At 42.8% G+C, this 72089-nt stretch overlaps 1 protein-coding gene across 6 annotated transcripts; it reads left to right on the top strand.

The window, feature by feature from the left end:
- Nucleotides 1–40909: 40909 nt before the first annotated feature.
- On the top strand, nucleotides 40910–71293 carry FXR1 (FMR1 autosomal homolog 1). Of its 6 annotated transcripts, XM_083613268.1 has the most exons (19): nucleotides 40910–41011; nucleotides 41324–41465; nucleotides 41841–41940; nucleotides 52266–52318; nucleotides 53341–53434; nucleotides 55018–55089; nucleotides 56521–56669; nucleotides 57948–58041; nucleotides 58793–58909; nucleotides 59054–59224; nucleotides 60436–60514; nucleotides 62219–62328; nucleotides 63084–63170; nucleotides 63577–63784; nucleotides 65372–65578; nucleotides 65722–65922; nucleotides 66847–66927; nucleotides 69314–69405; nucleotides 70261–71293. In XM_083613268.1, exons 3-19 carry the CDS (start codon nucleotides 41890–41892, stop codon nucleotides 70429–70431), a joined length of 2037 nt encoding a protein of 678 aa, XP_083469394.1. In that variant the 5' UTR covers nucleotides 40910–41011; nucleotides 41324–41465; nucleotides 41841–41889; the 3' UTR covers nucleotides 70432–71293. The 6 variants fall into 6 exon arrangements, with proteins under 6 accessions (XP_083469394.1, XP_083469397.1, XP_083469393.1 ...); XM_083613271.1 differs by lacking the exon at nucleotides 66847–66927 and having other exon boundaries at nucleotides 40923–41011; XM_083613267.1 differs by lacking the exon at nucleotides 40910–41011 and having other exon boundaries at nucleotides 41064–41465.
- Nucleotides 71294–72089: the final 796 nt, after the last annotated feature.

Raw genomic sequence — 72089 nt, 5'->3', positions numbered from 1 at the left:
AGAGAAGACTCCCTGGAAAAGAACCTGATGTTGGGAAAGATTGAGGGCACAAGGAGAAGGGGATGACAGAGGACGAGATGGCTGAACAGTGTTCTTGAAGCTACCAGCATGAGTTTGACCAAACTGCGGGAGGCAGTGGAAGACAGGAGGGCCTGGCGTGCTCTGGTCCATGGGGTCACGAAGAGTCGGACACGACTAAACGACTAAACAACAACAACAACAGAAAGAAGAATTCTATAGCCTTCTTTACATGTTACAATGAACACAAGCTATCTCTTCACGCGTACAATTGTTTTGCTGCATTCAGATGGAACTTCATTTCATTTCCCCAACATCTTCTTATCTGACAATTTTCACATCCTATGTGATTTTTCACATAACAAGAAAGCTACTTCTGGAAATCGAGGAGAATCTAGCACAGGGTTTCCCCAACTTGGTCTCCAAGCTGTTTTTCAGATTACAGTTCCCATCATCCCTGACAACTGGTCTTGCTAGCTAGGCATGATAGAGGAGTTGTAGTCCAAAAACAGCTGGAGACCCAAGTTTGGGAAAGAATGATCTGGCAGAGGTTTAGTGCTAATGTTCATGCTGATTGCTTTCAGAATTTGCCATCTCACTAATCTAGAAAAATCATTGGACAATATTGAGGGGGGACAGAAGTGCACATGTGCTTGGGGTCTTCTCTGACGTCATCTGCCGTGGTGTCATACCACACCCACTGGTGTGAATGGAACTCAGTGTGACATGGCAGTATATTGATGAAAAAGCCACAGTTCTGTTATGCAACAGAAAATACACTGTGAAAGGAACATTATAAACCAGGTCAAAAGCACCAGCATTATAACACAGAAAACTCATGCAATAATCATTGTGTCTGAACGCACCCATTGTATGAAAGAATGTACACTTCAATCAAACCAATCAATCATTTTATTTGTATGACGCCTTTCCAACGTTAAAACCAAGATCAAGGCGTCTTGCAACATATAAAAAATGACATACATTTGTAACTATTTGTAACAAAAGTAGTCCTAAACAATAAAGCATCAGAAAGTGCACAACCAAATTGAACGATTTCCACATTAATAATAGGAAGATCCAAAATAAAGATACAAAAAATTAATATCAATAACAGCAACAACCCCCTAATACCCCATCCCAGGACTCTGCTCAGCAGCCTCAACTTTTGTAGCTGGAGTCAGTCAGGGCTCTGCCCTCCCAGGCCAGGTAGGAAAAGGCCTGCAAGGCAGGGAGCAGGTCTTTCAGGACTCACAGCCAAGATGGTAAAGGTAAAGGGACCCCTGACCTTTAGGTCCAGTCACGACCGACTCTGGGGTTGCGGTGCTCATCACGCTTTATTGGCCAAGGGAGCCGGCGTACAGCGTCCGGGTCATGTGGCCAGCATGACTAAGCCGCTTCTGGCGAACCAGACAGCTAAAATATTGGGTGCACAGGTACACAGATTACACACTCCTTGTACACGTAAATATCTTTATGAGTGTACATCTTGACTTTTAGTGTACACAGGTACACAAATTGTAAACTTATTGAATGTAATGTGTGAGACCCTATAGGATTCAGTCTAGATTAATCAGTGCTATTCAGTATGCTTAGAATTTTAGGGTATAAGGCTAGGAGGTATAGTGGTACCTTGGTTTGCATACATCTTGGTTTGAATACGCTTTGTATTGCAAACATGTCAAACCCGAAACAAAAAAATTTTTTTCCTTCCAGTAGCACCTTAAAGACCAACTAAGTTAGTTCTTGGTATGAGCTTTCGTGTGCATGCACACTTCTTCAGATACACTGAAACAGAAGTTGCCAGATCCTTCTATATAGTGAGAAGGTGGGGAGGGGTATTACTCAGAAGGGTGGTGGGAATGGGTGATTGGCAGATAGCTGTGATGAGCCTGTTGACGACTCTTAACGACTGCAATAGGTCTTACAGGAAAAAGCAAGGGGTGAGAAGGTGAAAAATGGCTTTGTCATGTATAATGTCAAACCCAGAAATGCATGTCCCGGTTTGCAACCGTTTTTTGGATTACAGCCCTTTTTTTTTTTTGGATTATGAACTAAAAAATTTTGGAGGCCCCATTGGCGAAAGTGCACCTTGGGTTACAACCTGTTTTGGTTTACAAACAGACCTCTGGAACTGTACTGTTAATGCTACTATTCTCTGATTTTTGGGGGTGGCACAATGTACAATGATGTAACATGAATATAGTACTTTTCATGTGGTGCTTTATGTTATAAAGTTTATAAAGTAACAATAAGGGGGGAACTGGTCTCTGCTGCAAGGCATTTACACAGTCTTAGTTTCAGTATGATCACTGCAGATGGTGACAGCAGTCATGAAATTAAAAGACACCTGCTCCTTGGGAGAAAGGCAATGGCAAACCTAGACAGCATTTTAAAAAGCAGAGACATCACCTTGCCAACAAAGGTCCGTATAGTTAAAGCCATGGTTTTCCCAGTAGTGATGTATGGAAGTGAGAGCTGGACCATAAAGAAGGCTGATCGCCGAAGAATTGATGCTTTTGAATTATGGTGCTGGAGGAGACTCTTGAGAGTCCCATGGACTGCAAGAAGATCAAACGCATCCATTCTTAAGGAAATTAGTCCTGAGTGCTCACTGGAAGGACAGATCGTGAAGCTGAGGCTGCAATACTTTGGCCACCTCATGAGAAGAGAAGACTCCCTGGAAAAGACCCTGATGTTGGGAAAGATTGAGGGCACAAGGAGAAGGGGACGACAGAGGACGAGATGGTTGGACAGTGTTCTCGAAGCTACAAACATGAGTCTGACCAAACTGCGGGAGGCAGTGGAAGACAGAAGTGCCTGGCGTGCTCTGGTCCATGGGGTCACGAAGAGTCGGACACGACTAAACGACTAAACAACAACAACAGTTTCAGTATGGGAAAAGACAAAATTGTAGGGGAAAGTGACCTCTCCCTATATAATGCCTGGAGAGTTTGCAAACTGTATTAGTCTTCTGTTTCTAAAACATAATTTAACTAGCAAACAGAGTCCCAATTACCTTTCTATAATTTTTCTAGAAGGAAAGAAACTTTCATCTCACTGTTTTGTTGCCATTCTGATTTCTGTTTTTTTTAAATAAATAAAAATAAAATGGAGGGGGGGTTGCTAATATTGTTGCCCTGGAAAGCCATAATAGCCTCTGATTTCCAATATTGGGGGAAAGCGCAAATATATAAAATATACTTGAAGCTCAGCCATAAGTAGATTATAAACATTTAATATAGAATGTTATCATAATATTCAGAGCACCAAATTGCAGACTTCTGTCACCCACTTTCAAGCATGCTTCTGAAGATCATAGTTAATTCTGCTGATTTATGGTAATGCTGAAACCCTATCATATACAGCATCAGAAACCACTAACAAGCTTAGTATAAGCTTGGACTGAAATGGCTTGAGGTTTAAATTTCTGTAACGATTATAAACTAGAAGGAGTAAAATCCCACTTCAGCAAAAAAGAAAAAAAAAGAAAGAAAAAAAGAAAGCAAGTGGCTTGTTACAATTCAGTATTGCCTCTCTGATTCTTCCCCTCCCTCCTTCTCCGTTTCATGTCGCCATATTTTATTTTATTTTTAGGGGGAGAGGAGGAAGTCATCTGAAACTGGGGTGGCATCTTATTCGAAACATAAAAAAATTAATCCTTTTGTATGGTAATTGCGCTTCATAATTAGGAGGCACAACTTCTTAGTTTGTCTTAAAATACTTAGCAAAGTATTAAAATAATCTGCCTAACAGCCCCAATTCATGCCTCTATCTGCGACTGGAGTTGCTAGCTGCCAAACTGGAAACAGAATCTGCTGTGGTGGTATAATGGTCTCCCACTACCTCAGGATAGGAGTCACAGTAAGAGCATAAATAAAGGTAAAGAGTCCCCTGACCATTAGGTCCAGTCGTGGCCGACTCTGGGGTTGAGCGCTCATCTCGCTTTATTGGCCGAGGGAGCCGGTGTACAGCTTCCAGGTTATGTGGCCAGCATGACTAAGCCGCTTCTGGCAAACCAGAGCAGCGCACGGAAATGCCATTTACCTTCCCACCGAAGTGGTACCTATTTATCTACTTGCACTTTAACGTGCTTTCGAACTGCTAGGTTGGCAGGAGTAGGGACGGAGCAACAGGAGCTCACCCCGTCTCAGGGATTCAAACCGCCAACCTTCTGATCGGCAAGTCCAAGGCTCTGTGGTTTAACCCACAGCACCACATACTTAGTTATTTATTAGATTCGTATACGACCCTTCATCGTAAGATCTTAGGGCACTTCACAGAATAAAATACAGGATAAAAACAAGTAATTAAGTGGGGGGGGGGACAGCAAAACAATAACCCCCTTCCCACAAACACATTTAAAAGGGGCGGTTGGAGGATATGCTGTGCTCGAATTTGTGTGGTGTATCAAGGTTGCCCTGTAGAACATTACTGCCACTGCTTTTTTTGGGGGTGGATGCAGGGGTACGCATACCCCTAAACATTTTGTGAATCTTTGTACTTTTGTCCATTTCCTGTACAGTCATACATCATGTTACATTTGCTTCATGTTACATTTTTTCAGGTTGTGTCCTGCGGCGACCCAGAAGTACCGGAAAGGGTTACTTCTGGGTTTTGCCACTCGCGCATGCACAGTAGCGTTAAATCACGCCGCGCACCTGCGCAGATACGGCGCTTCAGGTTGCGGGCTTTTCACGTTGTGAACGGGCCTCCAGAACAGATCCCGTTCGCAACCAGAGGTACCAATGTATTTATTTTGTCCAATTTGAACTATAAAATGGTTATTTTCTTGAGTCAAAATGAGAGCACCCCTAAACCATTTGTAGGGGAGGGGAAGCACTGATTTTACTACGTTGCTGAAATGAAAAGAACTCTCAAATCCAGTCAAACTGCAAAAAAAGCAATAAAAATGATGGCTTTTTTGTTTCATAAAAAAAACACACCACGGTGTCTAGTTAACTCACAGCAGGCACACAAAAACAGTGGCTGAGTTTGCATATCCTCTCAAATATCAGATCCTGCACCGTTTCTAAATTTTAACCAAAGCCAGTTCTGAAGGGATCCCAAGCCCTAATACCAAATAGGGTTGCCTATGAAATCAGAATGATCGATATGTTTGTGCAAAGAAAACAAAATGGAATTTATCAGGAAATGTAAATTGAACACCCAAAACCTTCCCCTGTCTCTAATACAGCAGCCTGATAATTGCAGGAGAGGAGTTAATCCTTATGCAAAGATTACCAGCTAAATGCAAACAAGGCTAGCAAGCTCCATAGATTTTGCTGAATAAGTGTTAGCTGGGCAAGAAGTGCTAAGCAGCAGAGCTTTCCCTTTAAGAGGGTTGCAAAGCGATCCTAGGCATGTTTTCTGGGAGGCAAGTTCAGTTCAATTTCGCATTTAAAGGTGCACCTACCTAATCCCCACTTTGTGCAACCTGAAGCACAACAGAATCGTCTCTGGATCTTGCAACACAGGTCTCCATCCAAGTAAAGGAGACAAAAGTACAGTACTGGGGTAAAGCATGCATAAAAATGCATGTATTCATGAAAATAACATAAAATGCATTGATTTAGCAAAAAATTGCTTTGCAAAAATGAGTAAAGGTAAAGGGTAAAGGGACCCCTGACCATTAGGTCCAGTCGTGGCTGACTCTGGGGTTGCGGCGGTCATCTCGCTTTATTGGCCGAGGGAGCTGGCATACAGCTTCCGGGTCATGTGGCCAGCATGACTAAGCCGCTTCTGGTGAACCAGAGCAGCGCACGGAAATGCCGTTTACCTTCCCACCAGAGTGGTCCCTATTTATCTACTTGCACTTTAATGTGCTTTCAAACTGCTAGGTGGGCAGGAACAGGGACCGAGCAACAGGAGCTTACCCTGTCACCGGGATTCAAACTGCCGACCTTCTGATCGGCAAGCCCTAGGCTGATCGGCAAGCCCTAGGTTTAACCCACAGCGCCACCCGCGTCCCAAAATGAGTACATTAGGGAAAATAGCATACGAACATCTCTACATTCGGGTAAATTTGACACAGAATTCATGTCAGTTTGCATTACTTAGTACAGAAAGTATTGATCTGATGTGTAGAGACCTTTCCTATTCTACTTAATTCAAGAGGGTTCTGGAAGCTACAGTACTGATAGGGCACTACAATACTGATTGTATTGTTCGGGAGATCCTTTGGGGTTTTGTGGAGGCAGGAGAGAGAGAGAGTCCCATGGCTCAATAGGAAGGGTACATATAGTTTGTTGGATACAATCCATATTTTATTGCATATGGTGGTGGGGTGTTGCTGTTGTTTATTACTATGGTGTGTATTTTTGTGTTTTTATTTTGTAAACTGCCCTGTGATCTTTACCACCTCCATTCGCTGGTGCAATTTCAAAAGTAGGCTCTAATCCATGGGTCAGCATACTAAGGCCCGCAGGCCGGATCAGGCCCAATTGCCTTCTGGATCTGGCCCATGGACGGTCTGGGAATTCCCTTTCCCTCCCACAGCAGCGCCTCCTCCTCCCTCCCTCCTCCTGGCTTCTCCCTGCCCTGCCTAGAGGAGGAAGGGGGCTGGGCTTTGTTGGTGCCAGCAGCAGCAGCAGCAGCAGCACTCAAGCGACTGCCATTTTAAGCAGCCCCTCTCCAGAGCCCTTTCGCGTGCCGCTCATCGTCCCTCCACCGCCACCGCCAGCCCCTGCTGCTTGCAAGACACAGGTAAGCAGCCACCGGGGCTTGTCCAGTGCTGTGGAGAAGGGAGGGTGACGGAAGTCTAGCCGTCATTAAATGGTGCACAGCATAGAAAAAAGACACAGAGAGCCAGCAATATTTCCAGGATGGAGGAGCAGCTCCTTCGACTACTCTCCTCCGATTTTATTCTCCTTTGTTCCCCTCTGCCCACATGGCCGGTCTGCCAATGTCTCACGTTACATCATCTGGTCATGGCTTTTACTACACCCATCACCATATAAGGTAATCACTGCCCAGAGGAAACACAACTCCATATAAGGTCAATATATTGTAAGGCACAGAGTGCTGGTCAGCCAAGGTCAGGGGCACCCTGCAGTATTACAAGCCTCTGCCATGGCTTTATGACTCCCACATGCCCTCTTTCTTTATTTTATTAATCAGAGTCATATATGTCATTACCAATACGGTTATATCAAGCGCGATAGGCGACTCTTATGAGGCCGGAAGCAGGCCGCTGACGGGAGAACCATGCAGTACATATAGAGATTAAAGAAGGAATACATTGTATACAGCAACACAAAATAACGCAAATAACTACTATTAGGATCACTAAAATCAATAAATGTCGAAGCCAACTTCCATCCGGAAGCCAAGAATATAACCATGCCCATGGATCAGCGGAAGGAGGGGGGGCAAACGGATTGTGGGCTACCATGGTTTCCATATGGTCGATCGCCGCAGATATGCTGACATTATTATCAGGAATAAACATACAACAATGAGAATGAACAAGTGCACAAACCCCTCCTTTTGAGGCTAAAATGACATCCAAAGTATAACGATTCTGTAAGACCACCTCTCTCATTGCAGACACCTCCTGGTTGAGATTCTTCAAAGCTTTTATGGTATCATTGAATAATCCTGCAGTCCAATTTGCTAGCCGATGAAGGTCCCTATAGTTCATTACTGCGCCCACTGAGGGCAGCAAGGCCCGAGAGATCTGGGTACCAATATATTGATTTATGGGTGAATTAACCTCCCAACGATTTCATAGTCTAAGAGAAGATGGTAACTTATCAACCTTATACAACAACGGAACCACGATACCCAAGGTACATGTGCCTGTGAGGTTTCGAGGAATGGCTTTGTATGCTTTTTCACCACAAAGCAACCATAACTCTTTTTGGAGTAAATAGCTGATATTACTACTCTGTTGGGACCAATCAAAGGCTTCAGTAAATAAAGAACTGATATGAAATTGCTCATCTGCGGCATTTGCTAAGCCAGGGATAGAAGAATTCAGACTCCAATTTGCATGGTAGGTTTCTTTTCTAGTTTTTAGCCATGCACTGGTATTGCTCCTATAGCACTGAGATTGGTCACTGTATGTTCCTGTAAGAGAACAAGAGCTATTAAAAGTGAAATTCAATGTATATTGACAGTTTGGATATATGCCCCATGATTCTTTCCCCTCTTTAATTTGAAAACAAATGGGGGCAGGCTCATGGAGGGTCAATTGTACTGGAGGCCAAAAAGATTGCTTAGGGGATATAACATTTGTAAATTGAAAGGATCCATCGATAGGCACACCATGAAGCATTATGCCTGAATGACGGGCAAAAGGGGGCATGTGCATACACAACCAGCATCTAGAAGCATGCAATAAACTGGTAAACATAATCAAATCTTGTACAAAAATATTATCCCTCCACATCTTATGATAATTTTCTCCCCTAAAAGTCTTATTCAACAACACTGTTCTTCTAGTTCGAGAGTGGCTGAGCCGTGGATACTGCCAGCCAGAGTAGGATTCAGGCGACAGCGGCTTGCCAGCTGATAAGGTGAAATATGGTGGTTTCAACTGGACTGGGTCGTCTGCTTCTCTTCCTTGTATAACGGTGCAGGAAAGGATGGGAAGGCAAATGGTTAGGAAGGCAAACACTGCCAGATGCAGCTCATGTGCAGCACCTCTAGGTGGCGCATGCGGAAAGGTTTCAATGCTTCACCCACAAAATGTTGACAAAGTGTAGGGGAGTTCCGCATGCCCTGAGGCAGGACAACCCACTGATATCGCTGGGTGGGCTGCGAATTGTTATATACTGGCAATGTAAAAGCAAACCGTTCCCTGTCTGCTGGAGCCAGTGGGATGAAGATGGTTCAATGTGGCCGAAAGTCAATTGTTCAGAAATAAGCTGTTCAGAAACAAGCTGGTGCCGCTGCTGCGGATTTTTCTTTTGGTAGAGGCCACTGTTCTACCCACATTGGGGTATCGGTGATCCTGGTTTGCCACACTGGAAACATGTTGTATCGGTGGCTACAGGCTGGTTTTTATTTAGCGTCGCTGCTAACAGATGAGCCTTATGGGTGGCTGTACCTACAGACTGACAAATGTGAAGCATGGCTGCTGTGTCTGTGGTAGGATTGTGTATTATCGGTCGTAACGCAACCTTACAATCCTCATTGGCATTTTCAAAGGCCAATTGTTTGATAATTATTTGTTTGGCTTCAGGATTTTCAATTTGGCGACTCACTGCTGTAAGCAGCCTGTCCATAAAGGAAGAATATGATTCTCTTGCCTCTTGCCTGATTGAACCCCACCTTGACTGAATACTGGTGGGTTCTGGGATTTTTCTCATTGCTTGTTTAGCAGCAAGAGCGGTGTCCCTCAATAAGATTTGCAGCAGTGTGGCTTGCACTGAAGCCTGAACAAAGGGACCACACCCCATCATGGCGTCTAGGATGTCTGCGAGGGTAATATTTGAAATATTTCCTCTGAGTTGTTGTAACAAAGCCGGAGCATAAACACAGCAGGCAGTTTCCCATTCGTGGGCAAACAATACACCCGCTGATGGGGGTAACAATGTACGGGCCAAAAGCTTGATGTCATCTGGAACCAAGAGCTGAGCTAATGTGGCTTCCAAAAGCGCCTGCGTATATGGGGCTTGGAGTCCATTTGTCCTTACTGACAATTGCAGCTCTTTCAAGATTTTAAAGTCAAAAGGTTGGTGTTGGGCTTGAGTTCCTGCTGGAGCGCCAGCAGGGGGCACTATAAAGGGAAATGCCACAGTATCCTGAATTAAGGAACAGGCAAGGACTGCACGTTGAAAAGGGGTGGCTGGTTCTGTCGATGAGAGAGTAGGATCATTGCCAGCCAGACCACGGTATTTTTGCAGGATTGGATCCTCTGGTGAGGAACTATAGTCCGGAGGCTTGGGGTCTGGTGGTGCTGGCAAGGCGAGTGCCGGAACAGACGGCATCACAGCAGGCTGGACTAAAGAAGCCGGAGGTGATGTTGGCAATACAGCCATGGAGATATTTTTTGGTGATAAAGAGCCCATGGCGTAACGAACCTTGCACCATGCATTTAGAATGCGAACACCAATGCTGGGGTGTCCGTGGAAATGTGCTCCAATTTTGTCCCAATGTTTTAATTCCCAAGTTCCATCTTGAGGATACCAGGGGGAATGCTCATCGATGGCCAGAATAAGCTGTATCAAATCACCCTCAGGAACTTCCAATTTGTTGGAGGAGAGGAGAAATTTTAAGTCTTTTAAAAATTTCTGTTGGGGAATAGACAAAGAGCTGCCCATTTTTCTAAAATCAAGATAAAAGGGATCGACTCACTGGGGATCCGAAGATGATTAGCGCTTGAAACCCTTGCCGGGCATGGTGAGTCGATGATGCCGTTGTGTGAATCGAAAAACCTCGCACGGTTTTCTTTTAAAAGCCTCAGACGTATTCTTTTAGTCTGCCTCACACGGGGCACCACTTGACGGAAGTGGTGCACAGCATAGAAAAAAGACACAGAGAGCCAGCAATATTTCCAGGATGGAGGAGCAGCTCCTTCGACTACTCTCCTCCGATTTTATTCTCCTTTGTTCCCCTCTGCCCGCATGGCCGGTCTGCCAATGTCTCACGTTACATCATCCGGTCATGGCTTTTACTACACCCATCACCATATAAGGTAATCACTGCCCAGAGGAAACACAACTCCATATAAGGTCAATACATTGTAAGAAGAGTTTGGATTTGATATCCCGCCTTTCACTCCCTTTAAGGAGTCTCAAAGCGGCTAACATTCTCCTTTCCCTTCCTCCCCCACAACAAACACTCTGTGAGGTGAGTGAGGCTGAGAGACTTCAGAGAAGTGTGACTAGCCCAAGGTCACCCAGCAGCTGCATGTGGAGGAGCGGAGACGCGAACCCGGTTCCCCAGATTACGAGACTACCGCTCTTAACCACTACACCACACTGGCTCCCAGTAAGGCACAGAGTGCTGGTCAGCCGAGGTCAGGGGGCACCCTGCAGTATTACAAGCCTCTGCCATGGCTTTATGACTCCCACAGGAGGGGAGAGTCGTAGGGGTGGGGATGGCTTATAGTCCGGCCCCCCACAATGTCTGAGGGACATTGGACCGGCTTCCTGCTGAAAAAGTTTGCTGACCCCTGCTCTAATCTCTTTCCACTGTTAGATAGCTGTTGCTCTGCCTGCATTCCTACCCTGGAAACAGTGGCGTAGCGTGGGTTGTCAGCACCCGGGGCAAGGCAAGTAATTTGCGCCCCCTAACCCGCGGATTTTAGCACTCGAGTCTCTTTCACTAGATTAGCGCGCCCCCCCTCAGATGTTGCGCCCGGTGCGGCTGGCCCCCCCCTGCACCCCCCACACTACGCCACTGCCTGGAAATCATTTGTTTCAATAAATATCCACCTCGTTTTCCCATGCAAAATATTGGAAGCAGCTTACAAGACAACCACAATGTAACAGAAGCGTGGCCAGGTAAAAATAACCAGCATATTGAAATGCAGATAAGCAGTAATATGAAAAAGCATCATCATCACCATAAGCATCAGGTGACCAAATCCTATATGAGGCAGCCAATCAGAAGCCAAATGCCCAATGGGATATTAACTGCCTAGCTGCAATGGAGTCAGCTTGGGAGAGTGCCTATTTTGTTGTTTAGTCGTGTCCGACTCTTCGTGGACCAGAGCACGCCAGGCCCTCCTGTCTTCCACTGCCTCCCGCAGTTTGGTCAGACTCACATTTGTAGCTTCGAGAACACTGTCCAGCCATCTCGTCCTCTGTCGTCCCCTTCTCCTTGTGCCCTCCATCTTTCCCAACATCAGGGTCTTTTCCAGGGAGTCTTCTCTTCTCATGAGGTGGCCAAAATATTGGAGTCTATTTACTTCTTTTTAATTAGTTTATACAAAGCTTAGGTTCTGTCTCTAAGAAGTGCCCCTCCCCCCATTTCAGTCAGTCACTCAGTTTTATTGCACATAGCCGAAGGCTGCCGCAATGTACACAGGATCATTCAACAATTAAAATAAAGTATGCTGGATTAATACAAAAAACTTAAAACATTTATATTATCAAGACATTACCTACTCTAAACAGAGCTATAAAATTACCTTAATATACAGGTTAAGACATTAAACAATAAAATTTATGGGCTAAAATCACCACATGGCCACTAATATATTAAAAAATAATGTTAATTAATACAATGTGCAATTATATTCAGAGTTTGCTGATAAAGATAGAATATAGCTTGATGTAAAGGTAAAGGTAAAGGGACCCCTGACCATTAGGTCCAGTCGTGGCCGACTCTGGGGTTGCGGCGCTCATCTCGCTTTATTGGCCGAGGGAGCCAGCGTACAGCTTCCGGGTCATGTGGCCAGCATGACTAAGCCGCTTCTGGCAAACCAGAGCAGCACACGGAAATGCCGTTTACCTTCCCGCCGGAGTGGAACCTATTTATCTACTTGCACTTTGACATGCTTTCGAACTGCTAGGTTGGCAGGAGCTGGGACCGAGCAACGGGAGCTCACCCAGTCGCGGGGATTCAAACTGCTGACCTTCTGATCGGCAAGCCCTAGGCTCTGTGGTTTAACTCACAGTGCTGCCATTTTAGGCTTGTATAGGGAAGTTTTTTAAATGTTTAATGTTTTATTATGTTTTTATATGTGTTGGAAGCCACCCAGAGTGGCTGGGGCAACCCAGTCATATGGGCAGGGTATAAATAATAACATTATTATTAATAATAATATGGAATAGGATGTCCCTGTTTTCACCAGAGAAAGGTTGAAGGGTAGGTACTGTGTTTATTGTGTTTATACATTTTAGATGCTTTTAATTGTCTTAAATGTTTTTACCTTCTTTTTAATTATCACTGATGTCTTTGCCACTCTGGGCTTCTTTAGGATATAAATTTAATAAAATAAAATAAATAGATGAATTATGGAGCAGGGGCATACACCCAGATCTCTGTATTGGGAAGTTTTTAATGTTTGACATTTTATTATGTTTTTATGTACTGGAAGCCACCCAGAATGGCTGGGGAGGCCTGGCCAGATCGGTCTGGCATTATTATTATTATTATTATTATTATTATTATTATTATTATTTGTAGGGCTCTGTCTGAGAGATCCACACACCTTTCTTCCCCACTTCAGTGCTTCAATTTTCAGAGCGGCTCTCTAGCTGGAAATCTCACAAGGGTATGTTTCCTAAAAAGATTAGAAACCAGAACCCTAGTTAGCTTTTGTTTGGCTGTTTTGCTAAGGGTGTTCTCGTAAGAGCATGCCAGCGGTGAATGATCCACGCTGAAAACCTTGACGACTCTTTAAAAGCCTTATTTTCATTTTTCAAAAATATGACAGCAAGAATTAGTACTGGCTCTTCTGTTTCAATAATGGCAGAGATGTTGAAACGACAACAAACACCATTACATTTACATGTACATTTCTGGAGACAAAAATTGTCATTACTAATTTGGGTGGAACGTTTTATCATCTGCCCTCCAAACAAACAAAATCAGTATAAGCTGTTTTTAGCCGTCAGCTGCAAATCAATGCGAGAAACTTATAGACAGACTCGCTGGCACTCATCAGAAAAAAGGGGGAAATCTTGTTTATTTTTTTTAAGCTGAAGATTCCTCCTCCCTTTTCCATTTTTTTTTTAAAAAAACAGTTTTCAATACTATAATGAAACTACTTCATTTCAGGCAACAAATATGTGAGGATGCAAAAGTAAAGCACTTTATGCTTTGGCAATGTAATTGCAAATGTGGGACAGCAACATCTAATGCATAAGTTGTTGGACTCCAACTCCCATCAGCCCCAGCCAGCATGGCCAAAGGATTATGGGAGTTGTAGGCACCTGAAGGTCACCATATTGGCTACCCATGGTCTAGTGCAGGCACCCCCAAACTTGGTCCTCCAGATGTTTTGGGACTACAACTCTCATCATCCCTAGCTAACAGAACCAGTGGTCAGGGATGATGGGAACTGTAGTCCCAAAACATCTGGAGGGCCAAGTTTGGGGATGCCTGGTCTAGTGGCTAAATGCTAAATAATCCAATCCCATGAATCTCTAATTAAAAGGGCATTTGTGGCCTGTGATTACCCCCAAAGAACTCTTGGAACTGTAGTTTATTAAGCTGTTGGGAAGTAAGCTCTGTGATTACTACAGTTCCCATGATTCTCTGGGGGAAGCCATGCTGGTTAAAGTGGTATAAATATGCTTTAAATGTATGGCATGGGTGTAACCCCTGTTGGGTGGCGTTTCTGCAGAAGACCAGTGGGTGCCGGAGAGTGTGGGTGCTCACATGACTGAATGCTCCTGATACAATTTCCTTTATCCCAACAGAGAAAACTAAATATCATACAGTAGGATTCTAGCTTAAGGTTACCAGACGTCCCTGTTTCCCGGGGACAGTCTCCGGATTTACATCTTTCTCAGCATTCACATGTATGTAGCGAACAATAAGTGTTCCCAGTAACCTTATTCTAGCCTATGCTTTTCCCTGAGAAGCTACAGTAGTTTTTATCTCCCTTCTTCTTCTTCTTCTTCTTCTTCTCCTCCTCCTCCACCTCCTCCTCCTCCTCCTCCTCTGGCGATCACTCGTAGCCAAGTAAGATTGTCTTCCATGAACACAGTTTGAACGGTGAGTCCGTAAGTGACTGTGGAGGCGAATTCTGGACCCACACATCCTTCCACAGTGGGGACATTGGAGATATGGAAGGATTTTCTTTTAAGGAAAGTCATGTGATCTACCATCTTAAATGGTACGTCCCAGACCTAGCTTCACCACCTCACAGAGAAATAGGATCTAGGGAGATAACGTTCTTTCAAAGGGTAGAAATGCTGTGTCTAAATGAATGCCCCTTTATTTAAATTCGGATAATTAATTAATTAATTCATTAAATTCACCCCTTTTCCTCCTTGGAGAGACTCAAGGCAGCAAGGTCCCTACCAATACCCCTGCAGGATGAAAGCGGCTTTCATTCTCATGGGGGGCTCACCTGGCAGGTAACCACAGTCCTCTCCAACCTTTTCAGATCTGTTGACTCGCTCTTAACCTAAATATGCATTTCGAGACCTGTTTCTTAACTTTGACCATAGATTTGCATGGTGGTAGTGCTGCCCTTGCAACCATCCTTAATCAGGCTGGATCCCGACCCACCAACCAGGGAGCTAGTGTGACTGTCCTTAAGTTAGGGGTGTCGTGTGTGTGTGTGTGTTGGCTCCATCCCCAAAATTACATGCATTCATTTGCTCTTCTTAGAAGAGTCTTTGCACACTTATGCACAGGGAACTCTCCGTGTAATCGGGATCTCTGTATATATATATATATATATATATGTAATGTTCTCATAGCGCAGAGAAGTCCCCAGGTCAAGGTGGAGACAGCCGCCATGATCCCAGGTCTCCCGTCAAACACATTCATTCTGAACAAATAAAGGACTAGCTGAGCATCCTTTTTAAAGGGCAAGATTTCTCTGTGTTGTATTTCAACAGAGTGCTCTCAGATGAATGGTCTGCATTGCCCACACAAAACTGACTGACCATGAAGATCATTCATTCAGGCCTGGCCAGCAAAATATTAGGCAGGTGTTTTGGGCTAAAGGCATTATCGGCAGAGATTCCCAGTTTATAGGATGCTAGGCCCGAGAATCCACAATGGATCTTTCCATTTTAAAATGTTAACTCTTAAAACCAGGGCTCTTTTTTCTGGGGATACGCATCCCCCAAAACATTTTCTGAATCTTTGTACTTTTATCCTTTTACTGTATTTATTTCCCCCAATTTCAACTATAAAATTGTGATTTTATTGAGTCAAAATGAGAGTACCCCTAAACAATTTTTTAAAGGAAAAAAGCACTGCTTAAAACATTTGACTTTACTGACAGTCGGACAATGTTCCTTCGCTGCTTTTGCAGATAGGGTGTTACCTGCTCTGTCGTTTCAGGGCTTGTGTATTGTGTGTATATGCTATATTTTCTAAATGAAGAAGAAGGTACTGTTGCCCACCTTAGAAGAGAAAGCATTGGCACCCACCTGAGAGGTGCTGGACCTGAGTTCTGGCTGAAAAAAAAAGCCCTGTTCACAGCATACCTTCATTGTCCTCAAATATTGCCATCTGAAATGGGGTGCTGTTTATTCAGTTCCAAAAATATCACCTCTTGGGACATATGGATGTTTGCTAGTTTTCCTCTCAGCTTGTCCTACCTCATGGGATTGCTGCCATGACCCAGTAGTAACCTTGACACAGAGGCTGAGGGACTAGTGCATAGCTGTCAACCGTCCCTTATTTGGCGGGAAAGTCCCTTATCCCAGCTCTGTGTCCCGCTGCTGTCCCTTATTGATGATAAGGGTTAAATTTCCCGGGTTTCAAAGGAAGCAGCTCCTCTCCCTCCCTCCCTCCCTGCCAGCCAGGGAGGAGGGAGGCTCCAACTGTGTCACTTGGCTGCCTGGCCCGCCCCCCCTCCAGCCTCCTCTCACCAGCCTCGGCCCCCCAGTAGCCCCTCTCTGCCGGGACTGAGGAGCCTTGAGAGGAGAGCGAGGGCAACCATAGAGAAAGCAGTTCAGAGAGAGGAGGAGGAGGCAGAGGCGCAGGCAGGTGTTCCAAGGGCTAACCATAGAGGAGGAAAGCGGAGGAAGGACCGCAAGCACTTCTTCCATGGATTTGTAGTGGTAGATTAGCATAAATAGTCTGATCTGCGGGTTTACTTCGGGCACTATTTCCCCCCCCCCTCTTCCTCCCGCCCCGCCTGATGGAACTGAGAGCTGCAGATGGAGCACGAGAGAAAAGATACAGAACTGCAGCAGCATCTTCGTAGCTTGGACTTCGTTTTGCGCAAAAAGTGGTTGCTGCTTGTAGCTATTTAATTGCAGTGTTTCGTCAGCTGGTGTCTTGAGCAGCAACCTCTGGAAACAAAGGGCTAAAAACCGGCGCTGCTCTCCAAAATTATCAGGTCCCTTTTAACTTCGTATTTCAGCTGGTTGACTAAAATCCCTTATTTTGGCTGCTGATCCCTTATTTTTGAGGCTGCTGGTCCCTTATTTTCAAATCTGTAAGTTGATAGCTATGGACTAGTGGTGCTGGTGGAGGAGGCGCTGGACCTCAGCACCATCGCTGAACTGGAGAACCCCAAGCTCAAGATAGTAGAGACCCCAGAGCCAAGGATCCCGTATCCTGAATTAGGAACTGCAGCCCATGAGTTCACGTGCAGCAAGGACTCATTGCCACGGGCCTCAGCATAAGCTCAGGCGTGAGCTCAGAGAGAAGTGGTGGAGAGCTAGGGTCCAGGCCTGCCCCTTTATTCGTTTTTATTTTATTTATCTGATTAAATTTATATACCATTTGGTCATAAGAAAACCTCTAAGCGGCTTGCAAAAATTAAATATGCATGTTAAAAATTCTCACTTAAAAAAAAAGTTAAAACAGGTATCTAAAAACATTTAAGAGATGAGTAAAGTTAACAGTAGCTAGAGAGAGGTAAAACACAGGGAACGTCTACATGTCTGGATAGGCTTCCCTAAACCAAAATGTTTTAAGCGGGTGACAAAAAGAATACAGTGGAGGCTTCTGCCTCATATCAATAGGCAGGGAGTTCCTAAGTGTAGGTTCTCCACAATAAGGGCACAATTCTCAGCCTAGATCCGCTAGGATGAACAAAGGTAGGATGCAGCAGATGTCTGGCTGAGCCAGTTTCAGCCAGGCTGCATTGGCATAAGTCCCCAAATCCCTCATCCTGGTGGATCTTAAGGGTTTTCCAGGGGACTGGCTGGGGTTGGGGGATACTTGTGGGGCTTAGGTTGAACCCTAAACCCATTTGATTTGGTCATGTGGCCTGTTAACCTGGCATAAATCAATCCAGCAAATAGGGTGGTGTAACTCAAACTCTATTTTAAAGGCTTGTTTTCCCTTTGCCAGGCTTAGACTTGCTCCGCCAAAACTGCAGCCCTGCTCCTGAACAGTGTCTGGATCTTATGCCTGCTTAACTTAAGCTGGTATAACTTAAACTAGCTTCCCATTCTTAGGATCGCTCCATAAGGCATTTTGCTTTTCAAGGAGGGGGCAGAGCTGCAGAGAGGCTTCTGAAATGGTCCCTATTTGTAATAGGAAACAAAATTTGTAATTTGGTGGTACAAACATAGCAGGCTGCTTTCCAACTCAGACTACTGGTTGTTGGCTGACGAATGGACAAAGGTCTTTGGGCTATTTGCGCAGAATGGAGCCAAAGACTTGTGAACGTATGCATTGCAAACAAACCCATAGTTTATCTAGGGCTAGCTCTAGCCTAGACACATTAAAAAAAAACACGTATCAGGACAATGCATTGTAAACCTCATAATGTGAAAGCTGGAACTCCACAGCGCCATCTGGTGTCACAGTGTTATAACACATTTAAAACGCATTTTCTTTACTAATGTAGCTGAGTCCTAGGTCTAATGGCCTGGACATTGTCAACACATCTGCTCCTGGATATGATGGGAAGGGGGAGGTTTATTGGTTTGTGTTTATCGTTCTTGTTTTTATCATGTTATTTGTGTTTTTCATATTGTATTTTTATGTTGCGAACGGCCCTAAGATCTACAGAGGAAGGGAGGTATACACGTTTAATAAACAAATAAAGGGCAAGGCACCCAGAAGTGCCATTGACATTGGCAATGAGTTGCTGCCACTTAGCTGTGTTATAAAAGCGGCTGCTTTAAGAGCTTGGCCCTGCTTTTCCCTCCTCCCTCCTCTTCCTTTTTCCTCGTGTGCCATGACTTTTTAGATTGTAAGCCTAAAGGCAGGGACCATCTCAGTACTGCTTTTAGAACTCCCAGAGCCTCTTTGGTTAAAGGGCAGAGCATGAATGAGTCTCTGAAGGATGATCACCTGCATCCACCCACGATAATTGAGAAAGATGTGCTCCATACGGTGCGATTTGGGATGGCTCATCAGCTGGTATTGGAAGATAGATCTTGCATGCACTGGTTTTCTTTTTGGGGTGGGGAAATGCTGCTCTCCCACCTTCACTCTCCCCGCCAAACAAACAGAGAAATCTACAACCATTCTCCCCCTGCACTCCATTTTCTTCCAATCTGAGAACCATTTGTGTGTATAATTGAAAATTAGCAGTGCAGCTGTTTGAAGAGAGTAATTTATCACGGCACATTGTTCGCTCCTGACACTTTAGACCTGGCTCTAACAAGGCAGTGGTTGCCGGGGGTTGAGCTGCAGAAAGTGATTCGGCTGCAATGCCCCGTTTCCCCTGCTTTGTTGCTAATTGTAGCCTCTTTTTCTCCATTGAATTGGGAGTTGAGTAAAAGAGCTTGTTTGCTCTGCGCAAGGAGGCTGCCAGGGCCGCTTGGGCTATTATCACAAGATACTCTTGATCTTTTGAAAAGCAGGAAATAGAATTTTTCTCCAACAGGGAAAGTAATTTGCGATGCGTCCATTAGTTCTTCATTAAAGCAAGATTAAATTGCACGGCAAATCACATCTGTGTTTGGATGATTAAAGGGTGGCATTTTAGAGGCCAAAACTAATTACTAGCCAAAATGAATGGGAGTGAAAAAACAGTCATGTTTTTACATTAGATAGTGTGGTTTGTAATTAGATTCAAGCTAATTCCACTATTTCTTCTCATTTAATGAGATGAGCCTGTCCTCATCTTTTTCTAGGCCATGCTAACAGCCCCAAATGTATAATTTTGATAATACTGAGAGTTTACTTTATTGAAATTTCTTTCCTACCTGCCACAAGTGATTCTTCGGTCTATAGTACTTGATTTTGCAGAAACCCCCCAAGTGAACACATGAGCTGCCTCCATTATCAAGGGAAGGAGAGTGTCTTCTCATGCCCTCTTGCAAGGGTACAACCAGTCATATACATTTGTGAACAAGTGGCAAAGGACAGGTCTCTGGGGGTAAAAGAAACCTACCCTGTTTCTAGAAGGATGTTGAAAAGAACTGAGAAGGGGCAACTCCAATAAGGTTTCACAGACAGTTCAAATACATATAAGGGTCCAAGACTGACCCTTGTTTGCCAAATATTTCATCAAGATTTCCAAGGGAAAAAAACTGTGTGGAATGGTCAGTTGAGCATCCCCTCCTAGCATCAGTCGTCTACCATTCACAGATCACATTTCAACAATACAAACCAAGAGATCATCGTGATTCTTGACTGCTAGTTTAACTGGCATGGCTTCTTCCAAGGAGCCCATTGGGTAAAGCATTGTGCAGCTGCTGAGATTTCCCTACTGGAGATGTCTGGTTGCTAAAATGACAATTCCCAGAATTCTTTGGGGGAAATTATGGTGGTTAAACCATTTTAGATTTGCAGTGTATCAACCCCTTTGTTCCCTTGGTTAATTTAGAGCAGCTAAAATGCAGATTCTACAGAGACATGATCTCTAACTATAGTAAAGCACTAGTATACAGTAGATACAAAATCATTTGTCAAATTGTGTACAGCACCCTAAACAGTTCTGCTGTCCAGGCACCGCAGTGATACCACTTCACTTACTTCCTTAAAATCTCTTCTCAAACCCTACTTTTTCTATGTCTTGGGCTTAACCCGTAGACTCCCATACTCGACTGTCGAGACCATATCACACCGGTCCTGAAAGACCTACATTGGCTCCCAGTACATTTCTGAGCACAATCCAAAGTTTTGGTGCTGACATTTAAAGACCTAAATGGCCTCGGCCCAGTATACCTGAAGGAGCGTCTTCACCCCCATTGTTCAGCCTGGTCACTGAGGTCCAGCTCCGAGGGCCTTCTGGCGGTTCCCTCCCTGCAAAAAGTGCAGCTACAGGGAACCAAGCAGAGGGCCTTCTCGGTAGTGGCGCCCGCCCTGTGGAAGGCCCTCCCATCAGATGTCAAGGAAACAAACAACTATCTGACTTTTAGAAAACATCTGAAGGCAACCCTGTTTAGGGAAGTTTTTAATGTTTGGTGTTTTATTGTGTTTTTAATATCTGTTGGGAGCCTCCCAGAGTGGCTGGGGGTATAAATAATAAATTACTATTATTATATTTAACTCAGTGTCTGTAACAGAAATAAATGCATATACTTCCCCCATTAACCCCTGCCTCCATTCCCATCCCCTTCTCTGGTGTCTCCTCTGTGTTGAATTTTAGATTGTGAGCTTCTTGGCCTCTTATATTTTGTAATGTGCCTTACACTTTGATGGCACTCCATAAATATCACCTCACAACCGTTATTATTAGTGACATAGGCACCCGTGGTGGTTCTTACTCACTTGCCTTTTCTGCAGCTTGAGCCAAACATGTTTACTCAAAGCCAGGGTCAACCCAAGACATTTTGGCCCCTGAGGCAAACCACAAAATGGCGCCCCCTCCCTGCCAGGGAAGAAAGGATGAGTGAAGATCTACATCAGGAACAAGGGGTAGGGTGGGGAATACATTGGGATCTGCTGCCTCTGTGGATCTTGCCACCTGAGACAGTCACCTCACCTCACCTTGCCTCATGGGTGGGCTGGCCCTGCTCAGACCTGTATTCTGCGAGACTTACATTGAAATGCACAGGACAGTGGTGGCCAAAATCAGCCCTCCAGATGTTTTAGGACTACAACTCCCATCATCCCTAGCTAACAGAACCAGTGGTCAGGGATTATGGGAATTGTAGTTCCAAAACATCTGGAGGGCCAAGTTTGGCCACCACTGGCATAGATCAACATTCTGCAGAAGACTAGCCTTATAGCGAAATAGATCAGTGCTTGGAGTGTACATTTTGAAAAGGAATTTGTTTCAGTTAAAGTTCACACCCTCTAAAAATGAACTAACTCCATTTCAGTTCAATTCACAGTTCAATTCACAATTCATTCACATGGTCTTCAGAACTCCCCCCCCCCCCCCGGCCTTCAGAATTTTACAAGCTGCTCTGCTAAAGTATAAAATACTCTTATGAAGACTAAGAAAACATCAAAACACACGCACATTGTAAGGTGAACAATTGCTTTATTTATCCCACCCACCCCAGCAATTATCATCTTTAAATCTCAAACAGCAGCATCACTTTTCAGATAGCTGGAATTGGGAAATGCAAGCACAGAGTTAAATGCATTTAAATTATTAGATTAAAACGGAGTTGAAATGAGTTGAATTAAAATTGCCCCAAACTCAACTTCACAAGAAACATAGTCAAAACAAAACAAAAAATTTCCTTCCAGTAGCACCTTAAAGACCAACTAAGTTAGTTCTTGGTATGAGCTTTCGTGTGCATGCACACTTCTTCAGATACACTGCACACGAAAGCTCATACCAAGAACTAACTTAGTTGGTCTTTAAGGTGCTACTGGAAGGAAATTTTTTGTTTTGTTTTGACTATGGCAGACCAACACGGCTACCTATCTGTAACAAGAAACATAATTCATGTTCATTTCACTCTGAAATTATAAGAGCTACTTTCAGGTGTAATTCAGAGATTTTGGAATTAATTTGGTGAATTAATTAACCTGAAGGAGTTCATTCACTGATATTGACTGACCGCAACGGCAAAGAATTGGGGAGCAATCCTATGCTCAAGAAGCTAATGTAAAGCAAGCTAGCATAAATTAAGTCAGTGTGAAGTTAGCCCATATCCAAACTCTGTTCAGCAGTGGGGATGCTGACGCCACCCTACATAAGCCTGGCAGAGAGAAAACAAGTCTTTAAAAGAGTGTTTGAGTTACACCATCCTGTTTGATGGCTTAATTTATGCCGGATTGTCAGGTCACATGACAATCTCTAGTCCTGCCCCTGCCACGCCCCCTTTCCAGCACTTACATGACTTTAAGATCTGCAGGGCTTGGCGTAGCTGGCTGGGGGTCCTGGCTGAGCTGGGATGAGGCAGATACACCAGCAAATATCCTACTGAGCTGAGCATCAGGGAGTTAAGATGGCTTAGGCCAGCTGTGGCAGGAAGCTCCCAAGTCCCGGCAGATCTTGTTATAGAATCACCCGGTTAGTTATATATGGGGAGGTGAGGGTTGTTTTTGTTTTAAAAAAGTTTATTAAAGACATATTCAGGCTGACACAATATAATTAGAGATGGTGATGAGGTTCTCAAGTAGCAAAAGGAAGTGAAATCCAGGTCAGACGTCCCTTTTACTTTTGAAGTTTTAATGGCCACTCCAGTGTTGCAACGGCCACTCACTGACGTTTGAAGCAAGCATGTGTTAAAAGCCGGAATGATTTCCATTTGTCTCTAGCAACTCTTAAAGCTTTTGAGGGTTCTGAGCTCATCAAGCAGACAGGACTAAAGGACTTCTGCAGGCATTTGATGCAGAGACTGCTGCCATTTAGCTCCCAAGTGCTGCTTTAAGATATCCCTGTGCACTGTTTCTAATAAAATATTTGTACCTTTTAAATACACACCCAGTTACAAAGGTGACCGTAAAGCTAAAATCAGGTCTGTATCTGAAGGATAAATTTTCAAATAAAGGATTATTTGGAGAAATATTACAGTATGAAGAATCTGCAACCAGGTTTCGAAGGAAGAGCAACAGAAATAATTTGAGACTATTGTGTTATGACTATGATAAAAAAAAAAGATTGGAGATAGGTTTCAGCAAAGGGGAGATAAGAATAGCATCAAGGAAAATGGGTTGGGAAATAGAAAATCGAAAATAATTCTTTTATAATATGTACTGGAATTTTATGTGTACTTTTTTTTGGAAAACTTAATAAAAAATATTATAAAAGATGAAGTATTATTTTTAAAAGTTGTGTAAATCACAAGTGATGCAGAATCCTCTGCTACATCCAATGGTAGCTTCATTGCCATCTGGCTCCATGCAAACAGCCCATGGCACCTGTAGTTTGGTCCTTGCTTGCTTTTGGTGAAGGAATGTAGTTGCCATGTGGATATTCACTAGCGATTATTTATTTGTTTAATTTATTAATTAAATTTGTATACCGCTCTTCACCTGAAGATTACAGGGTGGTTCACAATGGATGGATCTACACATGGGGGATGCGACGTTATGAATAAGTCGGAAATTAAATCGTTCTAACAAAAGAAAAAAACCTTATGTAAAAATGCTACAGAAAGGTTTTGTGCTCTCTGGCTCCACCTGGTGTTGTATGCTAATAACAAATTAAAATCACTGGGGTTTTTTTAACTAATGTAGCTGAGTCCAACACAAAATATAAAATGAAAACGCAAAATGCATAATGAAACAAAAACAAAAGGAAAACAAACCAATACCCCCCATTCCGTAGATAATCAGCCAAACGCCTGACTGAAAAGTTTTTGCCTGGCACCTAAAGGTATGTAACAAAGGCACCAGGCGAGCCTCCTTGCAGAGAGCATTCCACAAACAGGGAGCCACTGCAAAAAGGGACTCGTTTTTGTGTTGCCACCCTCTGGACTTCTCATGGAGGAACAACACGAAGAAGGGCATCAGGTGATTATTGCAGGGTCTGGGTCGGTTCATATGGGGAAGGTGGTCCTTGAGTTAATGCAGTCCTGAGTGATTACTACTCCCCCCCCCCTCAAAGAAAAAAAGCCCTCTAGGGATGAGGTTATTTGAGATAGTACAATGATGGGGATCTTGTGGTCTTCAAAATGTTATTAGACTGTAATTCCCATCATCCCTGATATTTCGGTGTATATTTTCTTAACTTGTTATTATACTGCCCTGGGAACCTTCAGCTTGCAGGGTGCGTTATAAATATTCCTACACCACAACTGGATCAACACAGCTATCTGAATTTTGGGGCTCTCCAGGGGGGTGGTCATATTTATGGACCCTCCTGGAGAGCTCATTATGAACTTCTAAGTTTACTACTTCACCGTTTCCCAGTGATCTAACTAATGAGTGCAAAACCACTGGGATGGTTTAAAAAGCACCCTCCCACTGTGTGGTAAAACAGAGGGGACACTTATACATGTTTGCTGGACCTGTGAAAAAATCAAAAGCTTCTGGAATATAGTATATGATGAGCTTAAAAAAATGTTTAAGTATAACTTTATGAAAAATACAGAAGCTTTTCTCCTAGGGATAACGGACACAGGTATAGCAAGAGAAGATCAGAAAATATTCCTCTATGTCACAGGAGCGGCAAGGATCCTAATTGCTAAAAACTGGGAAAAAGAAATTGTGCCAACAAAAAAGGAATGGCAAGACAAAGTGTTAGAGTATATTGAACTGGCTAGATTAACAGAGGCAATTAGAGACCACACTAGACAAGAGTTTCAGAAAGCACGGGGAAAATGCAGAGAATACTTCACAAAACAGTGCCCTAAAATACATACCTGGACTTGTTTCGATTAATGTCTGCAGGAGACTTTGTGGATATTTAAGTTATAATTAGAAAAATCTTAATAATTATTCATAAAGGAAACAGATTATAAGAAGTAAATAAGGAGGCCAAATACAGGATACAGGAAGTCTTTTATTTGGTTGTTTGTAATGTTGTATGTTATGTTTATTGTATTTCTGTATTGGCGGGTGGGGGTTTATGTTATGTTGTAAATAAAATTTCCAATAAAAATAAAAAAACAAAAATAAAAAGCACCTCCCACTGATCTAATTCATTCTTTGGCCAGGGATGAGACATATGGCAGAAGTTGCTTTGTTTAGATTAGCCAAATCTGTGTCTTACGCATCTTCTACCCTGGAACTTGAAAGCCTCACAGCCCCAAAGTTGCAATTGCTCAGCAGTGCGAGAAAAATCACTCTGTGCATGCTTGTGAGAGCCAGTGTGGTGTAGTGGTTAAGAGTGGTAGTCTCGTAACCTGGGGAACCGGGTTCGTGTCTCCGCTCCTCCACATGCAGCTGCTGGGTGACCTTGGGCCAGTCACACTTCTCTGAAGTCTCTCAGCCCCGCTCACCTCACAGAGTGTTTGTTGTGGGGGAGGAAGGGAAAGGAGATTGTTAGCCGCTTTGAGACTCCTTAAAGGGAGTGAAAGGCGGGATATCAAATCCAAACTCTTCTCTTCTTCTCTTCTTCTTGGAGACACTTGTTGTTTCATCGGTATCTCACCTGGATTATTCCAGGGATATATCCTGGTATTAAAAATGTTTCAGAACAGAGGCCTGATGAAGTCTGAGCAGAGCCGTCTTTCCCATTGGTCTTAGTGGTTCGCTGCACCAGGGCGCCATCCTCTCAGGGGCGCCCTAGCGAGTAGGGGAGCTGTGCAGCTTTGCCAGCAGCCTCCCCTTTCCCTGCACACCTGCCAGTTGCGCCCCACCAACTATATGGCTGGCGGGTGTGCAGCTTCCTTCCCAATCCTTCACAGGAGAGCAATCCCTGCAGAGGCTCTGCATCTGCTAAAGACAGGATCGTTGTCAGTGTGGTGTAGTGGTTAAGAGCGGTAGATTCGTAATCTGGGGGACCGGGTTCGCGTCTCCGCTCCTCCACATGCAGCTGCTGGGTGACCTTGGGCCAGTCACACTTCTCTGAAGTCTCTCAGCCTCACTCACCTCACAGAGTGTTTGTTGTGGGGGAGGAAGGGAAAGGAGAATGTTAGCTGCTTTGAGACTCCTTCGGGTAGTGATAAAGCGGGATATCAAATCCAAACTCTTCTTTTTCCTCCTCCTGCTTCCTGGTGAAAGGCGGTGCGCAGCCTTCCTGGGAGCCCCAATGCCACAGAGCATGTCCACCAGCACGTTTTCCTGCTTGATTGCCGCCACCACGCTGGGGATCGGGGCAGAGGACATTTTCCACCGCCCCCTCCCTTGTTTTGGAGTTGCCGGGGGGGGGGCCGCCGGAGGGATCTTTGCACCACGGCGCCAGATATGCTTAAGACGGCCCTGAGTCTGAGGGTGGCTTAAGACTAGAAAAGTAGGAGGGGAATCAAAGGGATCTGAAGTTGTCTCTATCTAGTCCATGAAAACTTATGCCATAAGCAAGTATTGGTCTTTAAGATGCCACAGGGCTCTTTGTTGTTGATCTAAAGCAACTTGTTGCCTTGGAGCTCTTTGGTTGAAGGCTGATGCACTCACACAATAAGAGTCCTGTGCTCTACCAACTGAGCTATCCCATTGGCAATCAATATACTTGTCTATCTGACTGAGCATTTATTTCTTAGTTCACATCCACACCATACATTCAAAGCACATGGCTTCCCGCAAAGAATACTGGGAACTGTAGTATGTTGAGGGTGTTGGGAACTATAGTTTACCGCTTACAGAGTTGCCATTTCCAGTTGAGCCACCCGGATAGCTCAGTTGGTTTTAGAGCATGGTGCTGATAACGGCAAGGTTGCAGGTTCGATCCCCGTATAGGACAGCTGCATTGCAGTGCGTTGAACTAGATCGGGGGTCAGCAACCTTTTTCAGCTGTGGGCTGGTCCACCGTCCCTCAGACCATGTGGTGGGCCGGACTATATTATTTGGGGGGGGGGAATGAACGAATTCCCCACAAATAACCCAGAGAAAAGCCAAGCCACAGACCCCCTACATTTTGAAAAGCGCTATGGTACAGCTTTTCAACAGATCATCAACTGGCACAGACCATCACCTGGGAGTGACTGGCTTAGAGGCTTTTGTTGTGGCGGGGAGGGGCTGTTGATTTTTTTTTTTGTATATTTTAGATCTTACTGTGATTTCTGTGGAAATTGTTAGGTTTGGTTGTGTATTTTTAAATGTTGTATCTATTGTTTATTAAGGGACGCGGGTGGCGCTGTGGGTTAAACCACAGAGCCTAGGACTTCCTGATCAGAAGGTCGGCGGTTCGAATCCCTGCAACGGGGTGAGCTCCTGTTGCTCGGTCCCTGCTCCTGCCAACCTAGCAGTTCGAAAGCACATCAAAGTGCAAGTAGATAACTAGGTACCGCTCCGGCGGGAAGGTAAACGGCGTTTCCGTGCGGTGCTCTGGTTCGCCAGAAGCGGCTTAGTCATGCTGGCCACATAACCCGGAAGCTGTACGCCGGCTCCCTCGGCCAATAAAGCGAGATGAGCGCCTCAACCCCAGAGTCGGCCACGACTGGACCTAATGGTCAGGGGTCCCTTTACCTTTACCTTATTGTTTATTAATGCTTTTGTTATGTTGCAGCTATGCATTTTTTCATGTTGTAAGCAGCCTTGAGCATGGTTTTAACTATGGAAAGGCGGAATACTAATAACATTATGTATGTATGTATGTATGTATGTATGTATGTTCCTCTCCACGGAAATATTTAGTAAAAGGTGAAAGATTTATATGATCTGAAGAGAAACCAGAGTATGTATGTATGTATGTATGTATGTATGTATGCTTGTGAAATATTGCAGATCGTGAGAACTTTTAAACTTTGATTTTATTGTGGAAGCTTTATTTATGTTGTGCTTAATATATATTTTATCTCTGTTTGCAGCTGCAAATTGTCTTGTAAACATAATACATTGCTGAACATGCCCTAGGTGGCAGCAGCAGAATGAAATATTAGTGGGGGAGAAATGTTTTCACCTGATTAATTCAAATGCCCATTAATAAAATAAAAAGTGTGTGTGAGAGAAAGAGAGTGTGACACACACACACACACACACACACACACACACACACACTTAACCCTTTTAACCCTATGCTTGCTGATATTCAATTTTTAACGTTGATGCATTTTCAGTCAAAATCTGGAATAACAGAAATAAAACGCTTTGTCCTCAGATTGGTTTTAAATTCTGGGGCTCAGCTCTGGAGCATCTGAACAACGATAAAGTGGGAGAGGAAGTGCCTATGGGGCCAGGGGTTGCCAGTTGAGCCAGCTCTATAGTTATGTGTGCATGTAAAACATTTTTACCTTGATATTCATTGCAAAAGGAACTTCCAGTTCAGGTTACTAGTTAAAGCATGAATAAAATATATAAACAGCCACTTAAAGCAGGTAGATCACAACCAGAGTGCTCCAGTTGGACATTAAACTCCAGGAAAAGCATCGACAAATAATCAGGTCTTTAACTGGCACCAGAAATTTAGCAGCATCAGGCCTTCTCAGTAGTGGCACCCGCCCTGAGGAACGCCTTCCCATCCTATGCCAAACAGATATTACAAGTATTTGAGTTTTAGAAGACATCTGAAGGCAGCACTGTTCAGGGAAGTCATAAATGGTTGATGTTTTATTTTGTATTTAATACTTTGCTGGGAGCTGCCCAGAGTGGCTGGGTGGCATATAAATAATAAATTTATTATTATTATTGGCACCTGTTGTATCGCAGAGGGGAAGGAGTTCCAAAGCTGGGGTATCCCCTCTGAGGAGGTTCTCGTCTGTGTGGCTGCCCATTGAACTTCAGGAGAAGGTTGCACTGCTGAGATCTCCTGGCTGATCCATTTGTGCAGGCTCCTTTATAGGGGAGCAGGCATTCTCTCAGGTAACCAGGCCCCATGTTGTTTAGGACTTTCAGCTAGTACAAGAATGGTCTCTGTAGCATTTTGACAGCCTGTGCAATGCTTTCAGAACTGGTGTTACATGCGCACAACACAGGCCGCCTCCATCTGGGATGTAGCTGCAGCATTCTCCAATTACCAGCAGATTTCAGCCCCATGTGGAGTGCATTATAGTAATCCAGTCTTAAGGTTACCAGCCCATGGGTCGTGAGGCAGAGCAATCATGAGGCAGAGTGAGTTAGCCACCTCAGACATCATTTTTTGAGGGACAGAGCTCTGTGGGCTGCAAAGCCTGCCCGGGTTATAGCTAGGCTGCTTCCCTCAGGTGCAGTGGAGGTTGCTGTCACATTGCCAGGGTTGAAGTAAGAGTCAGCTGTCATCCTGGTCCGCTTCTATGCAAGGGGTAACCATAGAGAGAAAGTAGCTGTGGTGTCTTTTGTCTGCTTCTGATCTGGCCCTGACGGTCGCTCCATGACCCAACTTGCTGTAGTTGATCAGGATTCCAGGTAAAAGGACCAAGAATGGAAGGGAAAGGAGACAGGAGAGACTGTAGCATTGGGAAACTTCACAGAAAATGGATTTTTTATTTGGCTTTGAACTTGGCACCCTTATTGGGAATATGCAGGGTGCCGTTCTCTTACATCTGAGTTAACTGCAGCTGCACTGACAAGACGAGGAATGAGGGACCATGAGGGAAAGGCAAGGTTGATCCTGTGTGCACTAAAAGCATAGCTCAGAACACTCTGCATCCACATTGCAGAAGATTCTGTGGCCATGTGTTGAGTTTGCACAGGGAATCAAGAATGCAGGAATCTGCATGAGATGCTGTTATGTACTGAGTTGAATAGGATCCAAAATGCAGCAGTCTGATTGGTCCTAGAACAATAGGATCCAAAATGCAGCAGTCTGATTGGTCCTAGAACAATTGGATTCAGAATGCAGCAGCCTGGTTGGTCCTAGAACAATGCAGCAGTATGATTGGTCTGCAGGAGCCACCCATCCAGCTCCAGATGGAAGTGAATCCACAACCTGATTGGCCTACAGGAGAATTCCGGAATTAGCCAATCACGTGCAGCCCATTGTGTAAATAATGTATATAAAGCAGACATTCTGGGGGAACTTCCATTCCTCCTCACCACTATGAGCTGAATAAAGAGCATGAAATCCACTCTCGACTCTGAGTATATTTCAGATGCCATACATGCTTCTGGCACGACAGGAACCCTCTGAATAGTATTGGCAGAGGCACCCACCAAGCCTCAGTTTCCTGTATGATAGAACAAATTCCTTGTGGCATGTGGAATGTGGCGTATTCATTGCATGCCCTGGCCCAGGAGAATGGTGTTGTTCTGTTGTCAATGCAAGACTTAGTAGTCCTCTTTCTCCTCTGGGATGTGTACACACTCAACTGTGTAGCACAAAAATGTAGCTAAAAATCCTTCATCCTCATCCTCAAGGTGCTGCTTTCGGTCTTGATTTCTAGATCCTGGGTGCACTTGGAAACTCCCCTTGATTAGGTTATCCATGCCTTTTCCTCCCTGCACATGCCTCAGCTGAATGAAGAAGGAAGTGGCAATTCCAATATTGAAATACGCCCACTTACGTCATTGGGTAAGGTAAAGGTAAAGGTACCCCTGCCCGTACGGGCCAGTCATGTCCGACTCTAGGGTTGTGCGCCCATCTCACTTAAGAGGCCAGGAGCCAGCGCTGTCCGAAGACACTTCCGGGTCACGTGGCCAGCATGACGAAGCTGCTCTGGCGAGCCAGCACCAGCGCAGCACACGGAAACGCCGTTTACCTTCCCACTATAAAGCGCTACCTATTTATCTACTTGCACTTAGGGGTGCTTTCGAACTGCTAGGTGGGCAGGAGCTGGGACCAAAAGACGGGAGCTCACCCCGCCGCGGGGATTCAAACCGCCGACCATACGATCGGCAAGTCCTAGGCACTGAGGTTTTACCCACAGCGCCACCCGCGTCCCCACGTCATTGGGTAGGTGTAGATAAATCCCTCATTGCTGGCTCCACCTACATATGTTTTCAAAAGGACACACAGCAGGGTAATGCAGACTCAATCTGCAATGCACTTTTATTTTCAGAATGAAACCAGTTTCTCAAGAGATGTTTTTCACTGGCAAAAGAGATGCTGTAAATCTTGATTGCATGTTGACTACGTAAAAAAAATCCCCTGAAGTACTCAGTCTGTCTTGATTTTAAAATAAAATGTTGTATGTATGCAACCTTGTTTACTTCTTCCGATCTTTGTGGATACCATTCTGCCCTTCCCAGTATTATGGAATTAGGGAGAAGTAAAACTTCCTGGAAGGAGGAGAAAGAGAGAGAGACACACACACACATAGAGAGAGCATTATACAAAGCTTAAAAACAGTAAAGCAAGAATGACAGGATTTTCATGCCACTGAAAGATTATCTTCTTTACATTTATAACTCTCATCATGAGTAGATTGTTGGATTGTATGTTCCAGCCTTTTTTCAAGAGACATTTAGAACTTCAAATGCTGCAACAAATTAATTTGCAAGATAGAGACAATAATGAGGGATTCCATTTCAAGACACGTCTGTGAAACGCTATGAAAGCTTAAAAAGGAAAAGAAGAAGCGTGAACTGGCAGTCATCATTTACTAATATAAGGGAAAGCTACTGAAGAAGATGCAAAAGCAACAGCAGTTGAAGCTTCTTCTTCTTCTTAATCCGAAGAGGAAACCGAACTGAGAAAGCATAATCAGATGCTACCCTCTTAACAACGTTCTAGGCAACAGAACAAGTTTTATAGAAGAGAAACAGGACAAACAAAACTTGCGACTTCAAATGTAATGGGATTATTTTAAGGAATTTTTTCAAAAACATTTTTGTACAGGAGACATGTAAAATGCTTTTGATATTTTCTCAACTATATTCATTGAGTTTGCAATTTCAGGGTTAACATGGCTTAAACTCAGGATCATGCAGGAATTAAGGGGTTATCAACATTGTGATCCTGGTGATTACGAACGAAATGTTTATTGCTTCTAACTATTGCCATTGCTTACTATAGCTATTATAGGTATGTCTTCAGACCTTCATTCTGCTTTTGCTTTGATAATGCCTTTTTATAAAAAGCTCTTTCTAGGATATATCCATACTGGTCGACAAGCCTATCATTTAAATTGGGAAGGGAGCCCATCTAGGAGAAAGAAAACTCTGATCCAAAACTTCCGCTGACTTGCAGAATATCCTCGGCAGAAGAAGTAGCTAAGGAGAAGATCCTACAAATCCAGAGTGGAATCCCTAAAACAGTTGGATGGTGCCTTGTACGCCTCCTTCTGGCAACTCATGCAGCCAAGCTGGAGCCAGTGGAGCGTGGTGCCCAGCGTGGGGGGGGGGGCAGGCGCGATGGCACCCCACCGGGATTGCGCTGCTGGGGGCGATGCACTCCCCCTGCACTCCTAACAATGCAGAAAGCAGCAGTAAAGAGTCACCAAGTCTCTGCAGCCGCAGTGGGTGCTGTGATTCTTCCACCCCCAGAGGCACACTCCATTGTCTCTCGAGACAGATGCATGCCAACAACAACATCCCTATTTAGCTGGAATAACCATTATTTTTAAAGATCTGTGCCCCCCCAAAAACCCAGTGACCCATGGGTACAGGGGTCAAATCACGCAGGTTTCCATTATATAGTTTATTAAATGTATGATGTGGATCAGAGTGTAAGGTACCCTCCTCCAGTGTGGTGTAGTGGTTAAGAGCGGTAGACTCGTAATCTGGTGAACCGGGTTCGCGTCTCCGCTCCTCCACATGCAGCTGCTGGGTGACCTTGGGCTAATCACACTTCTTTGAAGTCTCTCAGCCGCACTCACCTAACAGAGTGTTTGTTGTGGGGGAGGAAGGGAAAGGAGAATGTTAGCCGCTTTGAGACTCCTTCGGGTAGTGATAAAGCGGGATATCAAATCCAAACTCTTCTTCTTCTAATCACCTGATGCCCTTCTTCGTGTGGTTCCTCCATGAGAAGTCCAGAGGGTGGCAACACAAAAACGAGTCCTTTTTTGCAGTGGCTCCCTGCTTGTGGCTCTGCAAGGAGGCTCACCTGGTGCCTTTGTTACATATCTTTAGGTGCCAGGCAAAAACTTTTTCTTCAGCCAGGCACCACCCCAATCTCCAAGCAGTATGAGATTCCAGGGGTACCAGGCGTGTGTACCAGGGTCTGTGTTTCCTTTCAGAACAAAGAGGCACAGCAGAGATGGTGGTGTCCTTGTGATATACGGTTTAATTACACACGTACACAACCTGAGCGTAGGTGGAGAGCAGAGCATTCAGATCCCAAGAGAGTCCTGTTCCTTCCATTGCTGCAGCCTCAGATTCCAAGAGACCCCAAGTGTTGTGTCTGATCCTCTCTGTAGCCTAAAACAGACTGCTCTGCTCTGCCTATCCCCCCAGCTTGTAAAACTGACACTTTTTCCTGTTTGCTTACCTCAATGCCCATTGCAATTCTGCCCCTCCCTCCTCAAACTCTGGCCTTTTGTTTCTGCTACATGTCACATTAGGGACGGGCTTTCCTCATTTTCCCTTGAGGGGTGGGCCTGAGAGTCTCTGTTCAGGGCTTGGAAATTATTAGCTTTGTTCCTCCCACACTCAGCAAACTATGCCAGGCTGGGCTGGCTTCTTAGGATAAGCCGAATCATAGAATTGGAAGGGACCCCAATGGTCATCTAGTTCTATCCTCTGCAATGCAGGAATCTCACTAAAGCAGGCAAAGGCCCTCCAGATGTTTTGGGACTACAACTCCCATCAGGACCAGTGGCCAGGGATGATGGGAACTGTAGTCTCAAACCATCTGGAGGGCTGAGTTTGCCTATGCCTGCACTAAAGCATCCATGACGATGGCCATCCAACCTCTGCTTAAAAACCTCCAAGGAAGGAGAGTCCACAACCTCCTGAGGGAGATTGTTCCACTGTCGAACAGCTCTTATTGTCAGAAATCCAGCAGAGTTTGGCACAGTTTAACCAAACCTTGATTATTTCTAACTTTTACTAAATCCAGGAATTATGGGGAGGATTTGGCACCCAAGAATTTATGGGATCCTTCTTGTTGTTTAGTCGTTTAGTCATGTCCGACTCTTCGTGACCCCATGGACCAAAGCACGCCAGGCACTCCTGTCTTCCACTGCCTCCCACAGCTTGGTCAAACTCAGGCTGGTAGCTTCGAGAACACTGTCCAACCATCTTGTCCTCTGTCATCCCCTTCTCCTTGTGTCCTCCATCTTTCCCAACATCAGGGTCTTTTCCAGGGAGTATTCTCTTCTCATGAGGTGGCCAAAGTACTGGAGCCTCAGCTTCAGGATCTGTCCTTCCAGTGAGCACTCAGGGCTGATTTCCTTAAGAATGGATAGGTTTGATCTTCTCAAGAGTCTCCTCCAGCACCATAATTCAAAAGCATCAATTCTTTGGTGATCAGCCTTCTTTATGGTCCAGCTCTCACTTCCATACATCACTACTGGGAAAACCATAGCTTTAACTATACGGACCTTTTTCGGCAAGGTGATGTCTCTGCTTTTTAAGATGGTGTCTAGGTTTGTCATTGCTTTTCTCCCAAGAAGCAAGCGTCTTTTAATTTCGTGACTGCTGTCACCATCTGCAGTGATCATGGAACCCAAGAAAGTAAAACCTCTCACTGCCTCCATTTCTTCCCCTTCTTTTTGCCAGGAGGTGATGGGACCAGTGGCCATGATCTTAGTTTTTTTGGTGTTGAGCTTCAGACCATATTTTGTGCTCTCCTCTTTCACCTTTGTTAAAAGGTTCTTTAATTCCTCCTCACTTTCTGCCATCAAGGTTGTGTCATCTGAATATCTGAGGTTGTTGATATTTCTTCCGGCAATCTTAATTCCGGTTTGGGATTCATCCACTGCCCCCCTCCAATTTATAGCAATATGTTCCAGGTTTTTATTTTTTTAAATGCAGTTTCAGAAGCCTGCAATTTTGAGTGGAACATCATTTTTTGTTTATCTAAAAGGGTAATCACACACACCTCTCCACTGTGGGGCAACTTGGGGCAGGCGTGGTTTTGAAAGGGGGATATGGCCGCTGAGGAAAGAGTTAAGCACTTCCTCCCTTGCAACTGCTCTGTCCTGTCCAAAATGTGAGCTTTCTAATTCTTTTTTTTCCTTTAACCCCCCCCCACAACCTCACAAAAACAGGCATGTAACATATAGTTTCCCTCCAAGTTTTAAGGTACACATCTTTTCTACAGTTAAAGGAATGCAGAGCCCTTGCTGTAACTGAGTTGGCAGATTCTTCAGCTCAGATTACAGGCGGACTGTGTGTGAGAGAGGATCAGCAGTGAAAGTCCACAAGACTTTATCCTAATTTTATCAGATTACTTCCCCTGAAACTCTTCTTTTGAAGTGCTCTTCAACAGAAGAACAAATGGGGAAGACATCAATGCTTCATAAAGCTGAAAGCTTCTCCCTGGGGTAATTGAAATATTTCTTATCAAAGGATTGATAAGATCAGGTTGCAGCTGTAACAAAGAAGAAACAGATAAAGCCAAGTGGAAATCGGTAAGACAGCGCTGGTGGTACAAGCCTATTGAAGATGGTCGAGCTAATTAGAATCTATAACTCAGGACATTCCATTACATGCTGGGCAAATGACCCTGTAAGTTTCAAGTCTATCTGCTACATTAAAAAAAAAAAGTTCAGATGTAGAAATAATAATGTGGCTGATGGATTCTGTATCCTTGAATGAGCATCACCAACCAGAGGTCTGGGTATCTGGCAAATTTCTTTTAAAATAAGGTCCTTTGAGTTCAATATATGCATCTATCTTCACCAATGTTTAAAAACCTTCTAAAAATTTCACACAGAGCTTTCTGAGAACCAATGTTCAAAAGAAGGGGGGCAATGAAACATAATAAAGTTTTACCAAAAAAAAAAAAGGAACTTGGGGGAAAATTCCCATTAAAGGCTGAGGTAGTTTAAATTGGGTAAAAGAAGCAGAATTGATCTAACAAAAATACAGGGTTTTAAATATATATATATAAAGCAGAGACTGACTTAGGGAACATTTTCAATTACAGCAGGACGTGGCCCTTGCTGCACCTGTAATTCAGACTTAAACATGTGTGGAGATTTCCAAATTGCTTCTCAACAGGTATATTTGTAGGGTTCTCGAGGATTATTATGAAGCCCTAGATATGGATACATTATCTTGACTTTTGTTTGTCAAAGTTATCCTTTGTCCTCAGTTTATGTTGGTGTGGTCCAGAGGACACATTATTGGTTACAGTATAATAATAATAGATTAGTTATACTCCACCCATCTGACTGCGTTGTTCCAATCACCCTGGGAAGCCTGCAACATGAGATATCAAAAATTAAAAGCTTCCCGATATCAGATGTCTTTGGAAAGTTATATAGTTGTTTATCTGTTTGAAATCGGATGGGAGGGCATTCCACACGGTGGGTGCCACTACCAAGAAGGCCTTTTGTCTGGTTCCTTGTAACTTTACTTCTCGCGGTGAAGGAAGAAGAAGAAGAAGAAGAAGAAGAAGAAGAAGAAGAAGAAGAAAAAGAAGAAGAAGAAGAAGAAGAAGAAGAGTTTGGATTTGATATCCCGCTTTATCATTACCCGAAGGAGTCTCAAAGCGGCTAACAATCTCCTTTCCCTTCCTCCCCCACAACAAGCACTCTGTGAGGTAAGTTAGGCTGAGAGACTTCAGAGAAGTGTGACTGGCCCAAGGTCACCCAGCAGCAGCATGTGGAGGAGCGGGGAATCAAACCCGGTTCACCAGATTATGAGTCCACCGCTCTTAACCACTACACCACACTGGCTCTGGGAACCTCCAGAAGGCCCTCAGAGGTGAACCTCTGTGTCTGGATGGCTGGACGATGGCAAAACTCTCATTTCTATGGTCTTCCTTGGTAGCTTTGAACGAGTCATCCACTCTTTCAGCCTCAGTTCTTCATCTGCTAAATATGAAGTGTAGGAGGTAATCTCACAAAATATTACTTGGTGCCCAAGACTGTGTACACATTACCCTTTACTCCAGCTCCAAATGCTTGAAAGGTAAGGGGTGGGCAAGCCTCCATTGCCCTGTGGTAATTCAATTTTGGGGGAAGGATAGGCTAGAACTGTCTTCCATGATAGTTATCTATGCAGAGGGAGGGTTTGGGAGTATTATTTTTAGGAGGAATATTAAGTCAGGTGAACTCCCATCTTTCGATGTAGTGCAGCCCATGCACAGGTCCACCATATCAGGTTGAAAACATGCCATACATTTAAAGACTTTGTAGAGTAATTTCCCCCAAAGGATCATAGGAAGTGTAAAGGTACGTTAAGGGTGCTGAGAATTATAGCTCTGTGAGGTGTAAACTATAGTTCTCCGGATTCTTTTGGGGTGGGGTGCTTTAAATGTATGTTCCAAAAACGTGGAATATGAATCAGCAAATTTTACAAAACAGTGACTGCTCTCCAAAGAAGCAGCCATGTGGGGAGAAACATAATTGCTTTTGTCCTTCTCTGGACAAAGGAGCACCCTCATACATCATTTTATGCTCCATCATTTGTTTATTTATACACTGCTCTTTAAAAAAATTAACAAATCCCAGGGCAGTTGTCATAACAATGCCTTACTAAATGTATTACTAAATGTATTACTAACAATGTATTACTAAAATTACTCCAATCTGAATGGTCACTCTCCAACTGCAAAATAAGTATGGTGCCTTATCTTATTGGGCTGCTGTAGAAACCAGCACGGGAACAGCCCTATGAAGTCCACCTCTACACTTCATATTTTACAGTTGAGAAACTGAGCCTGAAATGCATCTTTCTTGATGGTAAAATTTCCTTACCGCCCACCAGTGCTCAATGGAAGGATTCAGCTTGTGCCGTAGAACCCCCTACCACCCACCTAGAATCCTGAAACACCCACTAGTGAGCGGTAGGGACCAGGCTGACAACCCCTGATCTAGTGTCACATTGTATATTGCACTTCAAATGTTTCATTTGCAGCTGTATAGCTGAGTCTTTATACCACTTTAACAGCCATAGTCCCCCCCCCACCCAAGAATCATGGGAACGATAGCGTGTTAAGGGTGCTAGGAATTATAGCTTTGTGAGTGGCAGTTCCTAACTACTCTCAGCACTACAGTTCCCAGAATTCCTTGGGGAAAGTAGTGCTTTAAATACATACTACGGATGTGGCCGTGGAAGTTCACAGAAATTGTAAGATTTGCCCCTAAAGTTCCTAGGCCTCTGGATCATGCTGACTTTTCTCAAAGGGAAGATTGTCACATATATAACATGCACACAGAAATATATTTTCAGCTCTTTTTTCTCTTGCACTGCCCTGTATTCTCTTTTGTCCTTTCTATTATTCATTGTCCATCTCATTTCTGCCTTCTCATGTCTCTTTTCTCCCTCCTCTCATTAGTCTCCTACTAGCCCAGTTTTATTAATAACGTTTTAATGTATTCAGCATCTAACACTCGGCCATTTCTCTCCTACAGTCTTCACTAACATTTCCCATGCTGGAAAAAGACTTTTGCTTGGAAGTACCAATTCTACCCAGCAGGGGGAGGGGAAATCCCAGTGTTTCGGTGACAGGCTGAAAACCCAGTTAGCTAGGATTATTATGGAATGTGGTACAAATTGCAGTTTGGAGCAGACTCTAACCTCAGAGCTCAAAGGATGCAAAAGAAACCCAGTGGAATCGGAGAATACAATTTATAACTTTGTTGGCAGATGACCTGGAACATTTGACAGCAGGGCAAATTCAGTTTAGTTTATAAACAGAGCAGTCTTGGTGCTTAATTTTTATTGGGGCTATATCATCACGATCACTAATGCATTTTCTGCTCCTTATTCTGTGAGTAAGGATGCAGATGATTAGAGGTTTGTTTGTTTTTTACTAGTGCTTCACATTACTGCCAATCATAAAGTGAAATAAAATCTGGAGATTAGAAATAATGAAATATTTGTGCATGTGTGAACCAGGTCCAAGCATTGAATAACCCATAGATATCCAGACATGTACAAGCGTATGTGCACCATTGGCCATTTTAGGTATATTACTGCCCCGTGTTGCTTCTCAGTCCCACAAATGGCTGTTGACTGGTTGTCAACAATAATGCCGCTTTAAAATTATTTCATCCCACTGAAACCAATCTATGGGTTCCAAGAAGCATTCCAGATGCATGCTGTAACAATCCTTTCTCTACCAGCCTCCTTAATTCTATGGAAATTCTATGGAAAGGGGTAGGCCTTGCTGCTTTTAGGCAGAACATGGGTGAGAGCAAGTCTGAGAACCCTGAGAATCAGGCTGCTTGTTGACTTAAATCCTATTATTTCAGGCAAAGAGTGTTGTGCATCAGTCTACTGAGTCACATTCAGTCACATGTACATTAATCATGTAAACTTAAAAAGGATTTGGTATAATCAACGTTTCAAGCTTCAATTGTTCTGTGTTGCTCCTTCCTTAGCCCAGTCCCCTCAAAATGTTTTAATTTTTCCCCTGAAGCAGTAACTGGCCCTCCACATCAGCCTGTGAAATACACTTTGCCTCCTAAACACTCCGACATTTATATTTCCAGCACAAACAACTTTAATCAGGCAAATTCACATGTAGATTGCAGCACACCAAGGTAAGCCTTATCATTATCGGTCCAGAACTATGAATAATATTCCAAATATAGCCTTGTGGGTGCTTCTCGTGACTCTGTCAATTTCTTTTTAAATTAGCAGAATCTTAGCAATTTCAAAACTTAGGCTTTTGTATTTTCAAAGGAAGAGTAGCTTTTCTGTTGCATGTCTAGGTGCAACCTGGACGCATTTCCACTGGGGACAATCTACCATAAATAGTTTGCAAAGAACTACTTGCAACATAGTCCCCCGCCTTTAAATTAAGCATTAAGTTACCTAATTAGTTTTTCATTGTCCCTGATAATAGCATTATAGGACTGTTTTTATCTAGATTCTTTTTAAGAATCTCTTATGGGTGGTCTAGAAAGAAGACAAATAAATGTTTTGTTTCACTTTTAACACACTTCAAAAGTATTTCTTGTGCCCACCATTGCATCATAGTGAACGGCAGGGAAGAAAACTAGTACGAAAGTAACAGTGGGCCTAATTGCAGCAAACATTCTTCTATTTTTTATTATAATGTTGGCCTTTCCCCACTACTACTGCACCAGGAACTCTAATCTGTGGTTAAAAAAAAGCAGCATGTGCTCCGTGGGGTTCAATACCACTCTCCCTCAATGCTTTTCTTCTCTCAAGCTTTTCAGCTTTTTCTCATCTGTTTTACTCGAATTATTCTGATGGCATTTTGGTTTATGTCAGTTTAATTATTTGCAGGTTTTAGATTATTTTTGCGTGCACATTAGTATGGCCAGGCAGTGATCTCCGCAAAACGCTGCCAAGATGCTTCCGAGAGGCTCTTATTAAAGAAGTTTCAGAGTTTCGTGGCAGAGTATGGAATACAACGCCCCCCTTGCAGTCGCAAAGCGCATGTATGCAAACATTGCGATGGATTTGGGCGCTGATCTCAGGTGCGTTCAGTGAAAACAACACTTTGAAAAGCAGGTCAGCTGGATCCGGACCCCGCCCCGCTTCCCCCCCCCGGCTTAACACCCAGATTACATTCAAGTTTGGGGCGCTTGCCTCCACGTCCGGCTGGTGAACCTCTGGTCTCTGTGCGCGGGGAAACACGGTACTGGCCTAGAGACCTTTGCAGGTAGCCAACGACTCTTTAATCTTGCGTGTCAACAAAGCCAACAGCTCATTTGGGCCAGGGCGACTCTGCCCTCAGCTTGGCGCGTTTGCGCGCTTTCTCGCTGCGGCCGGCGGCAACTCCCACGGCCCAACAGCGCGCGGGGACAGGCAGCACCTCTGCGTGCACGTCTGAACGCAGCTTATCTCCCGTCACGGGCCCAGCGACTGCGCCGAGGCCGCCCCTCTATAGATGTGGGCGCGCGGATCCCACCCTTGTTCCCCCTTCGGGTTTGATTCAAGGCGCCTTTAACCAGCGTTTCCCCCCCCCCCACAGGCCGCCCCCGCCTGCGAGGGCTTTCCTGGAGCAAACCGTCGCGCGAGGCGGCGTTTCTCTTCGCGTGTGCGCGAAGAAGCGGGAGAAGGACGTCGTGAGAAGGAGGAGAACGAGGCGGTGCAACTCCCGCTTAGTAGGAAAGGTAGCATAAAATAAGAACAAAACGCCCGCCTCCTGGCTCTCCAAGGGAGCGGGGGAAACGAGCCCTCGTCCCCCATCTTGTTTCTCCCGTTTCGCGGCCTGAGGAGGCGTCGCCCGCCCTTGAGGCGCGCGCGAGGCGGAGGTGGGGGCGGCGAGGCCTGAGGGAGCGGAGATCCCTCCGCCTCCGTGAGTCGCCGGCGGCGGCGGCTGAGACTCGAGGGCGGCGCCGCCCGCCCCTTGCCCTCCTCCTCCCGCCTGCGCCGCTCCTCCCTCGGCCCTGGGCCTGCGTCGGGTGTGAGGAAGGGGGGAAAGCCCCGAGGGCGCCCCGTCCCTCCCTCTTTCCCCTCCCTCCAGTCTCTCGCTCTCTCCCCCTCAGGTGGAGATAGTTTCTAGAAGCCCGTCCCGGCGTCCTTTGCGGCCCCAACATGGAGGAGCTGACGGTGGAAGTGCGCGGCTCCAACGGGGCCTTCTACAAGGTACGCCTCGCCCTCTCGCCGCCGGGAGCCCGGGGAGGAGCGGCCTCGGAGGGGGGGACGGGGACGGCCCGTTACTGCGGGGTTGGGGCCGGAGGAGTGGGCGGAAGGGCGGCCCTCGGCAGCCACCCTCGGAGCGGGGGAGCCTTTGGCCCAGGCCGGAGCGGGCAGACAGTGGAAGGTTGAGCGGTTTCTTTTTTGGGGTGGGTGGGTGGGGAGGATAAAAGGTGTGTGAGGCGAGGGGTGCGGGGCGGTGTGGTGTGTGGCTTTTGGGAGGGGCTTGTGGGTGGGTGGGACACGGGTGAGGGGAGAGGTCGTGGGGAGAGCCCAAGTTCTGGGTGCGTTACGTGTCCCCGCAGTGTTGAGGTAACGCTTTTTCGTTTTGGACACTCCTGGAAAACGGTGTAACGTGCGAAGGGGCTTCCCTTCGTTTCCCGGGACAGGGCAGGCCAGGGCTGACTTTGTGAAGCACCTTGAGAAACCTCTTTTGGAGGGTTTTATGTCGGAAGGCTTTTTTTTGGCCTTGTTACCTTGATAAAAGTGGGGTGGGGGTGGGAAAGGGAGCTTCTGAATTTTATTTTACTGTAGTGTGTTCATTGTGTTCAGTGCCCCAAGGAGGACACGGGTGGGGTGGGGGTGTTATGAGTCACGTGTGGGGGGTGCCCTCTGCTGTGAGTCAAAATACATTTTATATCCCTTTACTAATATTAGATTCAGGTCAGGCAGCATGGAGTCACACCTCTGGTGATAAGTAGACCCACTGCTGTGGTTTGGGTTTTAGAGAACATTTGTGCAAGCTAGGGCTAGAGGTAGGTTGAAAGGTGTGGGATTCTTCACCCAAAATGCAAGTTATTCTGTTTTAAATATGCCACTCCTGCATAAAGTTAGGAATGCACGACAACCATAATACTTTTACAGACTCTTGAGTTTATTTATGTCACCAGAAAGCTTTCTTCACTGCCACCCTCCCTGGTATGCCAGGATGTTACAGGATCAATACAGGATACTCTCAGCTGTTGCTGTCAGTCTTTCTCCCTAAGCCAAGCCTTGGATGCTTGAAAATCCTAGACCTTTTTATGGCGTGAGGCCTCTGTTCCTCTACAGGAGCACTGATAGGAGCCAGCATTGTGAATTACAGTTTTATCTGCGCACTGTGAAAGTTTTATTTATACTTAATCATAAATGTATGCTAATTACAGCAAAACTATTCACTATGTCTGTGTTTTGGGTGGGTGTTGTGGCAAGTATAACTCATGTAAATGTGATGGGAATTTAAAGTTTGTTGTTAGTTGACATTCCATGCAATACCAATGGCAATTTTGTAAAACTTAAGGTGAGGGGGACTCCCTTGTAATAAAGTTTTGAAACTCTAATTACACTACATTTGCATTTTGTACTTGAATTCATATACTTATCAACATGGATCCTACTCTTCATCTGTGGAATAAAAAAATTTAAAGTCTTATATAAGCTTTACAAATATATCAGAATATAGGCAGTTCCTTTGTTCTAAAATTTATATATTTTCTCAGTAGGGCCTTTTTACTGGTTAGTGGTGTCAGGAATTTCTGAGAAGTATTTTGCCTGCCATTTTATTTCTTTATGACCTTCTGCAACATACCTGTGCCATATTTTAGTTTTGTGACTCCAGGAGTGTTGAAAGGCATATCTTAAGATATTTTCAAATGCAAAGTCATAGTAAAAATTTGGAATTCGTTTTTGTGATATGTGGATGACTTTTCAAAGACAGCAATTGCAGGCTTGATGAGAGATGTGATTTGACAACATCAGTTTATATGTAAGAAGGTTCAAGTTTAGTGCCATGTTATGTGAAAGTTTTTCACTCAGCATTTTGAAAATTTTGTTCAACTTCAGTATGTACATGTGATGAAATTATGTTTATACTTTGCTGAATTCGTTTGGCCTTGAAGCTTCCTCGCTCAACTAGCACAAGCATTTATTTTTGAAGAAGTCAGTTTTCTATTCTGCTTTTTCATGTGTGCAGATGGAAGGAGGAGGAAGGTGTTTTCAGAATGGTAAGTCTGTGATTTAAATAAAACCAACCTACTGGCAATAATAGTTGGAACTCCTTGTTGGTGGTAAAAGTAATACAAGGTCTCACTGAGACTGAATTTAATCAGTGATAATAGCTTCAGGCAGCCACATACCAGGCATATATGGTTATTATCATGGATCACAGCACATTTTAAAAGTGAACATTGCTTGGGCCTAGTTGCTGCTCATGTAAAGCCAGGATTTCCAGAGCATTTAAGACATCGCCTTTTAGCATTTGTGGAGTTGTTAGCTACTCCTGTAAGTAGCCCTTTGCCTATAGGTGGGCCTGGGATCCAAGTTGAAACGGTTCCGATTCTTGTTTCAAAATTATGGCTATTTAAGATTCCCTCACCCAGCATGTTTATCTACAACAGGGAAGGGCAACTTGTAGCTCTTTAGATATTGTTAGATTCCTGACTCCCATCAGCCGTAGTCAGTGTGCCAGTAATTGGAGACAATGAGATTTGTAGTCCACAATACCTGTTGGACAATAATTGCTTCAGAGCGCTCAGATGGATGAATTTTTAAAATATATCCGTTATTGGTAAGCTGCCATATGGGGCTTGATTTGTTCATGACCTAATACATGGCTGTGAAACCTGTGGCTATTCAGGTGTTACTGGAACACATCCCCCATCATCCCTGACCTTTGGTCATGCTGGCTGGAGTGATGGGAATTGGGGGATCTGACAACACATGGAGTATCACAAGTTTCCCACCTGTTATAACAATGAATAAATAACCAGAAATATAGTTTATGGATATGGAAGCTATCAACAGTTATTTATTTCCAGTTAAAGATGGTTGCTATTTATTTATTTTTAATCTGGTGTGGACTGGTCTCCAGTTACTAAAAAAAAAAAGGTGACTTACTTTTTCAGTTGATGCAGGTACTTTTGATTTCAAATTGAAGCTAGCCTTAGAAACCCTGTAGCCATAAATTGGCACCAGCATTTTCGAAACTCACCAGGTGCCAGACGCATTTTGCACCTGCTATCGACCACTTGCAACCAAGTGAAGATGCCAGGATGGTGCCTGACATCTCCACCATCTGGAGGTGCATGCCTGGGGGATCCTCGGATCTGGACTGCTTTCATACACTAGGAAAACGTCCTGTAGAATTCTGTCAGTTATAGTTTATCTCAGATTTCCTCAATTTTGGCCCTCCAGATGTTTTTTTGGCCTACAACTCCCATGATCCCTAGCTAGCACGACCAATGGTCAGGGATGATGGTAATTGTAGTCTCAAAACAGCTGGAGGGCTGGGGTTGAGGAAGCCTCTTTTATCTTCACAATCAGAATGAGCTTTAGGAACCAAAAAGTTGTATTGCAAAATATGACTTTTGAGCTGTCTGCTCCAAAAATGGCAACTAGGCATTCCTTTTTGGCAACTTTAACCCTGGTTTAAGGAGCCATTTGGCGCCTAGCTTATATATATGAGAGTTTCTGACACTGCCATTGGTACTTTCAAGAATTGGTATGCCTGTGCACTGAAATCTCTGTGGTGCTACTATTGTTAAAATTGACTGGAAGCACTAGCATCAACTTCAATTTAAGAAGGATTTAAAATGGGACTGGCCAAATTCTAGTGAGGTTAAGCCTTTCAGTGGCTACTAGTTATGTCTGTATACTGCCTCCAATATACCAGTTGCTGTTGAACAATTGCAATAGAGGGCTGTTGCCCTCAACACCGAGCTTGTGGACTTTCCATAGGCATTTGGTTGATCATTGTGGGAAGCAGCGCTGGACTAGAAAGGCCTCTGATATAATCCAGCAAGGCTTTTCTTATGTACTCTTCCAAAGTCAGATTGAATATCAGCACTTTTCAGGTTTTTCCTCTGTGTACAGTGGTCAGTTCATAATCATTTACAAGCTACTGAGATCCTTGGGGAATATTTTACTCTGTTTCCAGAAAATTACCTTTAGTAGTGTTTTTATATTGGCACATTATTTAGCAATTCTTGCCTTTCTTAGTGTGGCAAGCATCACAAGATGTAATTTTGAAGGCATGAAGACAGCCTTTGGACCAACAGGCAGGAAAACTGCACCGCTGAAAACCTTGTTGGGAGATAAAGTGATGGGCAGAGCACTATCAAGAACTGTACTCCCAGGAAAACATGGTTTCCAACAAAGCAATTGATAGCATCCAGACTCTGCCTTTCTTGGAAGAGCTGGATTTCCCTCCCTCCCTGGATGAACTGAAGAACCCGATCAACTCTCAGGCATGTGGTAAAGCCCCAGGACAGAAATGCTGAAAGCCAGTATTAATTCCTCTCTCATGAGGTACCTTCTCTGCATTACAAAGAGGTCTGCAAACTTGAATCCCTTGCAGAAGACCACAGTGCCTGGAGGCGAACAGTCAGGTTGTATACCACAGTAGTGACCAAAGGAGGAATGACTGCAGGGAGGAGTGCAGACGGAAGACATACCATGGTGTGCCTGTAGCAGTACAATCAGATGCCTTCATCTGCCCCAGCTGCAGTAAAGTATGTCTCTGCCATATCATTCTCAACAGCCACAGCAGGTGGTGTAAATCTCTCAACAGTTTGAGTTTACACCTTTTTCCATTGTATCCCGAGATAGACAGATGCCAACAACAAAGGACTGACTATTTTTGTCAAGAATTGTGAAATCAGAGTTTTAGAACAAACTTTTGCCAAAAATGTTATGGGAAATCCAGTGTTAATATTGGATGATGTTTACAATTTCAGAAGAACTTTGCAATGAAATAGCTTGCATTGCACTAGCCATTGTTAAATTAGTGCAGGTTAGAAACTGGACAGTGTCATACTCAATGGAAGAAGGCACAATTTTTTTGTCAAGTTCAAATGATACATAGATTTTTGCAATTTTGGAACTATGCTTTAATATCTGCTTCCAGTGGTTACTTTGAGCTGTATTTGTTCTTTACCAGTACTTTTTACTTTCTGCTGCCCATGAGTCATATCTCTTTTGGATTGAGCTTTACTTGGCTATCTTATAGTCACAGGCAAGTTGCATAGCTGTAAGCTTATTTTAGGTTATCTGGTTTTGATAGTAGAGGCTCTTGAGAAAATAGGAAGTTAAATATTTTATTTCGTGTTATGCCCCTGTACAACACTATTTTTTCCTTTGGGTGTATTATGATTTTGAAAAATCAGTTTGAAATCCCAGTGTACAAAGTAGCATAATAAGAATAGTTTTCTGGACAACTAACATATTCAGAGAAATGGAGAGGTTTTCAAAATAATGGTCTCAATATATCTATGATTTTTTTTCAAAGGACTTTGTGATGTGACATTGACTTCTGATAAAATGAATCTGCTAAACCAGGGATCAGGAACCTGTGGCCCTATAGATGATGTTGGACTACAACTCCCATTATCCATGACTATTGACTAAAGTCTGTTTTGGAGGCCTAATCTGGCCCGCTGTTCAATCCGGCCCCTGCGGCAGTTTATTTCGTGGGCTAAAATCCTAAAAAAACCTCAACAACTTCAATCCTAAGAAAAGGTCACCAACTTTGGTTGGCCTTTATGTCCCTTTATTTCATCAAATTTGGCCCTCTTTGAAAAAAGTTTGGACACCACTGATCTAGGCTAATGGTGATGGGAAGAGGAATCCAACAACATCTGAAGGGCAAAGCCTTTCCATTCCTGAAATAAACTGTCAAATTCTTCGTTGTTCAGATCATTAAAGCTTTTATGTTGGTTGAACTCCTGCCAAGTACAACATAGTACAAATTTCATTCTATACTGATTCTTGATCAGTATAGAATTCATACACTTGTTTTTATTTGAGAAACTTGGCATGCTTCATGTTTCATCATAAAGTGATCAGATGTGCATAAATGAGATAGTATAGTTCTTATGTGGAAATTACAGTATCATATGAGGAGCCTGTTTCAGTGCACACTTGCGTGAATAGATCAAACCCCCTTTTTATGGGATGCTCATTGCAGGGGTGTTTTCAAACTAGCAATGTGAAGCATGATGAACAGTTCTATAGCTATAACTTCCCAGTTATGCATGTTTGAATTTATTCTGGGTCTTGAAGGACACAGTTTCCCCTGACACCCCCCCCCCATTTGCTCAGTATTGATCCAGTATTCCCCCCGCCCTGCATTTGCTCAGTTATGGTCCAGTATTTCCTTTGATACACCAATATACCAGTGACACAAACATTGAGAGTCGTCGTTGGAGCTTTGATTTAGATTCTAAAGTTTACTGGTGTGTGCACATCAAGGTCATAGAATCAAATTACAAATAACTAAGTTGAACCCATACTTGTAAGTTTATTATAACTTTATTTATTTATTACATTTATATTTCACCTTTCCCCACGGAGCTCAAGGTCCTATGCATTGTTTTCTCCATCTCATTTTATCTTCACAACAACCCTGTGAGGTTAGGCTGAGAGGCAGTGACTGGTGACATTCATATGTGAGTGAAGATTTGAATCCTGATTTCCCAGCTCCTAGTCCAACACTCTTAATCACCATACCACAAAGGAACACAGGAAACTGCCTTATACCGAGTCTAGCCATTGGTCTGTCTAGCTCAGTATGCTGTCACTAACTTGATAGCAGCTCTGCAGGGTTTTAGACAGGAGTCTTAACCAGGCTGGCAGTTGAACCTGATACATGTTCCTCCCATTCACTTCCCCCCCTCCAGAATTTATGAAGCAAACGGAAACATCAGCCCAGGGAACACGAGTGGTTTGGTTAAAGGTAGAAATAGAAAGCTCTAAACGTGTAATGTAGCAAGAAATGAGGAAGCAAAGTTATTTTCAGCCTGTGATTTTGACTGTGATTTTGAAATCCCTCCAAATCCCTGAATTCTAAGTTTACTTGCTCTGTTCTTAACAAGGTCTTGTTGAATCTCAGTACACCGGGGTTGTCAAACTGGCATCTACAAATGTTGGCTGGGCTTACGAGTCAGTCGTTATTTGTGGTTGTCCTCCATCCATTTAGCATGAGCAGAGGGCTTTAGAGGGGCTATTTTTTAATTTGTCCTGATTATGTGGAATATCTTACATTCCATAGCTTCAAACTACAGTGGTACCTTGGGTTGCATACGCTTCAGGTTACATACGCTTCAGGTTACAGACTCTGCTAACCCAGAAATATTACCTCGGGTTAAGAACTTTGCTTCAGGATGAGAACAGAAATCGTGCTCCAGTGGCGCGGTGGCAACAGGATGCCCCATTAGCTAAAGTGGTGCTTCAGGTTAAGAACAGACCTCCGGAACAAATTAAGTTCTTAACCCGAGGTACCACTGTATAGGGCATATGAGGGCTGCATTTATGAATATCCTTTTTGCTCTTGTTGAATGGATATGTAAGATGCTTGAATTTTGGCATTGGGATTATTGTTGATGTTGACAAGCTGAATAGTTTGTCAAGGAGAGAGGTGTGAGAGTCAGGGTGATAATGGGGTAGTTAGACCAGAAACAAAGGTGAATGTTTAAGAGCTGTACGAACATCATAATTGTTGTCTAGCACAGGGGTAGGCAACCTAAGGCCCGGGGGCCGGATGCGGCCCAATCGCCTTCTCAATCCGGCCCGTGGACGGTCCAAGAATCAGCGTGTTTTTACATGAGTAGAATGTGTTCTTTTATTTAAAATGCATCTCTGGGTTATTTGTGGGGGCATAGGAATTCATTCACCCCCCCCAATATAGTCCGGCCCCCCACAAGGTCTGAGGGACAGTGGACCAGCCCACGGCTGAAAAAGGTTGCTGACCCCTGATCTAGCATTTTGTCTTCCAGCAGTGGCTACCTGGATTGTCCTTGGAAGTTCACAAGCTGATCAAAGCTCCATTCACTTAAATCTCATAGGTTTCAGTGGAACTTTAGCACGTGCAACTAGATTAAAGTTGGCAACTTGTAGGCTGAAGTATTGGGATGCAACCACAAAGCTAAAAACTTTGGGGATTTTGAGGAAATCCAGTACTGAGACCAGATGATGGATTGCATCTGTAACAGGTTCAAGGCTCTCTTAATGCAGTGGCTTGAGATTTGTTCTTCAAACAGTCTTGAGATTTGTTCTTTAAAATATAAATCTGTATAGAAATGAAATTAATAATAATAACAATAAATGTCCACCACAAAAAAATCCAACAGTACCTAGGCATTACACTGTGGTGACTGCAATGTAGGTTTAAGGTGCCATTTCGCGATTAGATTATATATCTGAGTTTTTAATACTGCCTGTGGACAAGATCCATAGCATTATGTTCTCTTGGACCCTGTTCTGCTGCTTAGTGCTCTGGTGGCATCTCGGCAATAGCTACATTTTTCCTTCTTTCCTTGTGAGTCTGCTTTTTTCCTTTTCTTTTTAAGCTCCATAGTTTTTGTATAATTTTAAGATTGGCATGTTGTATTTTACAGCATAGTCCACTGTGAAAAATTTCTTGGTTCTCAGTGGGCTTCTTCAGACTGTAGTGTTCAGCACTGTAGAAATAAGCCTAGGTGAGCCTCAAGTTCCCACATTTTTCTGGTGTGGTCATGAGAAGGAGTTTGCAAGCTTTTGCTTCTATTTTTAATCAGTGGAGGAGCAGATTAGCTGAAACCTATTTCTTGGGAACTAGTGCATTCATGCTAAGCCAAGGTTTGACTTAACATGACATGTGAATGTAGCCACTGTAGTTAATAAGAACAGCCTGCTGTGATGGACCAATGACCATCTAGTTCAGCATCCTCTTTTCTCAGTGGCCAACCAGCAAGTACGACCTGAGTCTGTGGAGGCAGAGCATGTCTATCCTGGCTAGTAGTCACTGATACAGCCTTTTCCTCCATGAATTTGAAGGCATGGATGATTTTCATTTTGGTGAATAACAACGCCCCTGGGACCTGAGCTGTATATTGTGAGGCTTACAGCTCAATCCTGTGTAGAATGAAACATGCTTAAGGCAAAGTCAATGGACTTGAGATTGTAGGATCAGCTGTTAGCACAGCAGCAGGAGATGGAGTTGTGAAAAGGAGGTTGCATTACAGCAGCTGAGTTAGGCTGCCAGAAAACTTGAAGTGGATTACTTGAGTGGAGGGAAAACTAGTAGCCTTTTAGCTTGATGCTGAAAGCAGATTCCTGCTATTCTCTTCTCTGGCAAAAATGAAGCCCTTTGTTGATGAAGTGGATGAACAGAATGAAGAGCTCATCTATGTCAAGAGAGTTTGATTGGGAGAAGTATTATCATTGTGAAGAGCTGCTGGACAGGAGTTGGGAAAAACTCAGGATTTTGGGGGAAAGGGAGTTTATGCTCTGTGTTCTCTAGTTATGTATGGACTATTTGCTACTGAGCTGGGGCAATGTTTAATTTCTAAAAAGAGATATGCAGCAACTTGGATTTGTGGATAATTAATTATTTGTATCCTCAATTTCTTCGTGGGAAGGGGAGGGGAGATTGCACTTCCTCAATGGCAGGAGAAAAACACATTGTGTGTGCTCGGGCATGTTCCCATGCTCTTCCTGACTGATAGAAATAGTTGTTGACAACACAATTTGTTGACTGGTGGTTTCAGTAATTCTTTAAGTAAACTTGAAACTTTGCTGATGTGGCTGGGACTCTTAATTTACCTAGAATTGCCATCACTTATCACTGTAGCAGTTTTCTTTCCTGAAAGGAAAAGTGGAATGTTTCCTTAACTTAGTTCTGATGTTGTAATCTGTGGTGTGCTAACTGCAAAATAATAGCAGTATTTCTCTTGTAATATTATACTTTGGCCAAAATTATTTAGCCTTTGAGTGTTGTAGCTGAAGATGAGGTTACTAATAAACTCAGTGAACCCTTTATTCATTTTTACTACGGCCGTACCGTGGATCCCAAACGCCTTGTGACCCAAGCATTTTGGCTCCCAAATGCTGCAAACCTGGAAGTGAGTGTTCCGGTTTGCGAATGTTCTTTGGAACCTGAATGCCTGACGCGGCTTCTGGTGCTTCCAATTGGCTGCAGGAGCTTCTTGGTTTCCGAACGTTTTGGAAGTCTAACGGACTTCCAGAACAGATTCCGTTCAACCTCTGAGGTACCACTGTATATTTGTTCCTTCTGACCTAGAAGTAAATATTAGAATAGTTATAAGCTGAATAGTTCTATAATGCAATTAACGAATATCCATTTTTCCTTAAAGCTACTGCAAACCATTAAGTATCTCTTTTGTATGCAGTCTTTGGCATCTTTACCCATGTTGTGTTTTTTTCTTAAAAATTGTTCCAGTTTAAAATTATCATTCTATTGTGCAAAAGAAAAAAAATCATTCTTGATAACAGTATTTAACAATTTTTATACTTTATTCTAGGGATTCATCAAAGATGTTCATGAGGATTCACTCACAGTTGTGTTTGAAAATAAGTACGTACTATGTTGAAAAATATTACTCCCTTTATTTAGTTACATAATGTGCCATCCCCCAGAAATGCATAACACATAGTTCACTATGGAGACAAAGCACAGGAACTTGACTACAAATACAGTTGAATGTAAAATGGAAAGAACACACTTAAATGTTGTTGCTAAGTTCTTGGAGCCACAGTAGTCCTGTAGTCTTGGCAACTATAGTAAATTGAAACGGGTTTAAATAGAAATACAGCTGATCTTACTGTGTTGACAATGGGGAGGCTGGTAAATAGCCACTCTGTTGGCTGCCTCCCTGTGACTAAGGCAGAGATCCTTCTGTAAATTAGAAGAGAACATTTCCCCCTCCTCTCTGGCTGTCACTGTCCTGGTTTAGGTGATTGGGAGCAAACTGCAACAAGTCTCAGTCTTGTGTTCTTCCTTTCCCCACCACCCTAATACTTGAGAGAGACCTTCCACTTTCATTTTAGAACAAACTACAATGCTGAATATCTACAGTGAGGGAAAAAGTATTTGATCCCCTGCTAAATTTGCCCCCTCACAGTATATACCACAGAAGTGTTGTTTGTTTAAACCAGGGTAAAACTGATACTGGAACCTATTTTGTTGGCTAACCTTGGTAAGAATAAACCACAGTTCCCAGCATTCATATGTAATATGGAACTCTAGTTTATTCTAAAGTGAAAGCAGAAATGCTTGCTCTCTTCTCATCTGCAAAGGATGAGAGAGTGGGAGAGCGCATAAAGCCAAGGCTCACCACAGCTTGCTCATAATCATTTGCATCATAGTTTAGGATAGAGAGTCCACTTGAGTCACGGATGGTTAATATAAGTGTGTGTTGTTAAGCAATCTAACAAAAATGTTGTTGGCTTTTGAATATTGAGGTTCTCTGTTTAATATTAGTGTGGACAGTATTCCATTTGTGTCCAATATTAGTATTTAAATAATCAATTTAAAGTTACAACTGTGAACCAGGGTTACCTTTTCTTACTGACCGTGATGTAATTTGAAACTTTCAGCTGGCAACCAGAACGCCAAGTTCCCTTCATTGAAGTAAGATTACCACCACCACCTGATATCAAGAAAGAAATTGGTGAAGGAGATGAAGTGGAGGTGAGTTCATCCAGTGATGGGCAGTGACTTGTATTTTTAGAGGTACTGTTGGTCAAGTTAGACCCTTAATACCAATCATGTCAAAATGAATGGAATTTTCACAGCAGTGCTTGGTCACTTGTGCCATGGCTATAAATTAAAGAAGTCCCCTCTTTCCAGTAGCTACACAGCTGTCGGGAGTCAGTCTGCATGTTGTTATTACCAAGTAGAATGTATTCTTCATGAAAGCTATGTAACATACTTTTTGGGAAGACCATGTATAGTGAGGACAAGCAAGTTCTGAATTAGACACACAGGACACAACTCTCAAATGCAACAGCAAGGTGCATTTATTCCTCTAGGAGGCACTGCATTGTCACCAAAGAAGGGAGGAGGTTTCAGGGCTTCCTCTTGTTGCCATGGTTGGTGGATCTGTTTCTGTTCTGTGTCGTGCTTGCCTCTGCCTCAAATTTGTCATCACATAATGACAAATATGAAGAAACAGAAACTGATTGCGATAGTTCAGAAAATGAAACTGATCCTATGAATACTGCATTAAATTTAGTCTCCCCTCCAATCCTTTTCTCAGCTATTCTTATGGCTCATAGACATAGAACCACAGAATTGTAGAGTAGGAAGTCCAGTCCTCTGCAATGCAGGAATCTCAACATGCGGTCCCCCATCCAATTTGAAACCATGCTTTGTTTCAACATGACATGGTTTTGTGTCTGCATGACAATGTGGAGAACTGAGGAGATGCAGTGATTTTGAGAATACTTAATAATTTTCTTTGTTTTACTCATAAACTTGACAATACCAAAGAGATGCTAGGTTCCTTACAGTTCAGTAGTTTGTAGCTCCATTTGTAACACATTTTAAAAAGTAAATTCAATTTGTAATTATTGTTTGACTAAACTCTACTTCAAATATAACAAATATGGTATTTTACAATAAAGTCATACACAATACATTCTATGTTCCTAAAGTAAAAAAGTTACTTTTGATCTGTAAATGCTGCTTAAAAAATAAATACTGAGTATTTTTCAGTTTCCCCCAAAATTTGTGTTTCCTCTGAGAAAAAACTATCTCCTCCCCCCACCTGGCATGACTTCAAAATTTCTGGAAATTTTACATCTCTACCTATTTCCAAAGATGAATTGGACACCAGTAGAAAATTGTTGTCAGAAGATTATGCCAAGCTCTTTATCCATCTGCCACCATTTTGTAATTGGCTTCATCTCTGTGCTGCCATTTTGTGATTGATAGGCCTATACAATTTTCAGTCGTGTCATTTGAGCCTTGGGAGTAGAATGTTTGAGCACCATTGCTCTGTTTTATATAAAGATATGAAGGCAGGCAAGATTATCTTAAATTTTATATTAAGGGAAAGAATTTATTTTTAGAATAGTTTATGCCTGTATTTGTATTGATGCTTGTAATTCTGGTGTACACAGAAAAAGAAAATCCAGCTTTCAGTCGCCATGATTTTGTTGGCCGTCCACAAACATCATTGAAATGAATCTGGGTAGTGCTAGTTTGTGAAGATTGAAACATATTCTAATCAATATGGTTTAAATATGCTGTATGATTCTCCCCCCCCCCAGGTGTATTCACGAGCAAATGAGCAAGAGCCTTGTGGATGGTGGCTAGCAAAAGTTCGAATGATGAAAGGGGAGGTAAGTAGAAGTAAAACTTGGGAATTGTAAGCAAACATCATGAGGAAACATCTAAAGAAAGCATTAAACCTAAGAAAGTTTTAAACCTCTGTGTAGGACGTTATAAACAAGAGCACTCCAAAAAATAAACTACGGTGTGCAAGTCTAGTAACCTACTTACATACACTCCCCAAAATGGATGGGATTGGGTATTCTTATTTAAATTTGCTGAAAGTTTTGCTTCCTGAGGGTGGTGGAATGGCAAACACAAAGAGGATGATTCAAATATTTATCATGCTAACTATTTAGTGCTCTTTGGGTTGCGTCCAGCTAAGTCATACTCGAGATAAGACCTATTGAAAACAATGGATTTGTTACTTTTAAGTCCATGAGTTTCAGTGAACCTGCTCTGAGTATGCCTTAGTTGAATGCAGCCCTCTAACTCAGAGGTTTTCAATCTTGAGTCCACAGCTCCCTTAACCAACTACATTCTTTTTGTGGTACCCCTGTGAGGCGCAGGAGCTCAGTTACATCTCCCCTTGCCTGCAGAGCTGACAGCCTCTTAGCCTTTTTTGAACACCCTCCCTTGTGGAGTGTTCCCTCCACCTCCTCTCCTTCCCCCTCTGCTTGGGAGTCCTCTGGGCAGCCGTTGCTACCGACCCTGGTCTCTGAGCTGCCCCACCCCCTGCCCCAAAGAGGTGTGCCTCCCAGAGGCACCATTTGCCTGCAGAGCTTATAGCCAGGGCTGCTGCAATAACCAGCTGTGCAAACCCTAGGGAGGCAGAGATGCAAGAGTGCATCAGAGGAGGGAGGGAAGGAAAGAGCGAAAGAGTCCAGCGTTGCCCTGAGCATCATTCAAGGCACCCCAGGGTGCTCTGTTTTCCATAATAGTTCATTTCCCAATGTTACACCTTTTTGTTCCTATAACACAGTCTTTGTCAACCTGGTGCCTTTAAGATGTTTTGGACTACAACAGCTGTGCTGACTGCGGCTGATGGGGGGGGTTGTAGTTCAAAAACATCTGGAAGATACCAGGTTGACAAAGGTGGATAATGCATTTTGCTTCCTTATATTTAGGGCTTCAAAAACCCCATGCTCCTGTTTCTCATGTAGTATAAAGGCTGAGTTTTACACTACGATTGGTGAGACCTGGGTTCAAATCCTCCCCATATCAATGAAGCCTATTGGACGACTTTAGGCCAGCTACACACTTTAGCCCAACTTAAACCTTATTGTTGACGTATGCCACCCTTACATTGGAGGGTTGTGATAAAATGCAGCATATCAACAACGCTGAGCCATGTGTTTTGTAAGGATGATACACTATGGAGATGATAAACTGCTATGAGTATTTCTGCATATTTTTGGGTCCAATAATTTTAGAGGTCTTTGGGGGGCAAATGTGTGCCCTTTAGATTGTTTTTTTTAAAAATAATTCTAATCTGTCCTTAGTTCTACGTCATTGAGTATGCTGCCTGTGATGCCACTTACAATGAAATAGTGACATTCGAACGACTTCGGCCTGTGAATCAAAACAAACCTGTTAACAAGAACACATTCTTCAAGTGTGCAGTAGAAGTTCCTGAAGATCTGAGAGAAGCGTGAGTGACTACTCTAAAATTTCATTATATCTGTATCTTTTATCTAAGAATTGGTTTTCTTTTAAACAACCTAAAGCTGATTTTTTTTAAAATAAAAAAAATCATCTGAAGTCTTGGACAGATGAAGGATGGAGTACACAGTTACCTGGGAATAGTTCCCATTATACTCAGTAGGATTTATCTCCAAGTAGACATGCATTAGATGACACTGTGACTCTGTCTTACTGAATCTTTAAGAAAGACCGATGGATAGGAAGGCCTAGACATGCAGCAGGATTTTCTCAGTACAGGCACACCTCAGAGATCTTGTGGGTTTGGTCCAGATCTCCGCAATAAAGCGAATATCGCAATAAAACAAGTCACACAATTTATTTGGTTTCCCAGTGCATATAAACATTATGTTTACACTATGTTCTATTAAGCCAGCCCCCCCTGACTGCAGGGTGGGAAGGGGAAAACCTGGCTCCAGCCCAAGCCGGCTCCACTCTTGTGGCCAGAAGGGTGGCAGCAGCGGGGGGCTTCTTTCCCCCTGGATGTGGCCAGGCTGTCTGCAGCTGCACCTTGTCCTCTTAAGGAGCAATATCTGTGAAGCGCAATACAGTGGTGCCCCGCAAGACGAATGCCTCGCAAAACGAAAAACGCGCAAGACGAAAGGGCTTTTCGGTTTTTGCGTTGCTTCGCTAGACGATTTTCCCTATGGGCTTGCTTCGTAAGACGAAAACGTCTTGCGAGTTTGTTCGCTTTTTTCTTAAAGCCGCTTGAGGAGGCGCAGTTGCGACGGACCGTGCTTCGCAAGACGAAAAACATCGCAAGATGAAAAGACTCGCGGAACGAATTAATTTCGTCTTGCGAGGCACCACTGTAGAGCGATGTATGCCTGTAGCAGGAAGAAGTGGGTGAGAAATTCAAAGGCCATAGACTAGATTTCGATTGTGGCAGAAAACAGAAATTGCTGAGAGGCATGGAGAGGAAGAAATAGGAAGGGACCCTAGCAACAGGCGACTGGGTTCCAAGTAGGAGTTTCATTTTTTATTAATGGTCATTAGTTTGGTGGGTAAAGATGGGTCACCAGTCTCACGAGCTTCAGCATTCAAGGAAGAGGGAATTAACATAACAGGAATATCACCATATCTGTGTCCTGCACTCAATTGTACAAAGGTATTGGATTATTTTTTTCATGCTTTTGAATGATTTGCCTTGAGTATTGCAGTTTTATACAGCAGCATGTTTTGTTGATAAAACTGCCACCTGAATTAATTTATAAATTGATTTTTCTAGGTGTGCTAATGAAAGTGCCCATAAGGATTTTAAGAAAGCTGTAGGAGCCTGCAGAATTTTTTACCAGGCTGAAACTGCTCAGCTAATAGTACTGGTAAGGTATATTTTCTGTTTGGTTTGATCACTGTGTGAGTTTACTTTTTGGCTAATGTTACGATTGTGTATGAGGGAGAAAAAAAAACATTGAAGACTGAAGGTTATCTCCAGCTTTGTATTCAGAGTAGGTCCATTGAAATCAATGCCTATTGTTTCAAATGAGTCTGTTCTAAGCACAGCTTAGTTCTCCAAGATACCTTGTTACTTGGGTATATTGAGAAGCTTTCTGCTTGTGAGTGAGAAATTTGCTTTAGAGATTCCAGGGTAGAAAGTTGTGGGCAGAACCGGTAGGCAGAGGATCTCATGCAAGCTAATGCCCAGGCTTTACTATTTTGCCTTTGACACTTCTGTGCATATTGCAATACAAGACAGCTGGGTCAGGCTGAAGGGTGCGTGTGCCAAGATACCTTGCATAACTTTGTGTACACCCCCATCCACATTTCCTGCCGCAGCTGATGCATCTGTATGGGCATCGCTTTCTGCCGATAGTAGGTCAGGCTATCCCAAACAATATCCATCGCACCATTTTGTTCCAGTGATGAAAATAAATGTTTGCTGACCTTGTTTCAAAAACCAAAAACAACAAGCATTCCTTGATGTTCTTCTGAGTAACGGAAGAACTTCTGTCACATTTTTCCAAAACATGCAGTTGTAACAAGGAATTGTTAAATAAAATGAGGGCTCTCTAGCTATAAATTGCCTCGTAAAATGGAAATGCTGTTTGTATCATTGTCACTTTATTTCTGCAGTCTGCCAGTGAGGCAACAGTGAAAAGAGTAAATATCCTGAGTGACATGCATTTGCGCAGCATTCGAACGAAGATAATGCTTATGTCAAGAAATGAAGAAGCAACAAAGCATCTAGAAGTGAGTTGTCCTCATACTGGCTCCCGCTCCCCTCCCCCCCCCCCCGCCAATTTCAGCCACCCTTCTCAATTCCAGTCTTGATGTAGCTGTTCTCATATTTGAAGTTCTGCTGTAGTAACCAAATTATTTTGCCGCCTCCTCTAGTGCACAAAACAACTTGCAGCAGCATTTCATGAGGAATTTGTTGTCCGAGAAGATTTAATGGGACTTGCAATAGGAACACATGGTAGTAATATACAGCAAGCCAGGAAGGTTCCAGGAGTTACTGCAATTGAGCTTGAGGAAGATACCGGAACTTTCAGGATCTATGGAGAGGTAAAAGGAAACAAGGGGTTTCTTACCTTTGTAGTTGTGTGGCGTTCTTTTTCTTTACTTGCCCTAGTGGTCTGAATTTGGCATGAGCCTTCAACTATATCAGCCTGCCTCACAGTGCAATAGATGCCTCCCTCCGGTGTCCAAGGATCAGTGAGTTTGGTAGAGACCTTTTCCACTGTGGCCCCAAAGGCTGTGGAACTCCCTGCAGTGGATCTGCAGCAGGCTGCCAAACTATAGTAGTTTCGGAAGGCTAGCATACCTTTTCCAAGTGACTTATTCTTGAAGTAAGTTTTATTGGTTAGCCTGGGTTGCTGTTTAATGAGTTGGCAAAGTATGCTTTTTATTGGTATGTATGGGAAGTGTTTTTAGGTTTTTGTTGATATTTTGTAATTTTCTTGTTAGCTACCTTAAGCGACATGGAACTATTTTAAAATAAAACAAATAAAAATGAGATGAGCACAAGATTCCAAAAATTCCATAGCCTTTGCAAGGACACCGTGCATTTGCTAGAAGGGAATGTTGAATAGCAGCGGTTCCCAATTAGCTAAGTATTGAGGACCCCCTGTTTTTCAAAAGCCAAGCCATGGACCTTTTGAAAAACTTTCTATCCCTGTGTTTGAAAATAACCTGGGTGAGTTGTCTGGACCTCCTAGGTCAAGGAACTCCCAGTCAGGAACTGCTGCTGTATAGAAGGCTGTTTTTACTTGTTTCTGAATGGAAGTTTATATGATGAAACTCATAGTCACTGCTTTATTTTCACTTGCACTGAAGCTTTCCTGTAGTATTTTGCATGTATTTATATCCCTTTCTGTGCACTTAAACACTGTCTCTTGTGATTGACCTTGTTGTAAATTCCTTTAAAAATCATGGTGCTTAAGTGTATATAAATTGTTGAAAACATTTGATTATTAGAGAAAGGAGTAGAGAAGCATGAGGCTACTTGAAGAAAACCAAGAAATACCAGAATTTAAAATAAAAATAGTACAGAAATTTCCCCAAATCTCCACTTGTATTTTAGGCCACTAGACTCCAATCTCACAGTTAATAATATGAATGTGTATATTTCTTTAGCATTTTTAACTTGCAAATGAGATTTTATCTACCTCCTGTCTTATATTTAAATGTTAATTGCCTGAAGGAGTTTTAACTGTTGAAAGGGGTTTTAATTTTTTAATATATTGTGTTTACAAATGGCTTCTGTTCTTTTCCAGAGTGCTGAGGCAGTAAAAAAGGCTAGAAGCTATTTGGAATTTGTGGAGGACTTTATTCAGGTTCCTAGGAGTCTTGTGGGTATGTAATAGTGATAAAACTTTTAACATCCTTGAATACCCTCCCCCTGCCTATTCAGTATGAAAATGTTGATGTCTCCTCACTCTTTAATAACACACCTGAACTATTTTGGTGGCTGATACACTGGAGTATATATAGAGAGCAGTGTTGCACTAACAAATGGAGTATTCTGGATTATGGTTAGAGGAGCACGGGAAGGCTATTTCCTTGGAAGAGGAAGCAGGAAATTGAAGGAGATGTTATCCAGGGGAACTGAGTCCAAATAGATTCCCAACCCTCAGTTAATTTCTGTCGGGCTGGAAAGCAAGAGTAGGCAATCCTTCCCCTCAATTGTGCCTCTTCAGCCTACTCTTTTTGCTTCAATTATTGCCTTTCATTTTTCTTAATTTCTTCCTCTTTTTGCCAAAGGAGCTAAGAAGCCTCAAGTGACTCAGTTCATTATCTCCTTGCAGAGGCAGTGATCAAGTGCAGCTCCACTCCTCTCTCCTGAGAGAGAAATTTTAAGCAGATGATACCTATTGCTGCTCCACACTATGGTCGCTTCCTGGGCTCATTCATCTCCCTGCCATCCTTGGTGTATTGGTCATGATACCAAGGGAGAATATAAATATTTTCTCCCTTTGTCTCCTCGTGACCAAGTTCTCGTTTAGCTGCTGCCTGGGACTCATTCACTCTTCTTCCATACCACCTGAGGACAATGCCTACTGATAACTTGAAGGATTGTAGTCTTGCCGCACAGGGTCAGTGTAAGGTACAACCATTGTTCTGCTAGACATGGAGTAGGCTCTAGTAGAAAGTGACATGGGACTGGAGTGATGCTCCTCTAATCCTGCACATCAGATGTTGAGAGAAAAGGGGTTTTTTTCTACATGGTGAAACTTCATTTTGAGTAAGACTGAACATTTGGTCTCACTGTTTCTGATTCCATCTGCCATGGGTTTTGGATCAGTTCATTGTTCATTGACCTTTTAACTTTTCATCTTCCTCCTGTTAAGAATTGTGTGTCCCAAGTAATTGCTGTTCCAGATTAGGGGAAGGGAGCTCTCTTCCTTGGGTAACATCAACTTCTGCCTTGTAGTCTTGAGGAAGTGGACTTCCCTTTTTTGGAATGTGCCTCTCATACCCAGAAAAGAGACATGACTTGTTAAGGCAAAATATCCTCTTTTTCTTCCATATTCCTAAATAGTAATCAGTAGTCAGATATGAGTGTTTGCTTCATTATAAACATGTTACAACAATATTCTGAAAGTCCCTAACAGAAAGAAACATGGAATAACCTCATTGTTAGAAAATGTGTACAGTGGTACCTCTGGATGCGAACGGGATCCGTTCCAGAACCCCGTTCGCATCCTGAAGCGAATGTAACCCGTGCGTGCGTGGGTCACGTTTCGCCGCTTCCGCACATGCGCGTGACGTCAGTTTGAGCGTCTGCGCTTGTGCGAGCGGCGAAACCCAGAAGTAATGTGTTCCGTTACTTCTGGGTCGCCACGGAGCACAACCCGAAAATGCTTAACCTGAAGCGTATTCATCCTGAGGTATGACTGTATTGTGTTTTTAATGAACCCATTTATAAATAACTTTAATATTAATTATTTTGAGATTGTAAAGGGAATTTTTTTGTTCTCAGCCTTTCAGCTACTTCTATTGATAGATTGCTTGAGAAATACTTGAGAAATCTCAATTTTTTTTATTTTTTTATTAAAGGAAAAGTTATTGGCAAAAATGGCAAAGTTATTCAGGAAATTGTGGACAAGTCTGGAGTTGTGCGAGTGAGGATTGAAGGAGACAATGAGAACAAACTGCCCAGAGAAGATGTAAGATTTAAGTCTTATTTGGAATTTGTAATACATCCAAGGGGTGGCAGGGGTGGATAAATTGTAGTGGCAGAATGATAGAAAAGCCACTGCATTAGATTATTCTTTCTGCCTAGTGTCTGATGGACGTGTCACTCACAAATGCTACTACATTGGCAGTAGGAACACAGGAAGCTGCCTACACAGAGTCAGATCGTTAATCCATCTAGTGCAATATTGTTTATGATGACTGGCAGTAGCTTTCCTGGGTTTCAGGCAGGGGTCTCTCTGGGACTGTCTGCATGTAAAGTGGTTTCTCTTCCATGAGCTGCAGCCTTTCCCCTTAGGGGTGCCATTTGAAAGGTCAAAATGTATAGTGGTGCCATTTGTGGGTTTTGCCAACTGCTATCTAACACCTTTTTGGTTATTTCAAGCTAAGGTTGTCTTGGCTTCAGACTTTGGCTCTGAGTATTTAGGTTATAATTCTAACCGCAGTTCAGCTTTCTTCTTTGAAGATGTCTTAATACTAAAAAAGTTGGGTAGTGTGATAATTTGCTGTGTTTATGTGGGGATGTTCCCTACACCTAGCCCCTTTATCCACTGAGAGAAGGCCCACAGGTAGACTTAATCCATGGTATAGAAAGTGGTAGAAATTCTCATTAAAAATAAAAACAGGCTGCAACCCAGTGCACTTGTGTAATTGTACACTGGGTTGTAGGCATTATTTGCTTGTGACTCTCTTTGTGCTTCAACAATATTACATTTTATCTTTGTAGGGAATGGTTCCGTTTGTCTTTGTGGGTACTAAAGAAAGCATTGGGAATGTCCAAGTGCTTCTTGAATACCATATTGCCTATTTGAAGGTAAGCATTCTTTGTGGGAAAGAAAGCAGTTTCAGTATCATGGGGATGCACAATAGTATGACTTGTGAAGGTGATCAGTATTGGATCTGGAAACACAGAAGATAGCAAACAGCATACACCAAATGCTTTGAAAGCAATGTGGATGAAAGTTGTCTCAAAATCACGGTGTTTTTCAGTGCATCATAACATGTTGATTTTCGGTGGGTCTTTCAGTCTACATCTCAAAACATTACTGCCCTGAGAGCACCGTGCATTGAATAGTCCTAATTGAATCTTAGGACTAAAAGAGCTGTTTGCTGCTTTGAATATTGTTACAATAGAAGTAGGGGGTGTAAGTGTTAAAAAATACATTTTTTAAAAAAGAAAACAGTGGACTTGCTTACATTTAGTGTAACTGTCCATGCAGGAGGTGGAGCAGCTGCGGATGGAGAGGCTCCAGATTGATGAGCAGCTACGTCAGATTGGCATGGGGTTCAGACCTTCATCTACCAGAGGTCCTGAAAAGGAAAAGGGTTATACCACAGATGAGAACAACCCTTCCTCTGTACAAGGCTCCAGATCCTATAGTGGAAGAGGTAGAGGACGGAGAGGCCCCAATTACACCTCTGGCTATGGTAAGTTTTGTTTAAAGATCAGTTTTGAAAGTCGCAAATTATAAAAACGTAGTAGAGGCCAAGCTGTGAATGGTGGACATGCTGCGCTTTGAATTTTATTACTAGTGTTTGATAGCTTTTAAAAGATTTTGACACTTAAAGAAATCCAGAGTTGTCACTTAACTTGGAAATCAAGAGCATCAAAAATAAATTACTCATGTGAACTTCAGAAATAGTCTTGTCTGTTTGGTAGCATACTTTCATACTTGTTTCTGCAAACATTAACAAAAATGGGTATACAGAAGCCCAACTGTAGCTGAAGGGCCTGTAGTGTGTATTCAGGCTTGTTGTCCACCTTGGTCTAAACGGATCAGATATTTCAAATATATCATTTAGTGTTAGCTACAGCAAAATAATGATCTCCTAATGAAACAAATGGGTCGCCTGATAAGGTACTATATAGCTGTTCCAATGAGTGCGTAATTTTTCTGTTACTTTATATGTGGTAATGTGATACGTAAATTCAGGTTTAGAGTGTTGTTTTCATGCCAGGCTCCACATACATGTTTCTACGTTGCTTGTGAAAAGAGGTGGCAGCAAGTTCAGAATCTTGGACCTCTGTATGCACTGTGGACAAATGTTTTCAGCAGCCAGCCCTTTGTGTTTCCTCTTAGTGGGATGCTTGGGAATAATAGGCATGTTTGGAAGTAGAGGCTTCCATTTTTGTTGTTTTTTATGCCACCACTTCAAGAGGTTTGGGGCTCTCTTTTTAACCCTTTATAGTTGTCACATATTGACAGCCCAAGTTCTAATGGAAAATCCTGCCCTCCTCCTTGTTTACATGTTTGATTGGAATTAGTAATATTGCAATTGTCCATTATATAATGGCATCATATTGTATGTTTCCATGGGAACATCTTTTATCCCTCCCTGCCATGTTGTTTCATAACTGAGCACTGTGGGCTATTAATAACCCAAGACCATCAGCAGTAGGGTTTTAGACTGACTGAAAGACTTTTTGTTTGTGTTGGCAAGGTGTTCTTTATCTGTAACAGACTGAGATGTATGAATGTTACAAGAGTAAAAGTAGTAGTTTAGGTGTGGCAAATAGATAAATTACATGGAAATTGTGTTGAAGCTAAGGTGAAATGGAAGCATCCACAATTACTACATAAGAAGCCCCTTTCAGATCCACTCTGATATGATGCCCATTAGTGATCATTTATTCTGTTTTGTGTGTATGAATGAAGTTTTTCTACTAATATTCAGTATTAGACTGTGCAGAAATAGGTTTACTTCACATGCTATGCATCCACCTTGGCATCTAGTTTGTGCTGCAGAGTTCAATTTCTCATCTAATTTGTCAAGTCAGTTTTTTGTACTGAGTTCTGTTACGTGTTTCAGACACTGGTGCACTGGCCTTACGTTGTGCATTCTTCTGGGAATGGTACTTTTCTTCTTGTAGAGCAAACGTTTACCCCTGAATGTTGTGCCTCGGAAAATTGCGTGTACCTCAGCTTTCCTGTCTAGTGGCATTCTTCTGCTAAAATTCAAAATTGTACTTGAACAGTACTTGATGATCACTTCTCCCTCTCATTTATTGTAAAGGAACAAATTCTGAGCTGTCTAATCCCTCTGAAACAGAATCTGAAAGGAAAGATGAACTGAGTGATTGGTCATTAGCAGGAGATGATGACAGGGAGAGTCGACACCAACGTGACAGCAGAAGGCGTCCACCAGGGGGAAGAGGGCGCAGTGTTTCTGGAGGTCGTGGACGTGGTGGTCCCCGAGGTGGGAAGTCCTCTATAAGTTCTGGTATGTATTTGAGAGGCATATTTTGTGTGTTGTGATTGCACTGAACTACTTCCCTGTTTCTTGATGATGGTTGATTTTTAATATTTTAAATTTAAAATATGAGATGAAAATGTGCTCTTACTGGTTTTGTCATTTCCTTTAAGTGCTGAAAGACCCAGACAGCAACCCTTACAGTTTACTTGATAACACAGAGTCTGACCAGACTGCAGACACAGACGCAAGTGAATCACACCACAGCACTAACCGGCGTAGGCGATCTCGTAGACGAAGAACTGATGAGGATGCTGTCTTAATGGATGGGATGACAGAATCTGACACAGCATCTGTTAATGAAAATGGCTTAGGTACGTAAATAGTCTTATCAGCTCTGTCTAACTAAAAAATATAATAGTCACTCTTCATTTTCTTAACTAGCACTTTATTCTACTTGTATCCTTGTGGTTCAAAACTGTGTCCTCATCTGTTGCAGTATTAAAAGATTTTAGCTCTATATTGGACTGGAATATTTTGGAACAAATATTCGGAAAGGCTGACTTTCATTTGATTGTTGTCTTAGAAATGCCTTCTGATATCTACGTCATATCTAGGGTTTTGCAACCCTATCTCAGCTACCCTGTTACAAAATATGCATCCAGTTCAATTTTAGCCTTAGTCCACAGGAATGGGATAGCTGGGCATACATTGAACTCATTCATAAGGCTTCATTCCATGTAGGTATCTGTTGTCGACTTGGTGGGAAAGTCAGAGGAGCCAGGCCTTAATTTCACATTTGTTTACTTCTCAAAAATTAGAGTCCCCTTTGCCTTCTCTAGGTCTTAAGTAGTTTTATTACTGAATTTGCTAAATGAACTTTGGGAAGAAGGAAATTGAGGCCAGGAAAAGAGTCCCCATTTCTTGCTCCTCTAAGGCTGTGATTCAAAACATACTTAAAAATAAGTAGGGCTTCTGTGTATGTGATTTCAGGTCTAGGGTTTATTTTCAGTGTCTAAGAATAGCCATTTACAGTTTAAGCAAATCACACCAAGGAAAAAATCTTTCTCTTGAGATGGGGAATTAATTTCTTTAGCCAATGTTTAACTTTCGGTACCAACTTAGTGATAACATCTTAAACAGAGTTGCAGTTGCTTTTTCAGTCCCCTGATGTGTAAAAGTTTTTTGCACTACTTAGCCATTCTGAATGCTTTTTCCTTTGAAATCGTTGTGTGCTAAATTGCCAGCAGAACAATTTGGTCACTGAGAAAGTTCATAGTAAAACTTTGCAATTGCAGATGATAGAGACAAAAAACCCCAGCGACGCAATCGTAGTCGCAGGCGTCGTTTCAGGGGTCAGGCAGAAGATAGACAGCCAGGTAACTCGAGTGGAGAGGTGAACCACCTCGGGTCACAAGCATGAAGGAATGCTCTGCGTTTGCTGTTTGTGTACCTTCTAAAATATATGTAAAGCTGTCTTTTGCAAATAATGATTGCTTAATACTAATCAAACTGCAGGATGAGAAATGGTCAGTGGGGCATGTTCTAGTTTTTATAATGAAACTAATACTCTTGCCTTTTATTTGGTGTACTTCCACTGTAAGAGTGTGCAGAACTTTACTTAATCTATGTTGAAATTAGAGGGCAACTATAAATGAATGTCATAGGTGCAAGGGTATGTATTCCATGTTGCAAGTAACACTGTCAGACAGACTCTTCCTTCAGCCTTCTGGCATCTTTCCTTAATATGCATAAAAGGTATTTTAGCCAAGTTTTAGTGCTGTAGCAAACCAGGATGCATGGAGCCTTCCTGTCCTTTGAATCAAACTTACATCTCTTGCTTTTAAGAACACCAGAAATCACAACTAAATTAAAACAAAAAATTGTTGCATGTTCATGCTTTGATAATTGTGGTTTGACAGATTTTTTTTAAAAAAACATACTAACACCTTACATATTTTAAAGGTGTAAAATAACTTTCAGTATAATTCTGAGTGTTGCACCTGTAAATTCCTCGTTTGTTGTGCTAAGTATTTCCCCCCCCCCCCCCCGTAAAATGTAGTGTCTGTATTTCACTCAAGTAATTATTGGTGTTGCGTTTGCTATATTATCCACACACAGCAGCTTAAACAAGCTATTGAACAACAGAGGCATACCACACACAATCCATCTGCAGCTTTTGTCAAATGATGGCGTAGATTTGCTTCTGCAGAAGCATAGAATTGGAGAATACCAGAAAGTCATATAGAAGGGCTGTTGCTAAGTGGCAGAGCCCATGCTTTCCATACAAAAGGTCCCAGTTTAGTCCCCAGCATAGAATCATAAAATTTTAGAGTTGGATGGGACCATTCTAGTCCAACCCTTCAATGCAGGGATTTCTTTGCCCAACGCTGGCTTCAAACCCACAACCCTGAGATTTAGTCTCATGCTCTACCGACTGAGCTATCCCAGGACCAAGGTAGGGCTTCTCTAGGTAAGGCTGGGAAAGCCTGCAAGAAACCCTGGAGAGCCATCGCCAGTCAGTATTGACAGTACTTAGCTAGAGGGACCAGTGTCTGACTCGGTATAAGGCAGCGCCATATGTTTATAGGCTTACATCACCTTCTAAAAGGTGAACTGTTGTGAAAGCATATTGGGTTAATCTTAAATTTTGGACAAGCTAATGTCTGGCGGTCATTGTCACATGAAGCATCTTCAGAAACATGGCTATGTCTGCACTGTCAGGTTTTTCTCGCTACACGTTGTGCATGTAGATGTGCGATCTAGACTGCTGCATTGAACTGCACTGTGCTCTTTTCCCTCTCCAGCATAATGGTTGTACATTGCAATCTAAAGGAACGCACATTCCCCTTATGTGAATAATTTTAAGCAGAAGCAGACTGCTTACATGCAGTTCTGCAGCACTGTTAATGAAGACCACATTAACCCCCTTGGCAATAACAGGAAACTCGAACCTGTTCTGAAGCTATAATTGCTGTGCACAGCTGTTCTGTTTTGTGGTTTTATTTTATGATTTTAATGCAATTTGTATTTTAATTGTGATACTTCTATAACTCTTCATTGGAGCATTTGGTGAAGAGCAGGCTATAAGTACAAATAAATAAATGGCCCTTAATGCTCAGTCCTGCAGAATTTCATCCTGGGCTGACACCCAGGCCATGTTGGCCAGATTGCCTGGCCCCGTATATCACCTTCCTCTCAACCTGATCTAAAACCACTTTGTATTTTTCAAGCTTATTATCAAAATAATTTTCCTTTGGTCTCTTTGAAGAATGTAATTCAGAAAGCTGTAAGCACTACCATAGCAAACCAATCATTTTCTAGTAATAATGCAGCCTATAAACAAAATCCTGTCCTGCTTAAGACATGAATAGGGAAACCCTTTGGAAACAAATAGATTTATTGACTTGATTAGGATTAGTTCTGAGTAAGAAGCTATGGGGAGGCTTTAGATTGCCCCAGACAATTAGTAACTTGACAAATAATTCCGTTTGTAGTTGAGAATCCTTCAGAGACTGTCAGTATACAGTACTAAATGATAAAACATTCAAAACATATGTAGACAGTTGGGGTTTAGAATCTCCCTTTTCCCCCACACCCAGCAACCATTCCTGAAAGCTTAGGAGTTTTGAGAAATGTATTGTGATATAAAAACCTTCTAAGACATCTGCATAAATGGACCCTGTTGGTTTGCAGCCAATGGTGGCTGCTCAGTTCTTAAACATCAAATAATTTAAGCAAAAATACTGTTTTTTCTCCTCACAGTAACAGTTGCTGATTATATATCAAGAGCAGAATCTCAGAGTAGACAAAGAAACCTCCCAAGGGAAACACTGGCCAAAACCAAGAAAGAAATGGTAAGAAAAATTACAGGAAACAAAATGATGGAGTTAATAGAAATATGTGGTCTCCTCCCGTGTGTGTATAGAATAATTTAATCATTGACACTACAACATCAGAGGAGAGTGACTACAAATGCTGTTTAATGTAGTTGCCTATCACGCTGGTGCTGATGCACACTAGGGAAACACAGTCTGGTACCATCATAGGTCCTTACATTGACCTACATAGCAATTTTATAGGATCCTGTGTCTGAATCCTTCCCATTAGTGTTGACTGCCAAACCTTTGTTAGTCTTTTGTCTCAAGTGGGCTGGTGTGGGGAAGGTGACGGCATGTTAATACTTTACATAATAGGACAATTAAGGTGGGAGTACTTGGCTACATATCAGCCCTGCTGGGTCACACCAAAGGCCCATGTGAATCCCAGCCTTCTGTTCTCACAGCAGCTAACCAGGTGCCTATGAGAAAGCCCATAAGCTGGACATGAGCCTCAAAAAAATGTAAATGTGTTCAATGAAGAAGGCTTATCCTGTTCATCTATTATCCACCTATGAAAAATAATGGCGGCTCATGTCCCCGTTTCCTCAGACAATTCATGTATGGAATTCATTGTCTCAAAATGGCTTACGCAGCAAATGTTTTTAACTGGATTTTAAAATAAACGATTTAATTATTTGAGAAGGTAACAGAATTGACAAACAGAATGCTGTAGGTAGAATATAGAGGTACCAGAAATCAAATGTATTAATTTTTATTTAAAACTTGCTTTTCTGGTAACATCTGAATTTGAGAGGAGGGAAAATAGTAGCTTATGTTATGAATGATTCATGCGTCGTCTTGTCACTAATATTTTTTAAATTTTATTTTCAGACAAAAGATGTGATTGAAGAAGTTGGCCTTTCTGAAAAGGCCATAAATGGCCCTGCAGTTATTTCTGAGACTGAGCCTTCCAGTTTGCAGCATAGTCCTGAAGAAAGGCCTAGTACTGTACAAGAAGATGGGAATAAACAGGACGAAGCTGTGCTGAATGGTGTTTCATAAACAGAGTTCCTAGTTTACAGTTCTTTTACATTTACATTTTACAATAGTGCTTGTATAAGCTTGCCAAAGATAGAATATGGATCGCGAGTCTTGACACCGCACTTTCAGTTCCTCCATTTTGGAAAACAGAACGGGGAGGGATCCTGAAGAAATCCAATGTTGAACATACTTTGACACCTACTGTGTTATAAATATCATCAGATGTGCCTTGAGAATAGTATATGTAACATTTAAATAAAAACAAATTGCTGGCTATAGGAAATGTTATTTTGTTTTCAAAATATGGCAGAGATGTGGGGGGATCCCTAACGTAACCTTCTTTATGAAAGCATTAGCTGCTTTTGTTACATTTTTAATAATATGCAACCACTCCTTCACCTGAGGAAAACTAGAAAAAAAAATGCAGTCTAAAATATTTTGCACTGAATTGTAATTTCTCCATTAGTTTAGTCTGGAAACTGGTCTGTTTTAATACATTGTTTTTTAAATGCTGTATGTAGTGGGGAAAATACTGCAGACCACTGGAATACATTTATTAAATTCTCAATCTGCAGGGATATTGGGCGACATTGGCAGTGACTGTTCTACATTGAGGCTTTGTTTGATTTATTTATTAAACTGTACAGTATTTAAAAATCAAACATAGCTTTAGTTAAAACACTTAAGCTGAATTAGTCATGTCCATTAAGACATAACCAGAACTACTGAAAAGATCAATTTCCAGAAAGTTTATTCTGTATAAACTACATACGTTAGTCCTTAGAGTATTTTTATTTTTGTTTTGGTTGTTTGATGTGCAATATGTTTTTGTATGCTGGTAGAAAAATAAATAAACTTTGATCTTCCACTGGTTGATCCTTAAGTACTTGCCAAGGTCATGAATTTATTACAGCAATCTATTAAAGATTTAGAGTGAACTCTTTGTGACAAGGCTACTTACCACCCGTATGAGCTAAATGAGACAGGATGGCAGGAAATCAGTGACTAGGTTTACCTTTGTTCCTTAAAAGTTTCAATGCAGCTAGGGATCATCTTCCTGATCTAAATTGCCCCCTACTGCATTTTACCCCAAGGAGAGAGGCAAACAGCTGCAGTCAGGGATAATTGCAATTAGGAAGGAAAGATTAAACCTTTTTTTCCAGTGCCTCAAAACCGATCATTTTTTCTTTAAAAACGTATTAAACCACTACCCAGGAGACCCACATGCCGATCCTCTGCCATGTTGTCAATGGGATCCAAAATATAATCACTGCAAAAAATAGCTTTTCACATGTGCTAGAGGTGCATAACAAGCCACTTATTTTGTGCACATTAAGACAATTATCCCCAACTAAAAAAACTCTAGTATGGCAATAAGCTACATGAATTGGGTAGCAGATTTAAATGATACCCTACTCATGCAGATACCTGCCCTTTACCTCTTGTTCCTTTACTCTTGAGTAGAAATGTTTTTATGGATACCTTGGAGTGAACCTGGAATCGGCATGCTTCATTGAGTATGTACACCAGCCATGTCCAAAGTCTGTTTCTGGGGCCCAATCCAGCCCACCAGACCTGTGGCAGTTCAGTAACTTCAATCCCAAAAAAAACTTTGGTTGGTGCTTTGGTCGGCCCTCACAGCCTTTTACTTCATCAAATCTGGCCCTCTGAAAAAAGTT

Source organism: Podarcis filfolensis (genome assembly GCF_964270895.1).
Source record: "Podarcis filfolensis genome assembly, chromosome: 5".
Classification (NCBI taxonomy): Eukaryota; Metazoa; Chordata; class Lepidosauria; order Squamata; family Lacertidae; genus Podarcis; species Podarcis filfolensis.
The sequence above is the reverse complement of the archived record's forward strand: the minus strand, read 5'-3'. Positions and strand labels throughout refer to the sequence as shown.

Excerpts from the sequence above, each read along its gene's own strand:
- FXR1 (XM_083613268.1), top strand. The coding sequence starts at position 41,890 with ATGGAGGAGCTGACGGTGGAAGTGCGCGGCTCCAACGGGGCCTTCTAC. Across the intron at positions 62,329-63,083 it reads ACAAACTGCCCAGAGAAGAT|GGAATGGTTCCGTTTGTCTT; the intron begins GTAAGATTTAAG and ends TTATCTTTGTAG. Across the intron at positions 66,928-69,313 it reads GGCAGAAGATAGACAGCCAG|TAACAGTTGCTGATTATATA; the intron begins GTAACTCGAGTG and ends TTCTCCTCACAG.